The sequence below is a fragment of the Labrus mixtus genome, chromosome 20 (assembly GCF_963584025.1).
Source record: "Labrus mixtus chromosome 20, fLabMix1.1, whole genome shotgun sequence".
Classification (NCBI taxonomy): Eukaryota; Metazoa; Chordata; class Actinopteri; order Labriformes; family Labridae; genus Labrus; species Labrus mixtus.
The window spans coordinates 659,290-720,237 of NC_083631.1; the positions used below are offsets into that span (position 1 = coordinate 659,290).

The 60,948-nt window shown below is 39.0% G+C and overlaps 1 protein-coding gene across 1 annotated transcript; it reads right to left on the reverse strand.

The window, feature by feature from the left end:
* Positions 1-11,935: 11,935 nt before the first annotated feature.
* gspt1l (G1 to S phase transition 1, like) lies at positions 11,936-56,362 on the reverse strand. The gene is made up of 14 exons (XM_061026309.1): positions 55,942-56,362; positions 45,319-45,363; positions 41,685-41,927; positions 39,390-39,423; positions 39,194-39,271; positions 36,913-37,093; positions 29,287-29,441; positions 23,047-23,187; positions 22,838-22,931; positions 19,457-19,537; positions 17,537-17,710; positions 16,292-16,381; positions 15,976-16,144; positions 11,936-12,452 (listed from the first exon to the last, which is right to left on the reverse strand). The coding sequence occupies exons 1-14, from the start codon at positions 56,132-56,134 to the stop codon at positions 12,400-12,402; spliced, it is 1,731 nt and encodes a 576-aa protein (XP_060882292.1). The 5' UTR covers positions 56,135-56,362; the 3' UTR covers positions 11,936-12,399.
* Positions 56,363-60,948: the final 4,586 nt, after the last annotated feature.

Genomic DNA, 60,948 nt, shown 5'->3' on the forward strand with positions numbered 1-60,948 from the left:
AGTTGAACATTTTCGTGACGTATTTCGTCTTAAAAAAAGTTGAAATTTTTCATGAAAAGATGTCGGCTTCAAAAAAGTTGAAAATGTTCATGAAGTATTTCGGCTTCAAAAAAGTCGAAAATTTTCATGAAAGAATTTCGGCTTTAAAAAAGTTGAAAATTTTCATGACGTATTTCGGCTTCAAAAAAGTTGAACATTTTCATGAAAAGATTTCGGCTTCAAAAAAGTCGAAAATTTTCATGACATATTTTGGCTTCAAAAAAGTCGAAAATTTTCACGACAGGATTTCGGCTTCAAAAAAGTTGAAAATGTTCATGAAGTATGTCGGCTTCAAAAAAGTCGAAAATTTTCATGAAGTATTTGGGCTTCAAAAAAGTTGAAAATATTCATGAAGTATTTCGGCATCAAAAAAGTTGAAAATTTTCATGAAAGAATTTCGGCTTCAAAAAAGTTGAAAATGTTCATGAAGTATGTCGGCTTCAAAAAAGTCGAAAATTTTCATGAAAGAATTTCGACTTTAAAAAAGTTGAACATTTTCATGACATATTTCAGCTTCAAAAAAGTTGAAAATTTTCATGAAAGAATTTCAGCTTTAAAAAAGTTGAAAATTTTCATGAAAGAATTTCGGCTTCAAAAAAGTTGAAAATGTTCATGAAGTATGTCGGCTTCAAAAAAGTCGAAAATTTTCATGAAAGAATTTCGGCTTTAAAAAAGTTGAAAATTTTCATGACGTATTTCAGCTTCAAAAAAGTTGAACATTTTCGTGATGTATTTCGGCTTCAAAAAATTTGAAATTTTTCATGAAAGAATTTCGGCTTCAAAAAAGTTGAACATTTTCGTGACGTATTTCGGCTTAAAAAAAGTTGACATTTTTCATGAAAGAATTTCGACTTCAAAAAAGTTGAAAATTTTCATGAAAAGATTTCAGCTTCAAAAAAGTTGAACATTTTCGTGACGTATTTCGGCTTAAAAAAAGTTGACATTTTTCATGAAAGAATTTCGGCTTCAAAAAAGTTTAAAATTTTCAAGAAGTATTTCGGCATCAAAAAAGTTGAAAATTTTCATGAAAGAATTTCGGCTTCAAAAAAGTTGAAGATTTTCATGAAAAGATTTCGGCTTCAAAAAAGTTGAAAATTTTCATGAAAGAATTTCTGCATCAAAAAAGTTTAAAAATTTTCATGACGTATTTCAGCTTCAAAAAAGTTGAACATTTTCATGACGTATTTCGGCTTCAAAAAAGTTGAACATTTTCATGAAAAGATTTCGGCTTCAAAAAAGTCGAAAATTTTCACAAAAAGGATTTCGGCTTTAAAAAAGTTGAAAATTTTCATGAAAAGATTTCGGCTTCAAAAAAGTTGAAAATTTTCATGAAAGAATTTCTGCATCAAAAAAGTTTAAAAATTTTCATGACGTATTTCAGCTTCAAAAAAGTTGAACATTTTCGTGACGTATTTCGGCTTAAAAAAAGTTGAAATTTTTCATGAAAAGATTTCGGCTTCAAAAAAGTTGAAAATGTTCATGAAGTATTTCGGCTTCAAAAAAGTCGAAAATTTTCATGAAAGAATTTCGGCTTTAAAAAAGTTGAACATTTTCATGACATATTTTGGCTTCAAAAAAGTCGAAAATTTTCACGACAGGATTTCGGCTTCAAAAAAGTTGAAAATGTTCATGAAGTATGTCGGCTTCAAAAAAGTCGAAAATTTTCATGAAGTATTTGGGCTTCAAAAAAGTTGAAAATTTTCATGAAGTATTTGGGCTTCAAAAAAGTTGAAAATATTCATGAAGTATTTCAGCATCAAAAAAGTTGAAAATTTTCATGAAAGAATTTCGGCTTCAAAAAAGTTGAAAATTTTCATGATAAGATTTCGGCTTCAAAAAAGTTGAAAATGTTCATGAAGTATGTCGGCTTCAAAAAAGTCGAAAATTTTCATGAAAGAATTTCGGCTTCAAAAAAGTTGAAAATTTTCATGACGTATTTCAGCTTCAAAAAAGTTGAACATTTTCGTGATGTATTTCGGCTTCAAAAAAGTTGAAATTTTTCATGAAAGAATTTCGGCTTCAAAAAAGTTGAAAATTTTCATAAAGTATTTCGGCTTCAAAAAAGTCGAAAATTTTCATGAAGAATTTCGGCTTTAAAAAAGTTGAAAATTTTCATGACGTATTTCAGCTTCAAAAAGTTTAAAATTTTCAAGAAGTATTTCGGCATCAAAAAAGTCGAAAATTTTCATGAAAAGATTTCGGCTTCAAAAAAGTTTAAAATTTTCAAGAAGTATTTCGGCATCAAAAAAGTTGAAAATTTTCATGAAAGAATTTCGGCTTCAAAAAAGTTGAAAATTTTCATGAAAAGATTTCGGCTTCAAAAAAGTTGAAAATTTTCATGAAAAGATTTTGGCTTCAAAAAAGTTGAAAATGTTCATGAAGTATTTCGGCTTCAAAAAAGTCGAAAATTTTCATGACGTATTTCAGCTCCAAAAAAGTTTAACATTTTCGTGACGTATTTCGGCTTCAAAAAAGTTGAACATTTTCATGAAAAGATTTCGGCTTCAAAAAAGTTGAAAATTTTCATGAAAGAATTTCTGCATCAAAAAAGTTTAAAAATTTTCATGACGTATTTCAGCTTCAAAAAAGTTGAACATTTTCATGACGTATTTCGGCTTCAAAAAAGTTGAACATTTTCATGAAAAGATTTCCGCTTCAAAAAAGTCGAAAATTTTCACGAAAAGGATTTCGGCTTTAAAAAAGTTGAAAATTTTCATGAAAAGATTTCGGCTTCAAAAAAGTTGGTGAAGTGTATCAGTGACCACGCAGCAGTCTCTATGGAGATTCAATTAGGTAGGATTGAGCATTGTTCAGGAAGATTGAGGTTACAAGTTTTTTTCTTCAGGACCCAGCCATCGTTAAGTTTGTGGAGTTTTGTTTTGATAAGTACTTTGAATTAAATAAGAATGAAATCACAGCCAGTATTAGATGGGAGGCGTTTAAAGCCTATATAAGAGGGGAAATTATTAGCTACACCAGCTCTAAAAACAAACGACACAACCAAGAGTTACAAGCACTAGTAAGACAAATAAAAAAGGCTGAAACTGAATTTTATTCGAACAACGACCCTGAAAAACAAGCAAGCTAATTATGACAAACTAACAACTGAGAGAGTGGCTAGAAGTCTAATGTGGACTAAACAAACATATTATGACCAAGGGGAAAAAACAGGGAAATTATTGGCTTCGAGGATAAAGAAAATTCAGGTTGACAAAGCAATTAATTGTATAAAATCAGTATCTGGCAGTCTAACTATAGAACCATCAGAAATAAATGACAATTTTAAAGAATTTTACAAACCACTCTACAAGTCAGAATGTACAGGGAACAGAGAAGTCCAGGATACTTTTGTTAACCAGCTACAATTTCAGACTTTATCAGAGGAGGAAAAAATAACCCTAGATAATCCGCTAACAACAGATAACAGTTGTGAAGCTATAGAAGATATAAATAGTGGTAAAGCACCTGGGCCAGATGGGCTACCAATAGAATTCTATAAAACCTTTAAAAGACAACTTGTGGGGTGCTGGTGGCACAGTGGTTAGAGCACGCGCCCCATGTATGGAGGCCGTAGTCCTCGAAGCAGGCGGCCTGGGCTCGAATCCGACCCATGGCTTCCTTCCAGCATGTCATTCCCCACTCTCTTTCTCCCTGATTTCCAACTCTATCCACTGTCCTATCTCTTTTGAAAGACTGACATTCTTCCAATGAGTGATTTTGGGTACAGCACACACGCAGATCCGTGAGCTGGTAAGACTGCCCTTAATTCTGAGGAGCTCTCGACAGCTTGCACAGTGGCAACTGTGGTAGCAAACCTGTTCCCTTTCACTCGATTTACTGTCTGTGGTTTCAGCTTGTTTACAGCCCTTGCAGTTGTTCCAGGCGGTGAATCTCGAATGTCACCAAATAGAGGGTCCTATAAGATCCTGACATGTTTTTCAATGAATGCAACCAAATCTTTGAACAGAGCTCTGTGATGTGATGTTTCCGATATATCATGTGCTACGCTTCTCCAGCGCTCTCTCAGCTTAAACGACAATTTCGACATGACTGCTCTCATGTTGCTTGACATGTCTAATTCTCTCAAGTACTGCAGCTTCTCCATTACGTTACAGCATGAATGCAGAAAAAGAGAGTAAGCTTGCAAAGCATTCACATCTTCGGCTTTTATTGCAGGCCAATCCAAGATTTTCTCCATGTATGCTGTTGCAATTTTATACTCGTTGCCAAAATGTTCCTGCAACAGATGCTTTGCATGAGCATAGCCATGATCCGGTGCCATATATTGACAGCTACGCACCAGGTCCCTTGGCTGCCCTCTGGTGAACTGTTTGAGGTAATACAAGCAATCGGCTTTTCCAACTTTTTCCTCCACTCCATGTTCAAATGCTCTTTTAAAGGAGATGTAGTGAAGAGGATTCCCATCAAATACTGGAATGTCTCTTGCTGGCAATAACATTAAGCGTTGTTGATGAACAATGGCTGCTGTTATCTCATTTTGCTTTTGCATTATGTTGCAAATATCTTCAAGTCTCCTTTCCTCCATTGATTGAGTATTGAATGGGGTGTGTTCCAAATGATGTAATGGTGCTTCCTTTTGACTCATGATGGTAACTCTGCATCCCCATATCCATCCACTCCTTTGGTCTAGCTGTACATTTCTGACTGGCCTCCTGAGGCCGCCATATGTTTGCTGCTGGGTTACTTGCAGGCAGTGACCAATCCGTCCTTTGCTGTAGTTTGCTCTGATTTGCAGGTTTGTATTCTGTTGCCATTACATTGAGCTTGTTAGATGTTCCTTTTTTCCTCATGTCCTTTTCAAGGTAGGAATTCATTGCATTAGATGATGTTTTGGGAAGACTGAATGTCAGAGACCCATAGAACTGTTAATTTCGCAGTAGATGCAGCTAGCTTAGCTTGCAACTCAAGCTGTTCTCTCCTCCTTTTTAGCTGTTGCTCTTGTTCCTCCAGAGCATGCATTTCCTTTAAAGCTTCTACATGAGCCAACAGTGCAGCTCGATCAGCCTCGGCTTTAATTCTTGCAGAGGAAGCTGTGCTTGACTTTCCACTGGATGAGCTTTTTTTGCTTGAGTATTTGCTAGAAACATTTGAAACACTGTCCTCGGGGTTGACATCATCATCACCATTATCCAGTTCATGATCACCTTTGCATGCATTTTGTTCAGAAGATACCACCCACCTTTTGATGTCAGCAATACATTCATCATTAAACATCATTTTTGCTTTAAACCATGTTTCATGCCTTTCCTTTTCATCAGCAGGTAACATACACAACACAGACCCATGAATACCTTTTGCTTCATCACACAAATTGACAAGCTCATTATAAACACGTTGCACCTCTCATTTGTTATCATCTTTTTGCATAAGCCCCTGCACATTTGCTCTTAATTTGCTAGCCTTATTTAGCTTAGCTTTTCTTTCACTTTGCAACATTTCCAACTTTTCGGGAAAGGCTGTAGGAGTTAATTTTACAGCACGTTTTTGTTTGTCCGTTTGTTTATCAACACCTAAAGTGTTCGTTTCCGCTGATTGCGCAATAGCCTCGGTGGGGCTGTTAATGTCATTAACGCGCGTATCCATTGTTCACAGTCAGCTCGCAACACGCAAACAAAGTCAATCGTCCTGTGGCTTCGACCACCAATGCATTGGAATTACGCCCTTTACAGATTTGTAGCGATCGCTGTGCACACAAAATTTGAATGGCCATTCATTATACCTAGTAGCGCTACACATAGTCTACCTCACGTTGGGCGCCTGGACGATCCCGATGCAAACTCCTCTGCCACTGCATGAAGATCAGCTCCTGAAATCCTCCCACAGGCACAGTCACTCAAACCGAGAGAAGCGATCTGCTTATCAGCCCCGAACCTCAGCAGGCAATGGTGTTGTAGCTGGAGTCCTCTCGCCGAAAGATGGATGCTGCGGCCGGCTGGCTCCGGTGTTTACACCCGGCTTGTAGTTTCCGATTTCCAGCGTCCTGTCAGCTGGAAAATTACTAGCAATGATCCACTTGATTGCCGTTGTGGTGAAGCTCTTCAAGCGTCGTTAACAACTTTTTTGACTTGAATATAGCGGCTAAGCCTAAAACTTAAAGCCACTGCGGGGCTACATAGACGGACTAATCTAGCCTATTAATTGCGCTCCTGAGCGTAAGAATTTGAAATAAGACAGTCCAATATCTTCTTCGTTTAGGAATATTTATTTCTCATTCCATCAATGTCTTGATTACTGTCACGTGAACTGTTCAAACAATAATCCAGCCACGTCCATTTACAATCACTCCTGTTCCCTCATAACGTGACGTACAGCAGTCAAAAAAGTGTAATTGCTCCCCGTCTAACAACACCTGACACCCCAGTGATAGTTCCTACCTATATAGAGTTTCACCTTAACCCAAAGGCGACACCTGCTGGAACAATTTGTGTTTGCACTTCACAAACATGGCTCCTACAAACATCTCAAGGCCCTTTAACCAACCAGGCAGGGTTGCCCTCTGTCTCCATTACTATTCACGCTGGCAATAGAAGAGCATATAAGAATATCAGGCGTTACCATAGGGGGGAGAGATCATCATATTTAATTATATGCTGATGACATCATATTTTTCCTGGCAAATTTAAAAAATAGCATCCCTAATTTGATGAAAGTTTTTGAAAACTTTGGAGAGTTTTCTGGATATAAAATGAATAACTCTAAATCAGTATTAATGTTTCTCAATGAGGAGGAAAGAAAAAAATTCCAAAGTAAACACTCAATTTATAAAAACCACTGAAGGTTTTAAGTACTTGGGTACCCCTGTACTCAATAACATAATCTCAGCAAATGATGACCCCCTTGTGCACTGAAGCATTGAATCGCTGGTCTAATCTGCCTATATCTATGATCGGGCGAATAAATATTATAAAAATAAGTATTCTCTAAATGTTTATACTATTTCCAAACACTCCCATTGTCACTACCAGACATGTTTTACAACAAACTCAATAAATTTGGTGAATTCATTTGGAATGATGATATCTATAAAGAGAATTTCCACACCAGAATGAAAGTTTGAACCTGTATATTAAATACACAGTATATGGTTCATACATACATAAACAGGTATGACAGGTATTCAAGTATGAAAAATAACAAACTAAAATAATGAAGGGTTAGGGTTATAGTCACACTCAATGATTTGATCAGACAACTAGATAGGATTGTATTTGTCATGTTTCAATCATCTTTATGCATAGTATGTAAAAGGATTTATATCTTGAGTTACACCTCCACTACATTTATATGTTCTTTTCAAAATAAAAGGAATGTTTTTTAAAATTAAACAATATAAGAGTGTGTCATAGTTAAGCCTAGGCTACACAATGCTTTCAAAAGACCTATAATTCAGCTTTTGTCAAGGGCTAGAATTAAAAATAGCTGCTACTCCACCACCTCGGCCAGTGTCTCGAGGTTTATGAGTATTAAAATGATTGGGAGGGGTGGATTCATTGAAACTAACATATTTATCTTGACACAGAAAGGTTTCTGTTAAAGTAAATCAATATGATTATCTGATATCAGGTCATTTTCTAATAGAGATTTAGGATGTAATGTTTAATAGTCCGCATTTAATTGTCTGGGCCGGGGGACAGACACAGTACCTATAGTATAATTATATAAATCTTACAGTCATAAATACTGCTATAGTGGCTGGGAAACGGATCTAAGATGGCGCGGCCGTGTCCAGACCCCATCCGGGTCGCTCCGTTGAGGCTGTGTTTTCTTTTCTTTATTTATGTTGTATTTGTGAACTTTTTTACATCAGCTCTTTCGGCAAAGATAATTTATGATTGCAATACGCTTTTGGACACAAAGAGACTGGTCACAAACACAGTTTCCAGCTGTTTCAATGATGATCAGTGATTGCCGGTCGAACTCCTGCATAACACAACACGGGACGGGAACAATGGCCGGAGGAGGAAAAAGCACCGAGGAAGACGAGGAGGTGTCCGAGACAGGCTAAGGACTCAGGCCCACCGCCCACCCCTGCCAAGCAGGCTTCTTGCCAACGTCCAGTCCCTGGATAACAAGATGGATGATCTGAGGGGTCGGGTAAAATACCAACGGGACATGAGGGACTGTAACATAATCTGCCTGACGGAAACATGGCTCACTCCTGTGCCGAATCCAGCCATCATGCCATCTGACTCGTTCTCTGTTTCGCAAGGACAGGACGGAGGAATCTAGCAAGTCAAAGGGTGGAGGGGTTCGTTTATGACCAACAACAGCTGGTGTAACCCACAGAACAGCGTCTTTGAGTATTTAGAACAGAGCTATATAAATCTAATTTATTATTATTATTATTATAGGTACAACACTCCCGCACCCTCCAGGACATCACAAGACGGAGCACAGCCAGGGCAAACAGAATCATGAGTGATCCCCACCACCCAGGTATCGGACTGTTTATGTTGCTACCCTCTGGCAGCAACATAAACACATCAAGGCAAACACAGAAAGACCCAGGAAGAGCGTCTTTCCTCAGGCTGTCCGGACTGTTAATTCCACCCTCCTCAGTTAAAAACATAGCACCGCATGAATAAAAAAACAGAACTGTGACTACATGATGCACACACACACCACACATTCCACTTTGACACTCTGGACACTTTACACTGTTTAGATTTTTCTATATTTTGTATATTCAAATATTTCTTTTTTAATTTTACATTATAGTTCTATATTACTGTATATATGTGTATTAGTAAATTGAGTATTTATTTCATGGCCTTGTGGAACAGTCTTTACATTTCACTGCACATCTCTATGAGCATGTGACACATAAAAATCTTGAATCTTAAGGGAAGCGCAGATAAGCGTGTAAGACTGCAGCCCTGCCTCCTGCTCTGAACTGTGTTGTTTTCAAGGTTTTGGACTAATAAACTGTTACACTGCTGGGTGACTGCTACTTCTATGTCACCTCATTTATTTCTGACTGAAATTACTCGATTCACACTGCCTCCTTGAGCAGAGCTCTTCTGTCATGGAACCTAGCTTTTATTTAACCATGCATCTTAACATATGTAGGCTTTCACCCTGCCTGCATGAGCATGATTGCTCAGGTGATAAAAAATATACCTAAAATATAGAGGATTCACCAATGTGAGCACCTTACTACTACATGGTGTTTAGGTGGTGAATGGCACCAACGTCACTGCAAGGAGCAGAATTCTGGGACCCACTTTCGTTAATGTGCTCTGACCTTTCCTTGTTGCTACACGACTATCAATTATTGCAGTTGAACATCCCACTTACCCTCTGCTAGCAATTTAATGCAGGACACGTCCACCTTTTACAAAACAGCAACTGTTCTTACTAACTATATGTTGTGTTTGGATATTTACTATGAGCATAAGTGAAGTAGTAGAAAAATGTTATATGACGGACAAGAAAATAAATATTTAATAGATGAAATTGGTCAACTTGCTGAAATAAAGTACAAAAAAAATGTTCAGGCAAGCCGTCCATCAACGATCCCGTGGGGAGGGGGGGGTTGTTCTGGCAGGCCGTCAACCAACGATCTCGAGGAGCCTAAGAGAGCTCAAGAGCTCCCAGGAAAATAGGTGGTTAGTGACTGAGATTTACAGATAGATGCATGCCGTAATATGATGTACTGTATATGCACAGTGAGAGAGAGAGTGAGAGAGAGAGAGGAGCCCAAGGTGCCAGTTCCCCCGGTAGTCTAAGCCTATAGCAGCATAATTAAGAGCTGGTCTACACCAGCACCAGCCCTAACTATAAGATTTATCAAAAAGGAAAGTTTTAAGTCTATTCTTAAAAATACAGAGTGTGTCTGCCTCCTGGACCCCGGCTGGAAGATGATTCCAGAGGAGAGGAGCCTGATAACTGAAGGCTTTACCCCCCATAGTACATTTAGAGACTGGAGGTACCACTAGCAGGCCCGCATTCTGGGACCTTAATGTTCTCGAAGGGTAGCACTGCACTAGTAGCTCCTTCAGGTAAGATGGTGCCTGGCCATTTAGAGCTTTGTAAGTGAGAAGAAGGATCTTGAATTCTATTCTAGACTGTATAGGGAGCCAATGCAGAGAAGCCAACACAGGAGTAATGTGGTCCCTTTTACTAGTTCTAGTCAGTACATGAGCTGCAGCATTCTGGACTAGTTGAAGAGTCTTTAGAGACTTACCAGAGCACCCTGACAAGAGAGAATTACAATAATCCAACCTGAAGGTAACAAATACATGAACTAGTTTTTCTGCATCATTTTGCTACAGGATATTCCTGATCTTAGATATATTACGAAGATGAAAATAGGCTGTTCTTGAAATTTGCCTGATGTGAGAGTTAAAGGACATATCTTGATCAAATAGAACTCCTAGATTCCTAACAGTGGTGCTAGATGCCAGGCTGATGTCATTAGGGACAGTCACATCATTAGAAAAAGTCTCTCTGAGGTTTTTAGGGCCTAGCACAATAACTTCAGTCTTGTCTGAGTTAAGTAGCAAAAAAATTCTGGTCATCCAGGTCCTAACCTACTTAAGGCTAGCTTTCTAGCTTACACAACTGACTGGTGCCATCGAGCTTCATTGATACGTAAAGCTCATCTGCATAACAATGAAACTGTATGGAGTGTGTCCTCATAATATTTCTCAGAGGAAGCATATATAATGTAAAGAGAATCGGTCCAAGCACTGAACCTTGTGGCACTCCATGGCTAACTTTGGTGTGCATAGAGGACTTATCATTAACATGTACAAACTGAGATCGATCTGATAAGTAGGATTCAAACCAACTTAAAGCAGTCGCTGTAATTCCAAGTAAATGTTCTTGTCTGTGTAATAGGATTTGATGGTCAATAGTGTCAAAAGCAGCACTAAGATCCAACAAGACGAGCACAGAGAGAAGTCCCGTCTGAAGCTAGAAGTAGATCGTACATATATGTATTCATTTCGTGATAGCAGCACTCAGGCCTAACATTTAGTGTGGCACTGTATACACTTTTTTATACCCAAATTGCTTCCAAAGGCTTGGCAATCAATGTGTGCAAATACATTAGATGACAAGATTCTGAAGGGCAGGTGGGTACCTTGTGTGGCATCCTCCGTTATTTCTTTTTGTGAAGGGTTATGTAGCAGTCCTTTATTACATTGATTGGACTATATAAGTTCAGTCAATATACAATTAAATGTAAGAAGTCTAATGTACAGTTTACAGCATATTTAAGTATACCCATTCAAAACATTTGTTTAGAATAATAAAATGCCATTGTTACATTTGTTATTAAGATGTGAAGTGAGCAGGGAATTTCACAGTAAAAAAAAAAAAAAAAAAGGACTTCGCTTTTGGCACACAGACCCTAATGGTGGCACTTTTGGTACAATATCCAAAACATATCATTTGCATTTCTAAACATCAATGTCTACTCATATACTCAATGTTTAGCTAGTCAATTAACTATCAATCTGGCACTTGGTGAAGGCTGTAGAAGAATTGCACTTAATAACTTATAAAATAAAAGTAAAATAATTGTATTTTCTGAACAGTAATTAAGAGTAAAATTGTATCCCAAAAGTAAAAATTTAAAAACTACATTTAAAACAACTTTTCAGAAGTTTAATGTTAGCAACTTGCAATTTGTGAACTCTAAAATAAAAATGTTCAGCCAGTAATAAAACTTTGGCATGAACTGAAAAATATCAAATAAACACTTATATTATATGTGCTCCTCAATGAACACACCTTGATTTCCCAATTTTTATTTTATTATCATTGCTGTTTACTTTAGTAACATTTGAAAATGCTCAAGCACACTGCAAGAACGCCACATGAGAAACCAATAACTGTGTAAAAGCAAAGGGAGACGTGTACAACCAAGTAACATTTTGGTTCAAACTAGTTCTCTCAAACAATTTATTTTGCAGTTTACTCCAGAAAATGATTTTCAATCTTCCAGACAGACCCCACTCTAAATCCACTTACAAATACAACTCCTGCAATTTGTCACTGTAATTTATTAAAGACATTTTTTTAAAAATCTAGAAGAAAATAATCAAGTCATGAGGAGTAGACCAGAGTTGGGAATTGGGGAGATGGCTAAACCCGGAAGTGGCATAGCAGAGCTCTCAATATGAGAAGGCTGACTTGTGTGGACTTCAACTTGTTTTGTCATTTTCTTGAAAACAGGTTATTTTTCATGAGTTTTTTTCCTGAAACTGATCTTCGGCAAGCAGAAGAGTGGTGTTACAAGAATGGGCCATCCCTGCTGACAACAGTCATCAGGTTATTACAGAGCACCACCTGTTTCTTCCCAAATATGACTCGCAGACAGCTTAGTCCTCATCAGTCCCGGTCAGCAACCAGCTTCAGCACTTTACCAATGGCAATCGTCTTACCTAAGAACACAAACAAATAAGACACCCACAATTACATATCCGTCTCAGCTTCACTGAAATTGATTCTTTAGTATCGACTGGATATGACTGCCTTTCATTATTCAATACACACATATATATACACACACTACCGTTCAGAAGTTTTGGGTCACCCAGACAATTTCATGTTTTCCATGAAAACTCACTTTTATTCTTCAAATGAGTTGCGAAGTGATTAGAAAATATAGTCAAGACATTGACCAGGTTAGAAATAATGATTTTTATTTGAATTTTTTTTTTTTTTTCCTTCAAACTTTGCTTTCGTCAAAGAATTCTCAATTCTCAACCCTTGGCTCCAATCAAGCGCTATCCACAGGCTATATTGAATGGCGTTGCAAAATGGAGTGATAGCCTTCCTTATTCAAAAGCCCCTTTACCTTGTACAAATCTCCCACTTTACCAGCACCAAAGCAGCCCCAGACCATCACATTACCTCCACCATGCTTGACAAATGGCGTCAGGCACTCCTCCAGCATCTTTTCACTTGGTCTGTGTCTCACAAATGTTCTTCTTTTTGATCCAAACACCTCAAACTTAGATTTGTCTGTCCATACCCCTTTTTTCCCAATCTTCCTCTGTCCAATGTCTGTGTTCTTTTGCCCATCTTAATCTTTTCCTTTTGTTGGCCAGTCTCAGATATGGCTTTTTCTTTGCCACTCTGCCTAGAAGGCCAGCATCCCGGAGTCGCCTCTTCATTGTGGACATTGAGACTGGCGTTTTGCGGGTACCATTTAATGAAGCTGCCAGTTGAGGACCTGTGAGGCGTCTATTTCTCAAACTAGAGACTCTAATGTACTTGTCCTCTTGCTTAGTTGTCCACCGGGGCCTCCCACTTCTCTTTCTATTCTGGTTAGAGCCCGTTCTCTGAAGTGAGTAATACACACTGTTGTAGGAAATCTTCAGTTTCTTGGCAATTTCTCGCATGGACTAGCCTTCATTTCTTAGAACAAGAATAGACTGTAGACTAGTTTCAGAAGAAAGTTCTCTTTTTCTGGCCATTTTGAGAGTATAAGTGAACCCACAAATGCTGATGCTCCAGATACTCAACTAGCTCAAAGGAAGGCCAGTGTATAGCACAACAGTTTTCAGCTGTGCTAACATAATTGCACAAGGGTTTTCTAATCATCTATTAGCCTTTTAACACGATTAGCTAAAACAATGTACCATTAGAACACAGAAGTGATGGCTGCTGGAAATGGGCCTCTGTACACCTATGTAGATATTCCATTAAAAATCAGCCGTTTCCAGCTAGAATAGTCATTTACTACATTAACAATGTCTACACTATATTTCTGATTTATTTAATGTTATCTTCATTGAAAAAAACAGTGCTTTTCTTTCAAAAATATGGACATTTCTAAGTGACCCCCAACTTTTGAATGGTAGTTCATATATATAGATATATCAGAGGTTGCACTAGACTTTCTTGTTGTGTCATTTTGACTGACAGGGTCGTAAAATTTCCGTCATAATCTATAATGATCCGTCTTTTTCATTTCTTAGTTTTATGATAATGAGACATTGTCTATTTATTCATTAACTATTTATTTTAGCATTTGATTATAGAAGCAAGTCGATCACACAAAGATTTTTTTTTAAATATCAACTTTAAAATGTTAATTTACAGACAATTTCAGCATTCAGACCTACTAAAGAAGCAGCGCAAATAATAAGAAAAACACAATTGCTTGTCGATATCTATGTTCTGTTCTAACTTTTTGATAAAGCTTCAGTGAAACATGAAAAACCTGTGCTCCCAACCTTGAGTCCCTTTTTATAAATGGGATGAATTTGCAGAACAGGGCTTACCATGTTCTACTAAGGGGTGATGTGAAGGGCAGTCACTATGCAGTATGCAAGTAGGTTTCAGGGCAAGAGTCTGAGAGCATAATAATGCAGTCATCAAGTATGGCAATATTTTCTCTTCTATCATAAAATATGTAACATTATCAATATATTAACCTGATGTTTTGCTCCTGCTGGTTTTCATTAAGTTTATATTCCCTCTGGCCTACCTTAAAGGTCCCACATTATGCTTTTTCTGGTTTTATATGCTCTTTAGTGTGTTTTCCAAGTGTCCTGTGCACGTTTAGGCACATCTGTGAAAAAATTCAAAGTCCGCGGAAACGCAGCTTCTCCTATGTCCTCCTGTTAGCTGTAGCATTAGCCGCATGTAACGCTCGGTTCTAGCCCCCCTCGATAAAAATTTGTCAGTCCGACGTCATTGTCAGTGTGAGATCACTGATCTAAGCCCATTGGCTCGTTGTGGCAAGCCCGTTAACTTCTGTAGCACGCCCACGATATGCCGTAGCCTGCGGTAGCACAGTAGTGCTAAGGTGCTAATGTTTATGCTCCCCTCGGACGGAGCCAGTGGCTGCATTCCCAATATGGTAAAAGAGGCGGGACATTTCCGAGAACCGTGCTGAGCAACTGACCAATAACGACAGAGCGGATCGGCAGACCAATCAGAGCAGACTTGGTCCACGTGGGGCTCTGCAGTGTGGGCTCAGCAGAGTGTAGCTGACAGACTTAGAGTGTAGAGGGAGCAAGGAGGAGCAGTACATGAAAACAGACACTTTTTCAGACTTTAGCTATTGTGAACGTACAAAAGTAGGTACATAGATCAAATATACGAACCCCAAAAGGGCATAATATGGGCTCTTTAATACATTTGTTGACCAGCTGTCACTTTAATGTTGCCTGAGATAATAATGAACCAGAAAGCTGTATGAAGTTACCTTCAAGCTAGCACACTTTTCTCTCAACATCTGTAGCCTATGGCAACCAAACGGTAAATATGATCAGACAGCATGTTTAACAGAAAGGCTGGCTTTCTAGCCAGACTCCGAATCTTTCCAGTGTTTTCACGGAAAAATAATGTTGTGTAAATTAGCCATGTGCTGCATATTGCGACTCATTAAATCAGGTTTCATGCTTCTTGCGGTCGGCGCGGCGATATTGCGCAATCGCGGCCAGTGAGAGGAGGGTCTACGCCCGGGTCTGAGCGCCCAGCCAGCCTTGCACCTCCAAGATTTTGTAACAATGCGCACAGGTTTGCGCCGACCGCGTTGCAATGATTGGCTACAGGACCCGGAAGTAGCCTACTTTCTTGAGGCTGTGTTGAGCGCTCTGACCGCAGTCAGTATGAAACGACGCAACGTTCGCAGGGACCGTGCTCGCCGGCCGCAAGAAGCATGAATAAGGTTTTAGATTCATGACAGCTCGTGTCGCACATGTACACTCGCCACCAACTGGACTGGGAGGTCTACTGCAGGTGCTCTACATGTGGTTAATGACAGTGCTGTGTGAGTGTGGTGGACACCCGGTGATTCTAATCCGTCAAAATGACAGACAGCCTTCAGATTTTTCTGTCATTGTTAAAAAAATTATATCAAAGAAAGAATATTCGGTTAACGCAACCTCTGATATGTATTTATACATACAAACTTCTGCTGAAGCCACCCAGCTGTTATAGAGTTTCTACCTTCATCCCGTAAGGTAAACCGTCCCATTTGAGGAAAGTCTTTGAAGGTCTCAAGGCAAATGGTTCCTGCCGTGCGCAAGCGGGCAATGCAGACCTGGTCCTGTTTGACAAACCTTGGTCGTGTCTTACTTTTCTCCCCCGACTTCTTGTCTACCAGACAAATTAAGGCCTGCACATGAAGCATCGAAAACAATTTTGTTACTTACTAGTTAAAAAATAATAATTATGCAAAATATCCAACAACTACATCAATCAAAATAAAATCGAGAACCAAACTGCATTTGTTAATTAGTACAGTGGATCAGCTAAGTCTTACCGTAATTTGCACTTCTTCAATGCAGGTGTGAATATGAAGAACTGCATTGTAACCTGGACAGATGATGGATTTGTGTTCAATGATGACTATCTGTGAAAACAAGTGAAGAGAAGTGATGATGACAGGACAAATACTAATACTAATGTAAATTAAAGTTGCAATCCTAAAGCTGTTTTCTCAGAAAACTATTGGCTGCTGAATAGACTAACTAGGTCCATTTGCTCAAATACTTTCATTTAAACCAAAATTTAAAAAATATTTATGGGGGAATCAACACACTTGCAGGACTTGCTAATCCTACAACCAGGATATGGTTTGACATCAGCTTACAAGTTTCATTCGTGCAGCAGACACAGAATATTAATTTAATCATTCTCTTCCTATTGGCTCAAGCTCAATTCTCCGGGAGAATATGCTGTTGCGTTCTCACATCAGCCCACTCGGACTTGCTGCGGAAAAAATACTAGAGCTCTGGCTGGAGAAACTCCGGGTTTAGTCCAACCAAAAAAATTGGCTGTTTGTGTTGACATATACAGCCCCTCCAGATAATTTTTCAGGAGATTTCCATATGTGTGAAAAGGGTTTATCTCTACTTTTATCTCCTGTTACATCTGTCGGGCGTTTAGCAACTTCTCCTCCCACATTAACATTTGGTTCACATTATTAATGTAATTTAAATTCCGTGATGAATTTGATTTTGGAATGCATATCCGCACCACTGAATCTAAAGCATTAGCTGCTGTAGCCAGTGTCCATTAGCTGCAACATGATAGATTATTAACTGCCAAGAGAATGCAATAAAGATCATAGCCCCCAAATCTTCTTTGTTAACAGATAGAATATCCTACAAAATTAAATGGCTTCAGATAATTTCTTCTCAGACCCAGGGTTCATCGTGATAGTTAATTATCAAGCCGTTTTGCATCAAATCATCTTTTTTTCTGAGAAACTTCTTTTTAATTAGTTATTTGATGGTTTAAATCATTTCTGTACAGCAGAAATTTTGTCACATTTGGTAAGTGCTGGGTGCTAATTTTACACACTGAATGTAATATTTTTAACACCTTTTACAAGCTGTTGCACCTTCATTCTGAAGTTATGTGCAAGCATTGAATCTGAATCCTGATTACCAACTGTGCACCACGTCAGCTAGTTCTGACCATGGGAAATTTTGTTCAAATATAATACAAATACAGTAGGCCATTGCTCATGGATTGTAGCAAAGAGCAACACTGTTATCCTAACCTGGGCATCAAAGGTGCGCCCTGAGTGGCAGAGGTTTTCAGCATTACACAGGATAAAGCCAGGCAGTATCTCCTCCTCTTCGATGCCCTTAAGCCGCAGCTTGAGGTTTTCACCTGGACCTGCATCATCAGTCTCGACATCATCTGATAAGAAACTCAACACCTCCACCACATGCTAGAGACAAAGGAGCAAAAAAAATAATATAAGAAAGAGAGGCAGAGGGAACAATATAGATGTGCGTACAAGACAATGTGTGACAATTTTAAGTTAAAAAAAGATCTCTCATGATAAAAAATAATGAATAATGACGCAGATAAATGTATTAGTTACTTAACACTAAAATTACTATCAATGCTTACAAAAACACTTCACCAAAAATGTAATATAATTATACATAAAAAAAGAAGCTTGCTTTATAGTTGAAAATAAAATAAAATGAAACTTAGTGAACAACTCATCAGAATATTGACTACATTTATCAGTGAGTACACATGTATAGTTGCATGACTGATTCAGTATAGAAGCAGGGCTGTCAAACACATGGCATGTGGACCACATCTGGCCTGCCAGCAAGTTTGATCTCGACCACGAGATGTTTTTAATTCAAGGAAGTACCTGAGATTTTATAGATGTAAATATTTTTAATACATATTTTCACTAAGTTGTGAAAAACTATGCAAAATCAGCAAAGTAAGAGGTTAATATGATGATCCAATTATTAAAATGTGGCACTTCGAACTATCTTGGAAAATCTGACAGAAGTGATGTCTTACGGAGTTGACAAAATGTTATATATTTTTTTATTTCACAGCTCATCTGTGGTAAGTTGCCATTTCAGTTTTTAAAGTTGCTTAGAGGTCTCTCAATGCTAACCAAAACATAGATTTATAAGCCATAAACCCTTATTTATTTCTGATGTTAAAGGGATACGGAGTTCACATGTTATGGTTGAGACACACCTGATAGCAATATCATTTAATTAATTACTCAAAAAATAAAGGCTTAATGACGCTTGAACAGCATCCCCCCTTTTTGAAACCAGGAATTAAGACAACGGTCCTTTTTGTTGTAGCTCACCTCTGATTATTTTATGTTTTTGCAAAAGTCTGACGGAGTTGACAAAAATCTGGGACACATTTGACCGGGTCAAAATGTTCATTAAAAAATACATTTTAAAATGTAAATGACTATAATAGTATTTTATTTTTTTTACACCTATTGTATCAGTAGGTATTGTAGTTTTAAGATTTTGAATGCTTGACAAATTTGTAAGTAGTTTAAGGTTTTAAATTGTTGTCTGGGACAAGGTTGTTTTGTGGCATAGGGCAGGTTTAGACAAAAAAAAAAAATCAGCACCAAAATTTGGTATTTCAAATTAGTTTCATATATAAAAGTATTTTAAAAATAGATTTTCATTTGAAACAGGAATAAGTGTGTTTGTAAGTTATATTTTTAAGCTATGACATGATTTTCCCCAATTCTCAAGAATGGGTGATTAGACAATGCAATACATTAATGACACTAATTCGATTGGTGAGCTGTTGCATCCCTACTTTATATTGAATCATCCAAAATAATAAATCAGCTAGCAGCCTACAGTAGTAGTAGTAGTAATAGTCCAGCCTTGTAGTAACAGTCTTGCCCAAATGAGGTCTCATTTGAACAAATAACACACCCTATCAAATAAGGAGTATTATACAGGTAGTTCATTACTTTGGTCATAAACAAGTTTTTTTTCTTTGGAATGACTTAACGACACAATTTATGAAAAAGTCTTGATGTTCTAGAAATACTGTTTAAATATAACTTAAAAATGTTAACCAGGATGAGTCATTTTGATTTTTTACATTACCACTATCTCCAAAAAGTGTATAAATTATAAGCCAATTGGTAACCAGTTAACGGAAGAATTGTCCTTACTCTGTTTGGCATCATGACCAGCTGCTGTGCCTTACTGATGGAGCCTGATTCCAATTTTCCCAAAATGACAGTGCCCATGTCCTGATGAGGTAGAACACAAACAGAACAGAGATGAGAGAAAAAAGTGTTATTTGGCACCATGGAAACTCTGGTGGGATGGCATTGCGAAAGTGGTGAGTATACTCACCAAGGAGATCAGCTCTACAAATGAATAGACTAGACCAGTATACTAAAATATTTTAACGGAATGTTGCTCCTTTTAATAAAACAGTCTTCTTGTTACACTCACAATGTCTGTCATGTTTAACAAGAATCATTTCAGTGCTTTTGACAACACAATTGTCGTTTGAGCTGTAGCTGAAAATGAGTAACTTTATCCCTATGCAGGAGTTTTGTATGTAAACAAACTCCACTAGAGGGAGCTGTGCTGGGTAAAAAAATGACGATACAGTCCCACAAATAATTCAGTGTTTTCCTCTTTTCCAGTGATTAAGATAATAATAATAATAATGATAATGATAATAATAATAAATTAGTCTTATATAGCCCTTTTGTAGATACTCAATGACGCTTTAACAAGGAATAACAACAACAAAACAAGAATGACGAGGACAGTACAACGAAGAAGTAATGTAGGGGGGAGGATGGGAGTTAGTGGTTGTAGGCAGTGTTGAAGAGGTGAGTTTTTAGGAATTTCTTGAAGGAAGTGAGTGTGGGGGAGTCTCAAATGCTTTTTGGGAGTGAGTTCCAGAGGGTGGGAGCAGCAATGGAAAAGGCCCTGTCCCCCAGGACCGACAGTTTGTCCGGCATACGCAAAAATACCATCAGCTCAATAAACTCTGTGCATTAGTATTTGTACAAAATGGCGAAAACAATTGAAAAATATTTTTTTACTCTATAAATACAAGATTTAGATTTATAGTTTAGATTAGACTGACCACTTCAGGGTTGCCACTCTTTCCTAGAGATCTTTCCAGGACTTATTCAGTGACAATTTAGTTTGGATGACAGAAATGCCTTGTGCTCATAAACCAATATTTTCCTTTCTTGGAGGTCTGATTTAATAGATGTGCAGTCTATGGCTCTGAACATGGACTCTTACATGCTTATAAATGTAAAACACTGATTATTGAAACTGATACTGATTATTTAATCAATTGGATGAAAAATATGTCTGCTTTATGCGATAGACAGTAAATATACCTAAAAAAGCAATAAACATTTTTAGAATATTACACACTCCAGAGCCCCAAGTCTTGAACTTCAGATTAAAATAGTACACGTCATGTCCTTTTACTGCAACTCTGCATTGACAATTTATTAAAATCATCAACGGGAGCTAAACTGTATTTCATATTTAGATTGGTAAAACCCATAAGTTTAGTTTGCTTTAGGTTCCATTTTCTAGAATTTTGCTGAGTTTAAACGGTCACTGACTCTTATCAGGTCATGAATTTTAAGAGAACAGTGCAGCACTGCGTTAGTACCGTTCAACAGTATTTAGCCGATGTTTGTCTCGGGGTTTGGCTGCCATTGCTATTTTAACACACCGCCTCCCAATTGATTATCCAACTCTCCCAACAATGCGCAACACACATTTGAAAGCAGCACTCCATGCCAGAGTTGAAACACATACCTTACCGGTAATTGAAAATTAATCGAAACAAACATTCAGAACCTCTAACCGACGTAATCTTGCCCATGTTGATTATTTAGATTATTTTCAGAGTCACGTGACGACACGTCCAATCAACGACATGGAAGCAATGTCTGTTGTTTGGACACATGTCTTCAGATCAGATATGAACTCTTTCTTTAGAAAAAATATCCCAGCTTTAATGGTGGAGCATATTTACAGTAGAGACCATTTCAGTGAACTATGAAGGTAAAAAAAAAGAAAGAAATAATTGTTTATTAAACGTAATCGAGGTAAAATGTTCAATTAATCGTGATACTGATTGGAGGTCATTTCGCCCAGCTCTACCTTAAACCTTTGCATGTGAAACAAACTACCTAGCAATTCAACTTTAGCAAATAAACAAAACTTGCTAACCAATTTAACATTATTCAACAGTTTAAAACAAGACGGGAAACTAGCTACGTTAATCTTTACATCTAATTAAAAACGACATTAAGCAGCCAGCAGTGACTTGTATTTTTACAATTGATTATATATTGTAAATATAATATAATGTAATAATATAATATATATTGATGCATATAGTAAAATCCGGAATATAAGTCGCACCGGTGTATAAGACGCACCCTGTTTTTAAGGTCTCTGAGAGAAAAAAAACTTTAAACTGTTTTATATTGTGTTCAGTGATGTCTACAATGTGCAGTTTCTGTGCAGCTGTGTCGTTCTTTTAGTTCCGTCTGTTTTCACTTTCGGGAGTTTGCGCTCCTACTAGCTACAGTACGGTAGTTGAGCTCTCAGCCTGCAGGGAAAGTTGGCAGAGGCACAGACCTGCTAGGTTGCAAGTCGCGCTGCCCGACTCCGCTGGTCACTCTTTAACTTTAATATAGGACTCTTTCAATCAAAAGAACACTCCACAAGGTTTATTTACGGAACAATATACCACTGTTTCTGTAAATGCATGATTATGACCTCGTGAGCCTGGTCTGTGTCGCCGTCTTTCCCAGCACAGCGTGCACTCAGCTTTCAATACACAATGAATGGGGATGGGTTTTTAAATCGCATCAGGTTGCAGTTAGTGGCTGCTTCGCCCACTGTAATGACGGCGCGTGTTTCAGTATTTTATACTGGTATATTGGTCGCACCGGTGTATAAGACGCAGCCAACTTTTAAGACAAAAAATAGGTATTAAAAGTACGTCTTATACACCGGATTTTACGGCATTTAAAACATTCCAAGTTTTGACCAAAATGTAATTTAGCCTGCAGGTGCTACTGTGTGACTTTTCACATCATGACACTTCATATTTTTGGGTCAAATATTTAGTCTACCTACACTGTAGTTAATTAACTGCTCTGTGTGCCTTTGAATTGCCCCACAGAGACAAAAAAAACCCATTCTTTTAATTGAATGTAGCTTTTTCTTAATACTATTGTTCATAAACTACCATCTCTTTTTGATATGATCCTTGACATAATTTAGCCATTTTGGATGACAATGGCATGTGTTTTGGGGAACTCTGATATGAAATTAGGAGAATATTTGAATAATTTTCCATGACAGCAAAAACTTCCAGTACACTTCCAGCCTTTTCTCTCATTTTCCATGACCAACTGTTTTCTAGTATGTTTGGGAACCCTGCACTTATATAAATGATAACAAAAGTAGTCATGTGCAGGAAAGACATTGAGGATGCAATACAATTCTGAGATAGATCCGTGAACTAAAGCAACACAAATTCTTACCTTATATTTGTCTACAATGGGCAATCTGACAGGTCCATCAAATGGTCTGTTGAAATGTGGCAAACTGTCCAAATGTGGAATGAAAGGTAAACCTCTGAAACATCATAAATGGACAGCAGTTAGTAAAAATCAGTGAACAAGAAAAAACACTTTCATCTACACACCGACCTAATAACCAAAAAGAGTAGATGGCCACTATCAAAACTTACGTGTACCAGGAGCACATGTCAGTGGGTTCTTTCAGGTTTGCTCCAGTCAGACCAGAGCACGGCATAAAGTGAATGTCTTTCTTCGGGTTGAAGCCCACCTTCTTCAAAAATGGCACTAGTTTCTCCTTACATTCTTCATACCTAAGGGTTTCAAAAACCGAAGGCTTGTTAGCGTCTATACATTTCATATGTACTTTGGCAGACATATCTTTATGATGGATATTGATTAATTAATTTGCTATATTTACACGTTTGTGCGCACATGTAAATGCGAAATTTCATGCATGCATAACACAGACCCCTTTTTGAAAAAGGTGTTTCTGTGTGGTTTGTTCTTGCATATAATATTTGCTTTGATCCAGTTGCTTTTTTTGCACTTAGCACTTATATGATTGAGTTTCACATATACTGCCGAAACCATTTTAATCCTCAATCTATATATATTCATCAAGATTCAAAATATTTGTGTATTGTAGTCATTCTGTCTTGATATTAACAGTATTATTTTCCTGAAATATGTCATGTGTAGACCAACACCTAAGTGATATAAAATATTATAAAAATGTACAATTTTAAGAGGGTAAATTTGAGTAAATAGATAAACATGATTAGACACAAATTATGGTTGAGATCACAAACAACTCAAACACCAAGTCTAATTGCAACTGTTGGCCCCAGTTGTTTCTTCAATTCATAATCTAATGTATTACTGTAAAATCCAGTGTACAAGATTTACTTTTAATACCTTTTTTATCATCTAAAGGCTGTGTCCTATATATCAGCATAAAATGCTGACACACGTGCCGTCATAACCATGAGTGCAGACGCCACTATTACCAACTGCACACAACTGGACGAAATTTAAAATGTATTCACATTCATTATGCATTGCAAGCTCAAGGTGTTCTGCAGAAGTTGGTCCACCCCAAGGACAAATCTCCCAGGCATAAACAAAGTCATGTTGAGTATGCTATCCAGTGCGAAGAGGAATGCAGGGATTTATACATTGGAGAGACTAAACCATTACACAAACGCATGACACATCATAGGAAGGCCAGTGCATATCCTGGACATGAAAGAACGTTGGTTTGAAAGGAGTGCTAAAGAAGCCATCTATGTCAAGGTGGAAAAACCATCTCGTAACCGAGGTGGTGGTCTGAGACACCCATCTTTCACCAACCTAGAATGCTGTTTTGAATTCTCTCTCAAAACAACTGAAACCCCGGTCCAACCTTACTATGACCAGGGGCCTGTACTACGAATCAGGATTTGGGGTTAGCGAGCTAACTTCACGGTTAAACCCTTGCTTTTCAGTCTTCAATCTTCAAGCATTTTTCAGTTTATACAGTAAATTTATGAGATGGTAAAGAAAAATGCAGACTGCTATTTGAACAGCCTAATTTCACAACACTTTCTGTAAAGTATTAACAAATTTGATAACATTTTCTCTTTTGATTTGGAATAGAATGTGCAGTGTTCCCAATACATTTGAATTTATGGAAATAAAAGCTATAATAAGGATTTTGAGCTTTACTCACTTTTTTAATCACACTGCTATTATTTTGAACACAACTGTATGTCTGCCTCTCTCTTTAACTAGGAATGTCTGAAGGTCCTCCTGTGGACCGGCCCAGCACTGTGCCCCTGTTTATAATGAACTGCTGAGCTTGCAGTGCTTTTCAGAGAAGTAAAGTAAGATAAAGGTCATTTAAAATACATGTATCCAAAGTAGTGCTGCAACAACGAATCGATAAAAATCGATTAATAAAGGTGTTAGCAACGAATTTCATTATCGATTCGTTGCGTTGCGCGATTAATGCGTCACTCCCTATGTCGCAGACTGTGGTGACGTACACGCCGAACTGTTTACATGCTGACAGCAGCACAGCGTGGCGGTGCTGGAGCGTGAGAGAGCGGAGCCGGTATTTCGGATATTAAACATGGCAGAGCGGAGAGAACGGTTCAACCGAAATCTTCTAAAGTGTGGGAGTACTTCACAATGCATAAAAAGAGTTAGTTGCAAGCTTTGCAATAGTGATATGGCTTGGCACGGGAGCACCACAGTGATGATGCAGCACCTGAAAAGTAAACATGTCGGAGTCATCGCTGACTATGAAGGGTGCTCGACAGCAGGGTAAGTCACTACAAAATTGTTCCGTTTTCCCGTAAGAAAATGTAATGTAGCCGGTTGCTCGGCTGGTGTATGTATTTACTTTTTATCCAGCTTGACAAGCATGAAAAGTTCATTAAAGTAACGTTAGCGTTAGCTGGTTAATGACGGCGGTAGAGAAAACTTTTTACTTTGCCAACGCCAAACAAGCATAGACTAAAGAAAACATTTTATTATTTTGCCTTTTAGGCCCACTTTACTACGTTGTCAGATATATTCTTTGCTTTTTTCCCATATTATTGTCTGTTGACGTAGGAATATATTTGTGTAGGTGTGTGTTTTGCATTTTATTTAAAAACATTTTTTAAAGCACTTTGTCAGCTTGTTGTAAATAAATAAACAATTAAAAACGAATGTACTTACTTTAATGATTTAATAATTTAATGATTAAGCTTCCAGTGTTAATTTTCTGTAATAAGGTGAGAGTTAATACACTGCACTGTATGAAAGTGCATTTAGACACTTAATTAAATTTGTGTAAAAAAGTAGTTTTTAGGGTACCTGTATGAGTGTGAATAAATATATATTATAAAAACGTGTGTTGTCTCTGCAAGTGCTCTTTGGGTTACTTACTTGCCTTTACATAATAATTCATAACTAAAACAACAAGGAATATTGATTTGATGTAAATTGTGCTGTTTTACATACTAATACTATCTTTGTCATTACAGAAAACATCATGTACACCACAGCAAGCATCTGTCTTGACAGATAGCATCCTCAACATGCTCATCGCTGACATGAGGCCTCTGACGATGGTTGAAAATAAAGATGCAACTTCACTACAATGATCCCCACCTTGAACCCTGGCTACACTCTTCCCTCAAGGACCCATTTCACAAAGCTCATGGAGACGTCAAAGCAGTAACCTGTTGTTTTTGCACTTTTGTTTGCACTGTCAATGAACTAATGTTCTGTTTTTGAATAAACGTGTGGAAATTCAAAATGTTTTGTTTTTATCCAATTCATCGATTAATTGGAAAAATAATTAACCAATTAACCGATTATTAAAATAATCGTTAGTTGCAGCCCTAATACAAAGTCACAGACGTAAATGCTTGACGCATGGACACCCACATCATATTCAAATTGTTTTTTTTTTGTGTCCATGTAAAATGGTGAAATTAGTGACCACAATCGGAATGAGTTTAATCGGATTGAAATACATTTTGCACATGTAGACATAGCTACTTTTGCATTCATTTTTTCAGCTCAAAAGTAGAGACAATTTAATATTACTGAGAGATTACTCAAGGGTAAATTTGAATATTTTAATACATGCTCCCTTAATGTAATCAACTTAACTTCATCCTGTTTCACTGCTGTGAGACAGTCAAAAGACAACAGGGGAACCCTCCCATTGGCTTTCTCCAGAGGAAGTCTATTAAAGGAAATTTAGGTTATTTGGTTCCCTTCCTTATAGTGATACTTCACTAGTTGAAACATGAATCTGTATTGACATTGGGTCATATGTAGTAGAAATGTGAAATACATTTTGAAGTTGGTGCCTTCTTGGCCGAGAAAAGGCAGAAAGTGTCTTTTTGGCTCATGTGGATGAAAGACACCAAATCCCAGAATGCACAGCACCGCAGGTCACTCCCACTAAGGTCCTCTAGTTCAGAATCACAAATACTTTATGAATCCCAGAGGGAAATTCGATCGTTACAGTTTCTCCAAAATATACAATATAGCAGTAGAAATATAGTAATAAAAACATTTACAGACATATTTACACATAAGGCCATTTCCTCAGATTTCTTCCAGAATTGATCTTGGAAATTCCTGGCAGAAAACAGACTCTATGTCTGTGTCCATAGGCAATCAGTGAGAGCACCGACACTACCAGTCCGCCCCAGCAATATAGCTGCGAGACGGTAGCTGCCGACATGCTGGTCTTGTGTCGCAGTGGCCAGCGGCAGCAGCCAAAACACAAGAACAGCCTGTCGGCAGCAGCCATCTCGCCATATTTAGATTATATCTAAATATATATTTAGATATTATATCTATATTTATATTTTTTTACCATTATCAGCTTTCTCCATAGAGCCTGTTAGCATAGCTTCCAAGCAATATGGCAGACGTTAGGTTTCGATTCTGGGAGTGAGTTCCCACCCACTGATCTGTGATTGGTCTGTAGCTTCAGTGGTCGAAAATATGAGGAACTAGCTTTGTAGTTTCACCCCGCTGACCGCAACAGCTTCCAGTGACGCAAAAATCATAATTTTGCGTCACTGGAAGCTCCTTTTCAGACTTAAAAATACAAAGATTTCCCATCTCAGGGGAAAATGAGGGCGGGATGCACAACCATTCAAAAATACTACCAGGTTTCTAATGATACAGAGCTTAATGCAAATGGGTGAAGTATCCCTTTAAGCATATCAAGTAAATTCCTGGTGTATGTTAATACACCTGGTATTAACATCTAAGTAATCCGATCACAGATAAGACAGCCCTTAGTACTCAACCTAATCACTCAACCTCCAGCTTTATAGAAAGTGTTAATATTGATTTATCACTTCTTTTTTTTACTAGGGCTGCACGATATATCGTTTCAGCATCGTCATCGTGATGTGCGCATCACCCGATAGTCACACCGCAAGGACATGCGATGACAAGAGAAAAAAAATCTGTCTGGAGCCGAAAAATATATTTGAGCCTTTCAATTAAGTTTATGTAGCCTGTCTATGCCCATTCATATTACTGATAGATCTAAATGAGCATACATTTATATATTTTACCACATTATGCAACAACTCGCATAGTTAGAGCGTCATCTCATCTGCTGTTATCAGGGTCGGGCAGAGCGACTTGCAGCGTTAGTGGTCGAGCGACAGAGAGAGGGAGCAGTGAATGTGAGCGGAGCATAGCAGGGACTTTGACAATCTGACAGTTTGCTTATGGTTAACATTATATAAGGGGCTATATTTAACACTTTAGGGGTTAAAGGCAGCGGCTTCCAGATCTGTATGCGTTCAACTTTGTCTTCAGTCAGAACGGGCTCTCGGTTATGTTTTTGAAGTCTACTTCTGATAGCCCATTTTATTGTTTATTTCACGTCCTCCTTCCCACTCCTTAAAATTTCATGAGCTGCCATAAAACTTGAAAAAGTTGTAGTTTAATGTCAAAGTAATCCGTTGCTTAAAGTTTGCTTCCTGCGGAAATAGCCCTTTTTCTCTTTCCAAGGTGGACCATCTTCACAAAATGCATTGTGCTTGTTCTAGAAATGTCTCTAAACATTACCTTTCATTGATTCACATCTCTGGCAACTGATTACTCAAGCCTACAAAAAAGGCAAAACGCAGAAGGAGGACAAACTCTGTGAGCCATTGCGCGTCTGCTCAGCCTGTATGTATGTGCGCGCCCCCGCTGTGTGTCTCTCTCTCACCCACAGGCTGGAAGGGCGCAGCACGTTAGTATATTTAATAAATATCCCCGTAATATTATTTGGTCAATATCAATAATTAACAGATATCAACAAGATTAAGACTCCTTGCAAACGTGAATAGCGTTCACGGAGGCAGAGAGACAGAGGCAATCAGGTGAGAGTCTATAATCATCATTTCAGGGAGAGTCAGGGAGAATTCAGCTGAACAGAGTGAAGCAGTAAACTTTAAAAGATATCGCAATATATATATATATATATATATATATCGCAGGAAACAAAAATACTGCAATGTAATTTTTTCCCCAATATCGTGCAGCCCTAGTTTTTACTCACCTTTCTTGCTCGCAAAAAAGTGCATGCTGTCTCTAATGATTCTGCGTCAGATTTTTTGTTGGTCAGGTGATTTTTTTTATTGGCGGGCGCTCGGTTATAGTTATGGTGCCTAAAGGTTATTTAGGCATCATGTTTATTTTCAAAAAGAGAAAAGTAAGATAATAACCAGGGGTTTACAGACTCATGTTACAATCAGGTTTTATCAGACTGTCATACAGGAAAAAAGCTAATTGTTTTGTTATAATGCACATCCCTTTTTTAATGCATTACTATAATGCAAAAATGACCTATTAGGTGCTCCTTAGTATTTGTGGATGACAAGTGATTCATAATTATTAATATTGATGCCTACCTCTCCAGGCTCCAGCTGACAGTAGGATCATCCATTTTATTCACCAGAACTATCAGGTGCTTGACACCAGCAGTCTTGGCCAACATGGCATGCTCCCGTGTCTGTCCACCCTTCTCAAAGCCAGTTTCAAACTCGCCTTTCCTTGCCGAGATCACCTGCGGGTCAACACATTAATTTGGTGAGCAGTCTAGTCGATAAGAACTATCATAACAAAAAAGTATTTAAGGGCTTTACTTAAACAGACTACTAGGACAAAAATAATCATATGGGAAGAAGACAAAACAATGCATTTTTATGTAGAAAGATCAGTGTTTCCCATACATGTGGCTTTGGCAGGCCCTCCAGGTATTTCTAAGGCCACCCAAGTATATTTTTAAGCTGTGAGCATGTGAGAGAAAGAAAGAGTGTCTCTCCCATAAATGCAATGATTGGTGTGCAACACGCATTGAAAATAAAAACTTAAATATTTTTCTGCAGCTTCTGGTCATCACTTCTGTACTGCACTCTAGGTTTAGGATAAGTGTTGCCATCATCATTGAACCTCCACACACGCAAATAAACTGATTTGATAACAGAATATCGGGTGATATTTTTCAAAATGCGGATAGTGTTATTTGAGCGTCTTTAGCAAACTACTGATAAATATTATGAAAAGAGCAGAAACACAAAAGAACAAAGTTACAGTAAGAGGCAGGGCGGAACAAGCTGCTGCGAGAGAAGTGTTGGTGTGTTCATGTGTAGATGAGAGAATGGCAAGGTTGTAAGATTTGCAGATTTAAGTAATTTGTGGTAACTAATGTGGTACTTAATATAAAAATAATATAAACCAGCAATAGATTATAAACGTAATTGACCACCAAATGCCTTTAAAGGTACGAGGTAATTTTTGGAAAAGTGCATCCTTTACTTCGCAGCTGCATGAAGCAGGGTTTTTCAGTGCGTTCAAAAACTGGAGACACCACTGGCTCTTGTCAAAGTCTGACGGGTATTTTCCTACAGAGCAAGTTTTGAAAGTACAGCACCTTGTGAATTTCTCATTTGTAATTGCAGTTGTTACTGTACACTAGGGGTGCAGAAATGCAAAATTTTGTCTAATAGATTTCTATTCCCATTGTTAAAGCGAGTATTCAAGTAATCGTTTTGTAGTTCTTTTTTTCTTACTGTGATTCTTTTCCCCCATGGGAGGCCCCGCCCCCAACTATGACGCGATGCCGACTGTATCTATTGATTAATTTGAATTTTCAGGATTTTAATAATTGTTAGTAATAGGCCTACATTGTATTAACGTTCAAATCAGGACAAATTCAAATTCTTACTTCAACAGACAGCAAACCTCAAATAAAAATTCACAGACATATCTTATGACCGTTTTAACACTTTATTATAATTAGAGCAGTGAGTGTGGCGAGCAGACGCGCAGACATCAATGCGCACTCATCGCACGTTGAAGCTGTTTTGATTCTGTTAACAAATACTACAGTCTGCAGTGTAGAGCACACTTTACTCTGGTAAATGAAGTTACAATAGAACAGGTGAACGATTTAAGTGTCTGTCTGTTTCATCTTTCTCCTCTGTGAGTAATGACACACTCGCTCAATCTTGCTCGTCCGTCCGCTATGAGCTATGTCTCCCTATAGGGTTGTTCCGTTTTATAGTTATTAAAAGAATAATCATCTAAAATTCCAAAATATAGGAAAACATCTAGTTATGCTGCTCTGTCCTGGATGATCAAACGTCATTGGTTTGGTGGGGTAAAGTGATAATCACAAAGTCAAAGTCCTTCTTCAAATTGTCTCTAAGAAGACAATTTCAACTGAACTTTCGTAGATCATATTGCATATTTCGTTTTTGTTTGGGACTTTTTGTTCATTGTGAATTCATAAAGGGATAAATTAAAGGGATAATTTTATTAGGGTAGCAGCGTACGGATCAACAACGGACGCGTTTCAGCACAGAGCCTTTATCAGCGCTTTGTTTGTCATCTATTTTGTTTTTTTGCGCTTGTGCACTGTAAGTTTTATTTCTGCTCCTTTTTTCTGTTTTGAATTAGGCCTATCCTAGAACCCACAATGCAACAAGAAACATTTTAGGGCTGCAACTAACGATTATTTTAATAATCGATTAATCGGTTAATTATTTTTCCGATTAATCAATGACTCGAATAAAAAAAAAATAAACATTTTGAATTTCCACACGTTTATTCAAAAACAGAACATTAGTTCATTGACAGTGCAAACAAAAGTAAAAAAAAACAACAGGTTACTGCTTTGACGTCTCCATGAGCTTTGTGAAATGGGTCCTTGAGGGAAGAGTGTAGCCAGGGTTCAAGGTGGGGATCATTGTAGTGAAGTTGCATCTTTATTTTCAACCATCGTCAGAGGCCTCATGTCAGCGACGAGCATGTTGAGGATCTGTCAAGATGGATGCTTGCTGTGGTGTACATGATGTTTTCTGCCATGAAAACGATAGTATTAGTATGTAAAACAGCACAATTTACATCTAATCAATATGCCTTGATAAAGGCAAGTAAGTAGCCCAAAGAGCAATTGCAGAGACAACACACGTTTTTATAATATATATTTATTTACACTCATACAGGTACCCTAAAAACTACTTATTTACACAAATTTAATAAAGTGTCTAAATGCACTTTCATACAGTGCAGTGTATTAACTCTCACCTTATTACAGAAAATTAACACTGGAAGCTCAATCATTAAATTATTAAATCACTGAAGTACATTCATTTTTAATTGTTTATTTATTTACAGCAAGCTCACCAAGTGCTTTAAAAAACATTAAACTAAAATAAAATATAAAACACACCTACGTCAACAGACAATAATATGGGAAAAAAGCAAAGAATATATCTGACAACGTATTGAAAGTGGGCCTAAAAAGGCAAAATAATGAAATGTTTTCTTTAGTCTAAGCTTGTTTGGCGTTGGCAAAGTAGAAAGTTGCTCTACTGCCGTCATTAACCAGCTAACATTACTTTAATGAACTTTTCATGCTTGTCAAGCTGGATAAAAAGTAAACACAAGCACCAGCCGAGCAACCAGAGAGACTAAGGTTACATTTTCTTACTTGAAAACTGAACAAACATTTTTGTAGTGACTTACCCTGCTGTCAAGCTCCCTTCCTAGTCAGCGATGACTCCGACATTTTTACTTTTCAGGTGCTGCATCATCACTGTGGTGCTCCCGTGCCACGCCGCTATTGCAAAGCTTGCTAACTCATGTTTTTAGCATTGTGAAGTGCTCCCACACTTTAGAAGATTTCGGTTGAACCGTTCTCTCCGCTCTGCTATGTTTAATATCCGAAATACCAGCTCTGCTCTCTCGACAGTCTGTGACATAGGGAGTGACGCATTAATCACGCAACAAATCGATAATAAAATGTGTTGCCAACACTTTTATTAATCGATTTTTATCGATTCGTTGTTGCAGCACTAAAACATTTACAAAAATGTAGACTACAAAACGATTATTGATTACGGTACTCGTTTGCACCCCTACTGTACACTGATATGATGGCGGAGCTGTTTTGTAGTCAATCCAGTGCTCCAGGAAACACCAAACAATAAAAGAGGGAGAAAATTAAAAGATGTTAAAATTTTCCACCAGAGTGTTTGTGTTTTATTTGCTACACTGATGTAAAGGGATGCCCTAAACGAATATGTGACTACCAATGAATTGTCCCATTTTTTAATTTAAGGACAAAATCATTAAGACTTATGTGGATCTCCCAACGCCCATTCAGCCTGCGAATTTCAATTTTTATTTGTATAGCGAAGGGATCATTCATATGATAAAGCTGTGACTGTTAGATCTATCAGTGAAGTATATGGAATCTGCTGCAGTCTGTAGTTTCTGAGAGTCACACAGAGCAACACAACAGTGCATGAAACAATGTGACATTTTTGTTTGATGTCTGCACTTCTGTTCGTATGCAAATGCTCTCCGTCTCTCTCCCTCTCTCTCCATCCCAGTAAAAAATATTATTTATTCAATAAGCAGCTCCAGATCTCCACACTACAGATTTGTACTGTGTTTAAAAATGTTGAAAATGCCAACATGTGTAAGAAGTACCATAGAAGAAAAAACAAACACCCTAATAATAACCGATAAAAACATTAACTTGTTATTGTAACAAATAACATTCACACTCAAAGGCATAAAGAGAGAGAAAAAATACATATTTACACAGTCAGGATCAACAAGTCATGGAATCAGCTTGAGATTTTAAAAGCAGTTATGGTAAATGGACTTGAGCTTGTATCGCACTTTTCTAGTCTTCTGACTACTCAAAGTGCTTTTACACCGCATGTCACACCTACCCATTTAGACACTTGATTGCAGTGGATGGAATCAGTTCCCAGTCCTGTTGATTGTTAAAAAAAATGTCTATAGTGAAGAAACTTGCAAAAAAGATTTTAACTACCGTAAAAATTAGGGGTGTAAAGGTACACATACTCGGACCGGACCGTTTCCGATCCGAGTGCATGCAGAACAGAAGTTCTTTAATCGCAAAGCGGAAGCACACCTCAGTGTGAAGGAAGGCTGCGGCCGCGGATATGGGACACAACTTTTAGTTAGTAAATTGTTAAAAAGTTCAAACATAAATTGTGCAGATTACTAGTTCATCGAACCCTGTCGGTTTGGACAGTGGCATATAACCGGGATGGAGTTCTTTTTACAGACTAACTCTTAAGTTTCGTTTTAATTTTCAGCGATGATCCAACAGCGCTGCTGCGCAAAAGGGGAGACACGTCTGTGTGGGAGCAGAACCTGCAGCATGATAGAATGAACACCCTCCCTCCCCAACAGACAGCCTTTTGCTAGTAATTCTGAACGGGCCAAAGCCATAACAAATGCCATTGAAGTTCTTATATCAACAGAGGGAAATATTAATAGTTCTGCGATGAAACTATACTGTCCCAGATGTGATTAGGTTTATTATGTTCTCAAAGGGCATTCAAAAAACTGTTGCCTTCATAAACTAAAAGGTGTCAGTGAAATTAAAAAGAAATACTTTTACATATAGGCTATATTAATTCATTCATATCTTTTATTTATTGGAGACTCTTTTGGTTGAAGAATGCAGCATAAGTTTTATTTTTATTTTTATAATGTTTAATTTAAAATGTTATTAAAAAGTAACCTGAGCAGGTGTACAAGTCTGAACTGTCGATGCTGCACTAACCCCTAGCCCAATGTGTAAAAGGGAAATTATAAATGTTCCTAATAAAGAAAAAAAAAGTGTTGCATGAGGTCCCTTTGCTGTACCGAAAATGTACCGAACCGAAGCTTCAAAACTTGGAACCGTACCAAACCAAAATTTTTGTGTACCGTTACACCCCTAGTAAAAATATAAAAAGGGAATTATGTTCTCAGTCCAACATAATTTTGTATGGTGTTATACAGAGCTAAGGTGGCACATATTTGTACAATAAATTAGGTTTGAATGTGAGATTTTTAGTTTTTTCCTCTTCAATTTTACAATTAATTTCCTTCATAAAAAGGTGTTTAGCCAGCATGCTTGGTACATGTACACATGTACAAGGTAGGAAAGGTATCACCACTGCCACATTTTGAGCTAGGAAAAATCCTGTTAAGGAGTGTAATATCACTCCTTATCCCACTATATATGATGCAAGAGAAAACAGCAGGTACACATAATTCGAAAGTATCTAATGATCTAATGATTTCACAATTACTTATGAATGTCAGGGCAGCTGTGAATCAGTGGTGGATTTGGTAGTCTCAGTTCAAACCCAAGCTCCTAAACTCACATCAAGGTGTCCTTGGGCAAGACACTTAATCCCAAATTGGTCCCGTTGCTGTGTCAGAGGTGTGTGAATGTGTGTGCATGGAAAAAATGCTTTGAGAAGTAAAAAGACTAGAAAAGCTCTATTTCATCTCAGGTCTACTTCCAGCAGTTGTGACAGTAAGATGTCCTTAATTGTCAAAAGCCACATTAAGCTTATTTTTACAAGGGACAACTACCAGCTAAGGCTATGAAGTAAACGGCCAGTAACTTAATGTAACAAAGAGTAAGGTATTTTACCTGCTCTTTTGTAAAGTGTCTTGAGATAACAATTTGTTATGAGTTGGCGCTAAACAAATCAAGATTGATTGAATAAAGATTCAATAAAGAGCTGACACTCTCAGCTGTGCATCCCCGCTGGTCTCACGATTCAAATAGATTAGATTATCCAGTCAACTGTAAGATTTGATATCACGATGCATCATCCTCAATTTTTCTACATTACTGCACATGGCTACTTTTTCATAAACAGAGACAAACAGCATTATAAATATTAACTCCTTTTGTATAATTGAAAAAGTGCTTTAGACATCAATGTCTTTATCAATATCTTAACATTGTAAGCTAAAATATATAAATGACAGAGGTACAGTATAGGTATTAAGTGACTGTGTGTTCAGTTAATTAGACCAGAGAGAGATGTTTTTAAGTCAGTGTTTTCCCTTCTCAGGACATTGTAGCTCTTAGCTGTGAGTTTTTTATAGGGTTACTTTTGTTTCTGTCCTTTTTATTTCAGATGAGTTGTGTTAAGTTGCTACTGCTATAAACACCCCATTTCCTGATATGAACAACAGCAAGCACAGGACCGGGACTCAATTTACGTTGTTTTCTGTCACAAATTAGCCTACAGTGTTTCCCAGACATAGACAATACCTGAGCGGGACACCCAAGTATATGTCTGGCCGTCCATTACATTTCCAATATTTTTAATTTAGTTTTAATTTAATTTATTCATAAAATTGGTGCTTGCTAGAGAGAGCGAGAGCGGGGGAGTGCCGGCGCGCGAGGACCTTACGGCTCTGTGCAACATAAAATAACTTCCCTCTCAACTACTGCGAAGAGATAAGACAGGAAAACCAAAAGAGCAGAATCACATCAGCAGTGAGATAGAGAGAGAGAGAGAGAGAGAGAGAGAGGTCCACTTAAACAATTGAGGTGCCTTGCTCCCAGCGTCGAAAAATTAACACCCGCCAAGCGTGTAATTTGGGCAGATTTTCCATTTGGCGAGTAAGTTTCAGTAAAGTAAGTGCATCAATTTTGTTAATTAAGAAGCTAAATGTATGAAAAACGTTATTCTCTTTTAACAATTTTTCTTTTTTTCAATTAAAAGCAAATTGATGCTCACAGACAGTCATGACAGCAGAGAGAGGAGCAGGGAAAAGTAGCTGCAGCTAGGCTACATCAAACACGCTTAATACTCATAGCATTGTTTTTATGACTTTTTGATAAAACATTTACCCGCCCTGTGGCGGATAGCCCTCTGAAAAGTACTTGCCAAACGGAAAATCTACCCGCATTTGGCACTTGGCGGGTGTTAATTTCGGACCCTGCCGGTGCGACTTATATTCCGGTTTTTACGGTAATGGTTTCAATTACAGAAAATAAAAAATACATATTTTTAAATAATTTGATTTGCCTTTGTTTTACACAGTAGAACTGTAAATAGAGCGGTGTTGAGGTATGTTGTTAGAATTTAATTTTTGGCCATTTTCTTTTGACGGCTATTGATTAGATACTTCTGACATACAGTAATTCAACTGAACATTTTAAGATTGTTGGTCGTTTTCGTTTGACTTACCAGAACAGCCAGGTCTGCTTGTGATGCGCCTCCGATCATGTTGGGTACAAAGCTTTTGTGACCTGGAGCATCAAGGATGGTAAAGTGCTTTTTTTCAGTTTCGAAGTATGCTCGGCCCACCTCCACTGTCTTTCCTTTGTCCCTCTCCTCTTGGTTGGTGTCTAACGCCCAAGACAGATACCTTGGAGATAGACAAGTGATATTCCATTGTTGATTTGGTTACTAGTGACATAAACATTCCTGCACATGAACACACCCATCCACACTCCAAAGTCTTCTTCTATTCAACTCACTGCACCATCCGCCGCCTGTCCACCATGGGGTCAAGAGCAGTGTTTCCCCTACCATTATATTAGGGGGGTGGCCCCCCCCAACGGCATCCCCCGCAACCCTTGATGGTCAAGTTCATTTTATTTTCTATATAGTGCCAGATCACAACAGAAGTCATAAGGATACCTTTCCTATAGAACAGGTCTAAACCTCCTCCTTTTATTAAACAAGTGCTGGTGTGCTGGTGAGCACACTCTCACCAGCGGAGGCCTGGGTGTGTGTAGTTGTGTCTGACGGACGTACACACAATAATAAAAAGTCCGTTAGAAGCATCAGAAAATAAAATAGTCGGCTTAGTTGACTTCGGACTTTTCTGGGCATGTCCCTCTCTCTCTGCCGTTACTCAGGGGATGCGCTGTTAGCATGCTGCATTCAGGGGTGCTCAATGAGAGATGTATTCAGCTGCGCTCAGAAACGGGAGTTGCAGGAACAACTCACAGGTCTTTGGTGTTCAACTACTACGGGTGAGTGTATTGCATCATTTCCTGTTCTGTTCTCCGCTGTACTGTGTTGCTCAATGCTGACCGTTAGAGCTAAAAGCTTAATTGTTAATTTTGCCTAGTTTATTACAACTGTTGTTTCCAACACACTGTACGTTCAGACAAACATAAGTAATCAAAAAGCACTCTCTCTCGCTCTCTCTAGCGACAAACCTGCTTAACAGTTTTGTTTATTTTAGCTACCTACTCTTAGCAGATAACTTTATTTACAATGGCTTTTTTTTTTCCTGTCTCTCCCTCTCCTGCTCTTAAGTTACTCCTCATCCTCCTTTAGTGATAATGATACACGTAAGAAATGTAGTTTATTTTTAGCTTTGGAGGCAAGGGTGTCTGAGTTAGAGAGACGGCTCTGCACCATTGAGTCAGAGTCATCGTATACAGCAGTAGTTAGCCAGCCACCTGTAGCCGGTGCGGGCCGACATAGCTTGGCTTCCCCCCGGTAGCTCCCGAGCAGAAGAACCAACCACTTCATGTTTCAAACTAATTTTCCCCACTCAGCGACACACCCGCTGAGAATAAAACTCTGATTAATGGAGACTCCATAGTCCGAAACGTGAAGCTAGCGAAGTCAGCGGGCATAGTTAGGTGTATACCCGGGGCCAGAGCGGGCGACATCGCATCTCATTTAAAGTTGCTGACAAAGACTAAAGGTAGATTTGATACAATCGTAATTCATGTCGGCACTAAAGACTCCCAACTATGCCAGTCGGAAGTCACTAAGGTTAATGTGGAGTCGGTGTGTACTTTTGCTAAGACGATGTCCGACTCCGTAGTGTTCTCTGGACCCCTCCCAAATCAGACCAGTGATGACATGTATAGCCGCATGTCATCACTCAACCGCTGGCTGTCGAGGTGGTGTCCAGCACACGATGTGGGCTTCATAGATAACTGGCAGTCTTTTTGGGGAAAACCTGGTCTGCTAGCTAGAGACGGCATCCATCCCACTTTGGACGGTGCAGCTCTATTATCTAGAAACATAGCAGAGGTTATTAGTCCAAAACCCTGACAACAACACAGAGTTCAGACCAGGAGGCAGAGCTGCAGTCTTACACACTTCTCTGTGCCTCCCTTAGATCTGTCTCCCAGTCACTATAGCTGTAATTCTGAATCGACTGTAGTTATACTATAGGTACTGTGTCTGTCCCCCGGTCCAGACCGGTTTTTATAAGTCATCCAAACGTAGAAAAAAAAAGGCATAAATCGTCAAAATCTCATAAGAATCAAAACTACGAATACGGCTAAAGTTTGACATACATAGTAAAATTCCAAAATCTAATATGTAAGCCATCAACAAGATTTAACAAGATTGATCATGAAAAAACATACACATGCTTCCTTAACATTTTCACAAAAAATAAACTGATTTAAATTTGAATACTAAACACCATCTTGGGATGGATTCTGTCAGAGAATATAGAGCAAGTTTGCCAGATAAAGCATTTCCCCCTTACCAGGTTTCCCGGTTCTTTTCCTTGGCTTCTCTTTCATATTTCTCCAGTGTTCTCTTATCTACCATGCCGGTTAGATACCTTTTGGGGGGAAGGGTACAACAGAAAAAATTAACAACATATCAAAGGCCTTACGTGAAGTTTCTATTTCACTCATTAAAAGGAAAGGATGTTAACACAAGGAGTTTGTTTCACTCACATAATTTGTCCGCCAATAGTGGATTTTCCTGCATCTAGAGACCAGCACAATGTGCATTTAATTGAAAAAAAATATATAAACAACATACACATGTATTTATATAAACACATGTAATATATACACACACACAGACAAAGAGTTTTAATGAGTGACTAACACGTCAGCAGAATGCCCTTATCTTCAGTCATCTTAGTAGCCATTTTCAGATTGCGTTTCTACAACAGTGCTGTAACTATGTCTTTCTACATTCATATTGATTCTGCAGTGGTGTAATATTGGTGTCCCAGTCTGTGAATTTAAAGGCACAGTGGGAGCCCCACATACACACAGTCAAACATGCACACACACACAGTGCTGCACTCCCCTGCTGGCTCCTCTGGCAATCCTGTCTCGCCCCTGTAATGCTTCAGTTATTGTCTCAGAGGACGGTAAAAAGGAGGGTTCACTTCATCCCACCTATTACGCCTCTGTGACATTCATGTTAAAGAAAAAAACATCAAAGGGATATATATTACACCTTGAAAAGGCAGTCTGAATAGGGCTACATAAATGGTCAAATTTACTTGGTAGTACTCCTGATTGCTTTACAATTCAACAGGTCGGTATTTTGAGCCTTGTGCTGTAACCAAGACATAAGAGGACTGAATACATTTTTAATTTAAGTTGCACTGGTATTAGTGTCGTCACTTTCTCAAAAAATCCTCTTGGAACAAACTTGGACTTTTTTTAAACCGTCTACCTACGTGACGATTTCTATTGTGTTTAAGTCCACAATGTGCAGCTTCTGTACAGCTGTGTAGCTCTTTTAGTACCATCTGTTTTCACTTTGTGGAGTCTTCACTCTGTGACGGAGATGCCTGTTCGTTTAGCTTGTAGTCTAACATCAGAGCGATGGGTCTGAAAAAGAAGTCGACAAGTGGTGGGGCTCAAGGCAAATTAAATGCTGCAGGCTGCCAACCCAGAATCTGCTCAGTTATTGTACGAATTTCAATATAAAGTTTTATTTATCTTTGAGAGGGAGATCATCTGTGCATGGCTCAAATTTATGTCGCAGGTTGTGCGCTGAATGTTTGCCCTTATGCAATATGTGTGACGAAGGAGGAGCTATGAGAGCCATTTGATGGCACATTAGTTTTGAACAAAAGAGGCACTGTAATGCTAATGATTTGATTCCATCCGCATTTGTAGAAACTTTTATTCTGTTTGTGGTTTGTCTTCAAGTCGCGGGTCTGCCTTCTGCACACTTCGTCGCGTCACTCTTGGAGATATTCTGTCAGTCTGAAACTAAATGCAGCACACTGAATCTACTCGGTCACACTGGCCATCCGTACCGTGCCCAAGCACGCTTCAACGCAAAAGTCCAGTGTGACCGCTCCGTATCAGAGAGAGAGAGAGAGAGAGAGAGAGAGAGAGAGAGAGAGAGAGAGAGAGAGAGAGAGAGAGAGAGAGAGAGAAGCATGGAGGAGCGCTGGGATGATGAGGGGAAAAGAAGATTCTGTTGATTAAACACTCCAGGTCCAAATAGCAGAGGGAAAAATACAAATTTACATTTAGGATTAGTTTTAGGAGGGTGTTGATACAGTAGACTATTTCGCAGAGAGAGAGGCCGAGGCGCGCTAGACTGACACATACAGTATTCAGCCGGCTTTTTCCAGATAAAGTAATCACTTTAGCTTCCATAATCACTGCTCCTCCTGGTGGTTAGATTAACGGTTGCAACTTGTTTTCACAAGTGACGCATACGCCTACGCCATCGACTACGTCACCGTGGGGGATGTCATTAGAGTCACAGACCCTGCACGGTCCTGCGGTTTGTTTGGCTTCATCTGTAAGTAACCTCAGAGCCATTTAAATAGCCCTATTCAGAATGCCATTTCAAGGGATATTTACGCCCCTGTGACATTTCACCATCATTCTGAATGGGTTAGATGTATTGGGGTGGGGTGGGTGGGGTGGAGGCAAAGTGATCCCAAACCCTGTACCGTCTTCAGCAGGAATAACAGATGTGTTACAGAGGTGAGACCGTTTCAGCGGAGCCGGAAGGGAAGCGTATCGTTGCATGTCAGACTGTGTCTTTGTGGAGCTCTCACTGCACCTTGCTTCCACATAGCCGAAACGCAATGTAAATTCACAGATGGGAACAACAATATTATGCCGTTGCAGAATCAATATGAAAAAATTCAAGTAGACATGATGACGGCTGAGCTTAGTTATGGCACTTGGGAAAAAAGCAGTCTGAAAAGGGCTTGTATTATTCACATGATGACGTACAATAAAATGGTGATATGAACTGACCTACGTGCCCGATGAACACAACATTAATGTGTTCCTTCCTGGGGGCATCTGGCTGTGTTGGTTGAACCTTGGGAATTTGCACTTCCTCTTCCTCCTCAATCATATCCGGAGCTGTTTTCTCTGTAATTTCTGGCAACTCGGGCCCCCGGTCCCCGCCTCCTGGCTCCTCCTGATTTGGCTCAGACTCTCTTTGGTCCCACAGCTCTTCTGTGCTCGTCTGTGTGTCACCATTCTCCACTGGAGCTGCAAGGTCACAACAAACACCCCAAAACAACTCAACTTGGTGAAATATAGATGGAACTTAAAATGTTATCAATTACTTAAGAAATTTAATGAATTAACCTATAATTTTTGAATATCAAAATTCGGCAAGATAAATTTCTTACATTTTTCCGTCATGGATTTCTTAGTTGTAAAGGTAAAACTTGTTATCTGTAAAGTGTTGTGGTTGGTTGTTTTGATACCTTCAACATAATTGCTACGATACTGCCTTAAAGTGAGATCTGAAATGACAATTGCAAAAGTCAATGCAAAATTATATAACATAATTTATAAGTCCCAAATTAGTCAGCTTGTTTCACCTAAAATAATGTATTCAACTACCCTCCATACTAGAAGAAGCTAACACTGTAAACACTCCAGTATCTAACATTTTTAGAGCAATTGTCTATCCATAAGCCCTCTCTGCCTTATGGCCAAGCGAGGCCACATGTTATGTGGTTACGACTTGTTTTTATTTTTTCTCATCACCAAAGGGGCTCTATACCTTTGTCCTCTTTGTGTCTTTTACGTTTATTTGTGCATCTGGCACCAATTAACATCAAGGATAAGTGAACTCACTTGACTTTTACAGAACAATTCCTGCAATCATTTATTTCATTTATAGAGCATTTAAGTAGCAGTTCAGTAAATATTATCAAATGACTAGAATTACAACCAAAACATGAAAGAATGAGTACAAAATACAAGGAAAATATATAGGTTGAAACTGATCAATTTAATTGTATTTGGATAAGTATATGCAAATTTAGAAATTGATGCCAGCAACATGACCACAGACCAAGTTCAGGCTTTAAAGCAAAAAAGTTTTTCATTTGACTGAAAATTCTTGACATAACACAAGCAACAGGGGGCTCCCCACATAGGTCCTGAGAAATAAAACTGACATTTTTTTGTTTTGTTTGAAAGCTCAAGATCTAAGGCAACAGATATTACCTTACTTGTGGATTATCATAACAGGCATTTATATAACATGTGAATGTCTGAAAAGGTGACCTACAGTCAAGTGCATTGGATGCCTAACCACATTAACTGTCAGCTGGTAGTTGGTTTTGACAACTCTAGGTGTGTTAAAATATGACAAGATACAATAAGAAAGTATATGGGTCTGGGGGAATTCTCAGAAGATAAAACATTAAGCTTTTTGGAGCTTTTTTTGGAGTTCCCTGCAGCCTAAAAGTAGTTATAACACAGAAATACTCACTAACAAGTTTGGCACTGCACTGAAAACTACAGAAGTAAGAGTACAAAATAATTATGAACTGGGGAATGACATGCGGGAAAGGAGCCACAGCTTGGCTTCAAACCCGGGTCGCTTGCTTGGAGGTCTACAGTCTCCATACATGGGGCGTGCGCACTTATCAGTGCACGCTGATAGTCGCTACCAAAATAAAAGCGTACTATACGCCGAGCAGACGTCATGTAGCAGATCAAAGTTCTGAATGTACATTGAAATGCCACATAAACGCATATGCCTACTACACTTACAGTATGTTACAGGATTCAGGACGTGCAGGTTTGCACGTGAAGGTCTGTCACTAACCCACATTCTGCTCGACTTTGTTTTGTCTGATTGACACTGACTAAAAATATTTCAATTGGGAAATTGACGGAAATCCGTCGTAGCGACGGAGAACTTTAATCCCTGTGTTTGTCTCTGTCACTGGCGGGGGGATGCAATTCTACCGCACGAGCTATTGAGCCACCTTGGATCACTGTGGTGAAAATTCCTTCACTGCGACAGCCCTATTATGCACTTGTAAGGATTGGCAAACAAAATGAAATGTGATTCGTTTCTGTGACACGTGGTCATGCAGCGATATCATTTTTTTTGTTTGTTTAAAGAAGGGTCGGGACAGTTTGAATGACAGACGCTCGCACCTGCCTGCCTGCACACCAAGCACGGAATGTTGCTTGGAAATAAATGCCAACACCCAGACCTGCATTGAACACACAGATTGTCTTCGGGAGCTCCGAGCAACACAACAAAACTCCCATTTTAAAAAGGTTAACTTGCAACCCAATTGTTACAAGGGAGCCTCATGTGGGCAGCATATCCAAGAGAGCAAGTAGCTAAATAAAATATTGGCCTTTGACAGGCACGAGTGTTGATCCTCAATCAGTGCATTAATAGGAGAGAAATACGGATGGCGGACCGCTCTCTCTCTGTTACGGGCAGCAATTTAATGGATACATTTTAAAAAGAAATAAAAAGGTCAGTAAAGCAGTTTTCACATAATATCACTCTGGATAATATCTAGATATTTACAGGAGGACTTCTCCGGAGATTCTCCCGAACTAGCCGTTCACATATGCTCCTCACAGCGGGGGACTTTTCCTGTCAGAGGGGAGGGGGGTCGGGGGATTTCCTGACGCAAGACTTGACATAAATAAACAACGCGGAAGTAGCGGCCGAAGCAACAGAGTCCGCTACACGACGTTATAATGAGAATATTTGTCTTTATATCAATGCTATGTGTAGTCTAATGGAATGACAACATCCACTACAGAGAGGAGAACAACATACTGACGAACAGAAAACATAATGCAGCCGTTTAATTAGAGCACAGAGATCGTAGAGGTCGCGTGCAGACACTTTAGCCGGTCACTATATAAACATCATTCTCTTCCCATTTGCTCAAATTGAAATCTCCAGAGTGCTGCCGTTCAGACATCAGCTCACTCTGACTTTCTGCAGAAAAAATACTAGGGGTCTGGCCGGAGAAACTCCGGGTAAAGTCTGCGCGAAAAATGCGGCTGTTTGCATTCACACATAGCTTAAATCATCTCCAGGTAGCCTAATCTCCAGAGTTTTTCAGGAGATTTCCATGTGTGAAAAGGGTTTAATATAGGCTACCGTTGATACTCCAACGGGGCAGCCCGAAGAGTGCAGATTGTTCTGAATGCATAGGGAAATAGGAGTAAATCACCACCACACAGATTTTTTTTGAGTTTGAATTTTATATACCTTATTAATCCCTGAGGGAAAATCGGGAAATGAGATCGCATGTATGAATTGACAGTAAAAACCCTCCATGTGAGGGCCAAGGAAGTGTGCCATGCTTCAAAATGGAGCACTCACACTAGTCAAACGAACTGCACTTTGCGGGTCAAACGTGCTTGGGCACAGTATGGATTGCCTAGTGTGAGTGTGCCTTTAATCTTAAAGGATTTCCTGGTTAAATAATGTTTATTTTTCAAAAGATCTAAGCGTATTATTGTGCCTAAGTAACTCATGACTTTGTTAATCCCAATCTTCAGTTTTGACCGATTCACTTTCATTCGGACATTCACTAGAGCAGTAACAGCATATATGTGGCTAATGGCTCAGATGGACTCAAACATATATACTTACCCGCATTATCTGTCACCTCCATGCTGGAATTCTTGTCTACAGCAACTGAAAGAGAAAAAGTACTTAAAATGATATTCCCATTAATTAGACAGTTAGTTTAGCTTTAAATGGGTGTGTGGGTGTTGTCTTATCTTGACCCTTGATATCAACATGATATTAAAGAGCCCATATTATGCCCTTTTTGGGGTTCATATAGTTAATCTACGTACCTACTTAAGTATGTTCACAAGTCCAAAAAAAGTGTCCCCACGTGTACCAAGTCTGATCTGATTGGTGGGCCTGTCGGCTCGGCCGTAATTGGTCAGTCGCTCAGCACGGTTCTCGGAAATCTCCCGCCCCTTTTACCATATTGGGAATGCAGCCACTGGCTCTGTCCAAGGGTAGCATAAACATTAGCACCTTAGCACTACTGTGCTACCGCAGGCTACGGCATATCGTGGGCGTGCTACAGAAGTTAACGGGCGTGCAACATGAGCTGCTGGGCTTGCCACAACGAGTCAATGGGCTTAGATCAGTGATCTCACACTGACAAGACGTCACACTGGCAATTTGTTTTCGAGGGGGGCTAGAACCGAGCTTTACATGCAGCTAATGATGCATCTAACAGGAGGACGTAGGAGAAGCCGCGTTTCCGCGGACTTTGAAATTTTGCAAATAGATATGCCTAAACATGCACAGGACACTTTGAAAACACACTAAAGAGCATATAAAACCAGAAAATATGGGCCCTTTCACATGTATATGTTTGAGCATATATGCACATATGGGTGTGTGTGCAACAAATCTTTTCTCTATTTGCACTTTGACTTGATGTAACCATTTCTTTTTTTTAATTAATGTGAAGCGCATTGTGTTCTTTTATATGAAATGTGCTTTATAAATTGACTTTACTAAAAACAAGGCACACCTGCTCCACAAGCTGCAGGCCAAATTCATGTAAGGTAACTATAAAGGTCCTACATTGAGTGTTGTAAAATCTGAAAACAAATGTATTCCTTTTTTATTTCTCAAAACCATTTCAATTAACCTTGAGGAGACACCTAAATTTAAGGCCAGAGTAAAGCCTAGTTTATACTTCTGCAACCAATTTTAGGCCACACCATGGGTTCTGCAGTTTTATTAACATCCGTCCGGTCCCACCACACATCATGTTTGTTATACATACAGACAGACAGCAGCTAGGCTAGACTAGGCTAATGTACGCCTTAGTGGCCTATGCTGTTGTTGACAACATACAGTACAGACCAAAAGTTTGGACACACCTTCTCATTCAAAGAGTTTTCTTTATTTTCATGACTATGAAAATTGTAGATTCACACTGAAGGCATCAAAACTATGAATTAACACATGTGGAATTATATACTTAACAAAAAAGTGTGAAACAACTGAAAATATGTCTTATATTCTAGGTTCTTCAAAGTAGCCACCTTTTGCTTTGATTACTGCTTTGCACACTCTTGGCATTCTCTTGATGAGCTTCAAGAGGTAGTCACCTGAAATGGTCTTCCAACAGTCTTGAAGGAGTTCCCAGAGATGCTTAGCACTTGTTGGCCCTTTTGCCTTCATTCTGCGGTCCAGCTCACCCCAAACCATCTCGATTGGGTTCAGGTCCGGTGACTGTGGAGGCCAGGTCATCTGGCGCAGCACCCCATCACTCTCCTTGGTCAAATAGCCCTTACACAGCCTGGAGGTGTGTTTGGGGTCATTGTCCTGTTGAAAAATAAATGATGGTCCAACTAAACGCAAACCGGATGGAATAGCATGCCGCTGCAAGATGCTGTGGTAGCCATGCTGGTTCAGTATGCCTTCAATTTTGAATAAATCCCCAACAGTGTCACCAGCAAAGCACCCCCAAACCATCACACCTCCTCCTCCATGCTTCACGGTGGGACCCAGGCATGTAGAGTCCATCCGTTCACCTTTTCTGCGTCGCACAAAGACACGGTGGTTGGAACCAAAGATCTCAAATTTGGACTCATCAGACCAAAGCACAGATTTCCACTGGTCTAATGTCCATTCCTTGTGTTCTTTAGCCCAAACAAGTCTCTTCTGCTTGTTGCCTCTCCTTAGCAGTGGTTTCCTAGCAGCTATTCTACCATGAAGGCCTGATTCACACAGTCTCCTCTTAACAGTTGTTCTAGAGATGTGTCTGCTGCTAGAACTCTGTGTGGCATTGACCTGGTCTCTAATCTGAGCTGCTGTTAACCTGCGATTTCTGAGGCTGGTGACTCGGATGAACTTATCCTCCGCAGCAGAGGTGACTCTTGGTCTTCCTTTCCTGGGGCGGTCCTCATGTGAGCCAGTTTCTTTGTAGCGTTTGATGGTTTTTGCGACTGCACACTTTCAAAGTTTCCCCAATTTTTCGGACTGACTGACCTTCATTTCTTAAAGTAATGATGGCCACTCGTTTTTCTTTACTTAGCTGCTTTTTTCTTGCCATAATACAAATTCTAACAGTCTATTCAGTGGGACTATCAGCTGTGTATCCACCTGACTTCTGCACAACACAACTGATGGTCCCAACCCCATTTATAAGGCAAGAAATCCCACTTATTGAACCTGACAGGGCACACCTGTGAAGTGAAAACCATTTCAGGTGACTACCTCTTGAAGCTCATCAAGAGAATGCAGAGTGTGTGCAAAGCAGTAATCAGAGCAAAAGGTGGCTACTTTGAAGAAACTAGAATATAAGGCGTATTTTCAGTTGTTTTACACTTTTTTGTTAAGTATATATTTCCACATGTGTTAATTCATAGTTTTGATGCCTTCAGTGTGAATCTACAATGTCAATAGTCATGAAAAGAAAGGACACTCATTGAATGAGAAGGTGTGTCCAAACTTTTGGTCTGTACTGTACATGTCAAGGTTTTTCCTGCATAGAGAATTCTTTGGCGCCCCCCAAAGAGGTTTTACCCAGCGCCAAAGGAAAATCACGAGCACCAAAAGAAAAAAGAAGACTATTCAAATTGCAAATCAAATCCTCTCTGAATGCATGTTAAAAATATCAATACATCAAACGACTGTTGAACAAGCAGAACATAAACTTAAATACGACGTCTGTGACTTATAGCAGTCATCTCCCCTCTCAACCATTTACGCATGCGGCTCGCGCTGGATAGCCAGCTAATTGACTGTTCGTTTCTTTTGACTGGTTCCAGACGCTCCGCTGACAACCACAAGCGCTAAATGCGGAGTGATTTTCCGTTTGGCGAGTTAATTTCAAAGAGCAATGCTCTTCATGGCGATAAATATTTATCCCAACAGTCATGCTAAAACAATACTAAACCACGTATGATGCAGCTAGCTGCAGCTACTTGTCCCTGCTCCTCTGCTGTCTGCGGGCCGCCCCCCTAATTTAATGGTAGGGGAAACACTGATGATAGAATGAACACCCTCCCTCCCCATTCCCATAATAATGGACAAAGAGACGTAGACAAGACGAGAGTAGTGTACGTAGAGTAGTGTGCCGTCGTTGTTCAGCGGACATTGGGTACGTCGCAGGCAACACGTCCAACTTATTAAAGCACTTGAAAAGGCACCACACGAACGTAAACATCACTGCAACTAGGAAAAAAACGACAGCCTTTTGCTAGTAATTCTGAACGGGCCAAAGCCATAACAAATGCCATTGAAGTTCTTATATCAACAGAGGGAAATATTAACAGTTCTGCGATGAAACTATACTGTCCCAGATGTGATTAGGTTTATTATGTGCTCAAAGGGCATTCACAAAACTGTTGGCTTAATAAACTAAAAGGTGTCACTGTAATTAAAAATAAATATTTTTACATATAGGCTCTTTTAATTTCTTCATTTCATTCTAAAATACTTTATTTCATTCATATCTTTTATTTATTGGAGACTCTTTTGGTCGAAGGAACGGACTGAACGGGAGCCCCGAGTCTCTCTCTCCCTCTCAGTCAGTCAGTCGTTCACTGAACGAACTTACAAGAACTCTCTCCCTCTCACTCCTTTATAACCTCCTTTAGCATAGGATACACTGGACCATCCTTTACGAAAGGAGATGAGATAATGCCGTCCCACAAACATTTAAAGTGACTCACACATCAGACGGTTCATGAAAACTTTAACGATGACCTTGTATGGACTGAGATCTGTTGGAGGATCAATGCAGAGACAATATGTATTTGGTTTATTTATTGATTTGACTTATAATTTAATAATGCCTTTGTATTTATTTTCTTTTTCTTTTGTGTGTGAAGAAGGTGAACATTGTTTTTAAATTCTGGTATAATGTTTAATGTAGATGCCTTGCTGATATTTGATGTTGGTTTCTACGAGAAATTGTAACATATAACGTTGTTAATTAAATAAAAATAACAATGATCTAAAAGGGACGCAGATCATCTAAGTTGCAATAATATGACTTGAACAACTTTCAACTAGAGGTGGGCGATACGGAAAAAAATATATCACAAATTTTTTATGACAAAATCACAATCAAGATTTTTTCCATACTGATCTTAAGACTAATTTGCAAGTTACTGACCAGTTCAACCAAAGTTATTTTCCTGTATAATGTTTTTAAAAGCACAAAAACTGTGCTGACAAGTTTAGTCTATTTGAAAAACACATTTGTAGGAGGTCTCCCACCCAGAACATTTTACGACCAGAAATGTCTTTCCCTTGATTTAATCAATATTTATGCACAATTTGAAGGTTTTCTGCACCACTTTGAATTATGATTTAGTAATGTATCCTCTTTCTGTGTTCATCAGGAACATTTTTACGCAGTGATGCACTCATTTGAAAGCATGCTCTGCAGAATTCCTACAGCTGTAGCTTCATGTAGGCTCTGCAGCCTTTGTTTATAGGCTTTGTTGTTATTTATGACATAATTGGACTAACTTTAGGTTTTGTTTATATTTAATCAAACGTAATATATTAATTCTGTGACACATTATTAAAGTAAGTTTTACTGAAAAAAGAGTTAAATTCATAGAGGGGGCGGGACATCGTTGATTGGCAGACAGACAGTCACCATGGTTACTCACTCTCACCTGCCTGCTGCACACTGAACAAGGAGAAAGAGCTGCTGAATGACATCACCTCAAGCAGCATGCATAGAAATCAATGTATAGAAATAAGTGATTGTAGCCCTATTGTTAAAACATTTACAGCCAAGGTCCAGACCTTGTAGATACGATTCCGTTTCAAAACGTTGTTTAGCCTAATCCCTATAAGTTTGGTTATCACAACAGGTGAGCTTCGAGTGGAGAGGCTTGATAGTAACTTTTACAAACCAAGAGAGCAGAAAACACCGACACTAAACACTGGGGTTATATCTCCCATCAAGCCCAATTCACACATACTCCGTGCGCGCCGCGCACTACGTTGTACTTAGCTGCCACTCTAGTCAATCATTGTGTTCACACAGGGTGCGCTGCGGTCCGTCTCCGGCGCGTGCCACCGACGACACTGCTCTCTGCTCCGTTTCAAATACGCAGCGAGTCTATTTTCGCCAGAGTGCGCTGGAGGTTCGCGTCAAACTGGACAGAATATGACAGCCCGGACAGGAAGTCAGACAAGGAAACGCACAGAGCATCTGGTCAATTTCAAAATAAAACACAATATACGGACTCGCGATCGTATTTTTCATCACTTTATCAACATTACGTCAAAACAGGAACTGAATGAACAACAATGCATCCTCAGAAAGACAAAGCAACATGTTGTTTGCATGTTTTTCTCTTAATTCCCGCGGGATCTTGTAGTTCTCCTGTGATGTGTCATGGGTGCGCTCCGCTGACGTCCCAGAAACGGATCCAGTGTGAATGGGCGTGAGCCGTCTGACGGAGAAAAACCGCGGCACTGACGGACCGCGGCGCGCACGGAGTATGTGTGAATTGCGGGTCACTGACTGTCTGAGCTCCGTCTGTCTCTCTCTGCAGACTGTTAACGTCTCTCCAGCTCGTTAAACGGTTTCTTGTCTCGCTATCCGAGATGTAAACTTAGCTGTGCAAACAACATAAGTTAACTGTTTCTCACGCAGTGTCGCTTTGGAAAAATATCAGAACAGTTGCATATAACCCGGATGGAGTTGTTTTTGCGGACTTACTATTAAGTTCTGTTTTCTCCGCTGTGGAGCAAAAAAGGAGAGGGAGACGCGTCTGTGAGGGGGAATAAACTGCAGCATGATAGAATAAACACATAAGCCCGGTTCTAAGATCTCTCTGCTTTGGCAGGTCATCAGCACGTTAAAATCCTTCATGATCGTTATATCGCACACCACTACTTTCAACAATCTTAAACCCATAGGTGAACTATGAACGTTATGCTGATGTTGAAAAAAATTATCAAAGTGAAGTAGCCTGGTAGCCTATATTCCTTTTACTTCAATTCCAATCTTGTGGTAATTAGGATTATTTCACTGGTAAGAAGGCACAGGGGAAAGCTTTTTAAATGCGCTTGTAATAGTCCATTTTCGGAAAAAATTGTAGTTTCACCACAGCAGACCCACGTCATTAACCTCCGCTGTCGCATAATTACGTCGCCTAGTGGAAATGCGGTCGGATTGTCAGAGCACCGCGACAGGTGGTCTAATAAATTTGTTGAGCACTGTATATTGAGAAGCAATTAACTGGCTACTGGCTTGCAGCATTCTTTTTTTTGCAGAATATTAAAAATGCTGGCAATAACAGCAATGTTACACAGTGGTCCTATCACAGGGCTTGTGGTTACATTTTTGAAGTGCACGTCAGGTAACACACACAGGCGTAGGTACAGGGCTAAAAACACTAGACACCCAAGTAGTGGTGTGCAATATAACGATTTTAGATCGTGAAGGATTTGAATGTGTTGACGATCTGCCAAAGCAGAGAGATCGTAGAACCAGGCTAATGTGTGCAGTTTAGGCTCTTACACAGACACGTCTCCTCCTCCCTTCTGATCCCTAGCATCGGTGAAAATGAAAACGAAACTTAAGAGTTACCCCCAATTCACACATACTCCTTGCATGCCGCTTTCCGTCAGCGCCACAGTTTTGCGCCACCGGACAGTGCGCACCCATTCACACTGGATCCGTTTCTGGAACATCAGCGCAGCAGAGCGCACCCATGATCAACTGTACACACATCACAGGAGAACTACAAGATCCCGCTGGAATAAAGAGACTACTAACTACAATTTGGTGTTCATTCGGTGCCTGTTTTGACGTAAAGTTGATAAAGTGATGAAAAATACAATCGCTAGTCCGTATATTGAGTCTTATTTTGTTTTGTTTCCTTGTCTGACTTCCTGTCCAGGCAGTCATATTCTGTCCAGCTTTACGTGTGCCTGCAGCGTACTCCGGTGAAAATAGACTCGCAGCGTATATGAAATGGAGTGCAATTGGTGGCACGCGCCTGAGACGCGCGGTGTGAACACAATGATTGACTAGAGTGGCAGCTAAGTACAGCGTAGTGCGCGTCGCTGATGGACCACGGTGAGCACAGTATGTGTGAATTGGCAGTTAGTCCGTAAAGTCAACTCCATCCCGGTTATAAGCAAGTGTTTTGATATTTTTGCAAACCGACACGGCGAGGTTTACATCTTAGATAGCAAGACAACAAACTACACGAGCCGGAGAGACGTTTACAATCTTCTGAGAGTCAGACAGAGCGGAGCTCAGACAGACAGTCAGTGATGGGAGATATAACCTGTGTTTAAAATGTTGCTGTCTGTGTTTTCTGCTCTCTCGGTTTTTAAAAGTTACCAACAAGCCTCTCCACTCGAAGCTCACCTGTTGTGATAACAGAACATATAGGGATTACAGTGTTTCCCACAGGATTTCATGAGACTATGGTGGGGGTACACCGAATCCTCTAGGTGGGTCCGGGGGCATGCACCCCAGGGAGAAAACTTTGTACATTTTAAAGTTAGATGCATCAGTTTTGTGCAAAATTAAGAGGTTAAATGCATGAAAAACTTTTTATCTTCTAAAAACGTTGTGCTCTTGTAGTGCACAAATTGTCGAAACGTAAAATCCAATGCCCATTGAAGTTAAATTGCTTTAGGCTTGCCCATAGAGACCCTCAAGCAGGCATACTGTTCCTACTCCTCTTTCAGTTATGATTATCGCTCCTCTCCAGCCTCTTGTCCACATGTGGATCATTCCTCCTCCACAACATGCTTCTATTTGATGATGTCATACAATTTGCTGCGCAAAAGCATATTTTATTAATTAACTGTAATGTTCAGTATTATAAATATTTAGAGTATTAACAGCAGCTCAGACCAATTTAAGAACATTTCAAAATCAAAACGTTCAGACATGGTTTATGACCAGTTTATACACTTTTTTATAAGCAGGGAGGGTGACGTGCAGACGCACAGACAGAGGACCACTCAGCACACATTGAGCAGTTTGGACACCATCAGTCTGTTAACAGAGACTGCAGTCAGCCATGTAGTTCACAGGTTGACATGTAAACTGTAGAGTAATGATCAATTTAACTTTTTAATTCTTGTCCGTCCACTTACATGCGCAATGGCACGTTCCCGGACTCTCACTCGCCCGTATAGCTCTCTGTCTCTCCCTCTCAAGTGCGGTCCGTGGACCCACCTTTATCTAAAAATGCACGTTTTGACATAATGAGGAAGATACACTCTTGAAAAAAGGTCTGATCCAAAGGTTAGACTTATAATTAAATTTTAAGTGCAGTTTTTCAAGACAACAGGTGAGCAGCAGAGCTGCGCGGCGTCTTTAGGCTAAATGGATTTGTTCCGCTCTTTCAGAAGTTGTTTTGCAGGTCCTAAAAGAATATTCAGCTAGAATTTTGATATCTAGGTTTACAACTAGTTATGCTGCTTTTTCTGACAGGGGGATCAAACATCTTTGATTGTGTTTAAAACCTTTGAAACCTGCGCAGCGATTGAAAAGCTCTGAGCGGCTGTGAGTTGTAACACTCTGCAGGAGGTATTATAAACAAGGTAACAGACTGTTTTAGGGAACTGACAAACAATCACACATTCCGGTGTAGGCTACTGCAGCCACACATCACATTTAACAGGGTAAATTGTACTTAAAATGTTCTTAGGAAGAAAAAAAAAACCTTTAAATGTTCTTATAGTTGATAATAATTCCCTGACGCTAGCGGGGCAGGGTCCGGACCTTGGCTGTTACTTTTTTTTTTTTAACAGTAAGCCTACAATCACTTGTGCATTGATTTGCATATGTATGCTGCTTGAGGTGATGTCAGTCTGCAGCTCTTTCTCCTCCCGTTCACTGTGCAGCAGGCAGGTTAGAGGTAGTAACCATGTTGACTGCCTGTCTGTCAATCAACGATTCCCCACCCCCTCTATGAATAAAACTATTCTTTCACTAAAACTTACTTTGACCATCTGTGACACATCACATCATATACTTCTGTATTATGTTTGATTATATGTTTTTGCCAGTCTACAAGCAAAACTAAAGTTAATCCAATAATGTCATAAAAAACAAAATATCCTTTAAATAAAGGCTGCAGAGCCTATATGAAGCTACAGTTGTAGGAATTCTGCAGGGCTAAATAGCACAGAAACACAAGAAGTTGAAGTCTACATGTTTTCAAATGAAAACTGCGTGAAAATGTACCTGATGAACACAAAAAGAGGACACGTTATTGAATCATAATTTCAAAATAGTTAAGAAATCCTTCAAATTGTGCATAAGTATTGATCAAATTGAGGGACAGCCATTCCTGGTGTTAAAAATGCTCTTGGGGGAGACCTCCAGACCCCCGACAAAGACGTTTTTCAAATAGACTAAACGTATTAGCACAGTTTGTGTGCATGATAAGATATTTTTTCCATGTCGACCACCACTACATCCAAACATGTTAAATAGTAGGGGGTTTAAAATGTTTTAATGTCAAGGAATTCCTATATGCTAGAGAAAACTTGGAAAAACTCTCCATAATGTGTTTGGAGTCGATATTGGTAGGTTTTAAAACCACAATCACTGACTATAAACACCAAATATTGTCTAAAGTATTTGTAGACATGCTTAAGCTTTAATAAAACGATTACACTGTGAACTGCCTTGTCGGGTCTCTAGGCAGCTTTGACGCAGTTCCTAATTACACATTTACTTCACTTCTGACCAGCAGTGCGTCAGAACATCCACGTCACACCATATTCTCACGTTCCATCTAGTTTCTTACCAGTGATGGGCTACTACTCATAGTATCCTCATCATCACGGAAAGTTAGACGGCTACTCTCATTGATAACTGCAACTTTTCACGCTTAGATCGTCTAACTTTTACAATAACCAGTTAACGGCAGTTGTGCTGTAATGCATTAATAAACAGAGCTGGACTAGAGGTCAATGGTGAAACCACACCAGCTAGTTAGCAAGCTAATGCCGGTTGTGTTTTTAACTTTAAAGTTATGAAATAGTTTAACAACGAAATATACAAGTTTCATTGAATTTGTAGATATATATTGGTTGATCTTAGTGGCACCTGAAAAATCTTCTGAAAAACTATATCACCCAAGGAAAAATGTCTGGTTTTATCGCGCTTTAGGAAACGCGTGTCCGTAGAGTGCCTTGAGGGCTAGCAACTACAGAACCCAGGCTTCTATTAGCAACTAGCTTATTGCTAGCCAACATAGCTTCCCAACGTGACAGTGATCTTACCCGCCGAATCGTTATTCTCCTGATGTCCTTTCGTGACAAATACCGGGACAAATTCGGCAGCATTTATATTGGGCACGAACGGTTTAGCATTAACATTCAGTGCTGTAAATGTTGATTCAAGTTGTCCGTCGACTGTGGCCTCCACGTCGTCCTCTTGTTCCCAGGAATCAGGGGCAGTGTCTCTCGGGTCCATCGTGGGTCTTGTTTTTTTTTGACTACTGAGATTTGAGTTTCGCAGTCCTTGGTCTATGTTACGTATTCACCCAAAGGCAAATATATATGTATAACCTTTAAATCAACATAGGCTGTTCCAACAGAAGTGTAATGTTTCGTCTCTTATTCAGGTGAAAAAAGCTGAAAACCGGCGAAACACCAGAGAGGGAAATCGACTCAGCACTCCCAGATAAGGTCCGCGTGAGCTAATACTAACGTCAACCAACGTGCCATGCGCGGTGACCTCTGGGATATGAAGTCGTACGCAAAAGCGTCAAACCTTTGACGTGAAAGATTATTTAGGGCAAGGAAACTACATTACCCATAAACCAATAATAAACTGTCTATATGTCTACACGTTTGTGACCTTTTCTGGAACGTCAGTTTTGATAAAGTGGCAAATTATGGAGAACTACTTTTATGTGGTAAATTGTTGCAATGTAGTTATCTCTAAACTATCTCCCTATTCTTTCAAAAGTGTGTTGCACTGATTGTAAAGACAGCAATACATTACTGAATACATTACCATTATGTATGGTAATTATTTTCGCAACAACAGCACAAACTCTCATAAGCAATTTACTAGGTTCATAATTTAGTAAAAAAAAAAAAAAATGGTTCCTATACCACACTTTCAATCCCTTTGACCTTTTATCCATTAAGACATTTCAACCATCTTTGGCTGCAAATCAACTAGACTGATGAAATACAAAATATTTTACAGTATAACTTGGTATTGATGGAAAATCTTGTGTCTAACTGGAATACAAAAAAACCTTCTTTTTTTTTTTTTTACAAAACTCCTCTGGAATAAAAAATCCTGAAAATCTGCCATGAATTATTTCAGAATACTTTTTTTTAGAGATTTTTAAGACATCCGATTACATGTTAACATGCTTGTCCAATAAATTGGATTCAGACAGAACACTATGTTTGTCTTGTACCTCTGTGTCAGTGTTCCAGCATTTTTACCCTTGTGTACCATAAAGCTAAACCAAGATCTGCCTTGTTTGTGTTTTTTTTTACTTAGCCTCAGCCTGTTATTTTGGATACCTTGGTCTTGTGATTTGTTTCGGTCTCCAAGTAATGTCTCTGGGTTCCCTGTAATGTTTTAGTGTGACACCTCCATAGCTTGTTATATACAGTTGGACACCTTCTACAATATCAAGTCGTTCCAGTTCAAAAGTCTGTCTTGTCTTGTATTGTCTGTCTCCTGTCTTGGAAACTAAAGTGACCGATGTATTTTAAACTTTTCAAGTCCAAAGTCATAAGGTTGATCTGAAGTCAGTCTAGAGGGAAGTAATGTGTATAATAAATATAGCCTATATCTATATTTAGAACATGTTACTTGTAGAAAAAATTTAGAAATACTTGTTTTTTATTTTTTTATTCATTTTTTATTAAAATATGTATAGACACAATGTCAGACCTGCACGTAAGTTCTAATTAATTTATCCTGACTGACTGGAAATTGGTAAACCAGGTAACCAGCAGATATTTTTCATCAACAAAGTCACATGGGACATAGTATGACATAAGGGCGCACATGCAAGACCACAGCATCAAAAAATATGTGCTGTTACCAGTGTTGTGCGACAGCGGTGTGTAAATGGTCTTCTTGTAAATTGTATCATAACAACGGACTACCGCTGCCTGCTGGCATGGAGAGTTATTTCCTCTCACGCATGCGCAGAACGTATGTGGTGGTTGGCCATCGGCTGTAGTCTTTGCTCAGTGTTCTATTTTTTTTTTTTTTTTTTTTAAAGCTTTATTCAAGAATAAGGGTGTTCATATACAGGTAACTGAAGACAGTTACACATATAAATAAAGTAAAAGACAGATTAAACAATAAAATAACATACAGTACATACAGGAAAGTATAAATGAAACACAGAAATGATCTATACATTATTTATAAAGTAAAATAAACCAATGAAGACACATAAATAGGGAAATCATTATTTAACTAGGGGAAAAAAGGTGTTATAATAATTCATAAATGTGAGTGATTTCATAAGGGACTTGAGTTCTCAATGAAAAATTTAAAATTTTGGAAGTGACTTGGAGAATTTCTGTTTGTGAATGAAAAACTTTGCATATAGTATAGTGAAATGTATGACATATTCAAGAGCAATATTCTCTTTATTATCATAGTCTCATAGTCTAACAAACAACGTCTTTGAGGTTTAGAGAATAAACACAATTAGCAGTCGACTTGAGCTCTTTCCAGTATCTTTTGGATAATTCACATAAAAAAAAAAAGGTGGGACATTGTTTCTGTAGCGTTGTTACAAAAATGTTATGTTCTCAAGCTTAGATCTACGGAAAAACTTTCCTCTTGGAACCAATTCATTGTTTCTTTGAAATTTCTTTGCGAACATGCTTAATCCTAAACCCTTTTCACACATACGGAATTCTACTGAAAAACTCCGGAGATTTGGCTACCCGCAGGGGCTTTAGGCTATATGTTAACGCTATATGTTACGATCTCCGTGCACGTAATTAAACGGCTGCATTATGTTTTCTGTTCGTCAGTATGTTGTTCTCTGCTCTTTTGTGGATGTTGTCATTCCATTAGACTACACATAGCATTGCTATAAAGGCAAATATTCTCATTATAACGTTGTGTAGCGGACTCTGTTGCTTGGGCCGCTACTTCCGCGTTGTTTTTTTAGGTCATGTCTTACCTCAGGAAATTAATTTGCAGAACAGGGCTTACCATGTAACACTAAGGGGTGATGTGAAGGGCAGTCACTATGCAAGTAGCTCTCAGGGCAAGAGTCTGAGAGAGCATCATAATACAGTCATCACAGTCAAGTATGACAATATTTTCACATATCTTCTATCATAAAATATGTAACATTATCAATATATTAACCTGATGTTTTGATCCTGCTGATTCTCATTAAGTTTATATTCCCTCTGGCCTACCTTATTAAATTTTTTGTACAGTTGTCAATTTAATGTTGCCTGAGATAATAATGAACCAGAAAGCTGTATGAAGTTACCTTCAGTTAGCACGCATTACTCTCAACAGCTTTACCTATGGCTACCAAACGGTTAATATGATCAGACAGCATGTTTAACAGATACATATTGCGGCTCATTGAATCAGGTTTCATGCTTCTTGCGATCAGCGCAGCAATATTGAGCAATCACAGTCGGCGCGAGAATGGTCCGCGGAGGGAGGGTCTGAGCGCCCAGCCGCGTACCTCCAAGATTTTTGACGGGTTCATGGAGACGTGCAGACCGCGTTGCAATGATTGGCTGCAGGGCCCGGAAGTACTTTCTTCAGGCCATGTTGAGCAATCAGACTGCTCTGATTGTGTTGTCTTTGGTTGTGGTGTCTTGATTTAGTTATTGTGTCTTGAGTTAGTTGTGGTGTCTCGATTTAGTTATTGTGTCTTGATTTGGTTGTGTGTCTTGATTTGGTTGTGGTGTCTTGATTTGGTTGTCTTTGGTTGGTTGTGGTGTCTTGATTTGGTTGTGATGTCTTTGGTGGTGATGTCTTGATTTGGTTGTGTTGTCTTGATTTGGTTGTGTTGTCTTTGGTTATGTTGTCTTGATTTGGTTATGTTGTCTTGATTTGGTTATGTTGTCTTGATTTGGTTGTGGTGTCTTTGGTTGTGGTGTCTTGATTTGGTTGTGTTGTCTTGATTTAGTTGTCTTGATTTGGTTGTGTTGTCTTGATTTGGTTGTGGTGTCTTTGGTTGTGGTGTCTTGATTTGGTTGTGTTGTCTTGATTTGGTTGTCTTGATTTGGTTGTGTTGTCTTGATTTGGTTGTGGTGTCTTTGGTCGTGGTGTCTTGATTTGGTTGTGTTGTCTTGATTTGGTTGTGGTGTCTTGATTTGGTTGTGGTGTCTTGATTTGGTTGTGGTGTCTTTGGTTGTGGTGTCTTGATTTGGTTGTGTTGTCTTGATTTGGTTGTGGTGTCTTGATTTGGTTGTGGTGTCTTGATTTGGATGTGGTGTCTTGATTTGGTTGTCTTGATTTGGTTGTGTTGTCTTGATTTGGTTGTGTTGTCTTTGGTTGTGGTGTCTTGATTTGGTTGTGGTGTCTTGATTTGGTTGTCTTGATTTGGTTGTGTTGTCTTGATTTGGTTGTGGTGTCTTTGGTTGTGTTGTGGTGTCTTTGGTTGTGGTGTCTTGATTTGGTTGTGGTTGTGGTGTCTTGATTTGGTTGTGGTGTCTTGATTTGGTTATGTTGTCTTGATTTGGTTGTGGTGTCTTTATTTGGTTGTGTTGTCTTGATTTGGTTGTGGTGTCTTTGGTTGTGGTGTCTTGATTTGATTGTCTTGATTTGGTTATGTTGTCTTGATTTGGTTGTGTTGTCTTGATTTGGTTGTGGTGTCTTTGGTTGTGTTGTCTTGATTTGGTTGTGGTGTCTTTGGTTGTGGTGTCTTGATTTGGTTGTCTTGATTTGGTTGTGTTGTCTTGATTTGGTTGTGGTGTCTTTGGTTGTGTTGTCTTGATTTGGTTGTGTTGTCTTGATTTAGTTATGGTGTCTTGATTTGGTTGTGTTGTCTTGATTTGGTTGTGGTGTCTTTGGTTGTGGTGTCTTGATTTGGTTATGTTGTCTTGATTTGGTTGGTTGACTTTGTTGATGGTTATTTTCTGCAGCAATTGTTTCCTGGGAGGATTGTTTTGGTTGGTTATGGAGCTCAAGTAAACTTATACTGATATCGTTAAATGGTTTACAAAAGCAAACAAGACCTTAAGATAGAAGATAGATTTTTTTTCTGTGAAGTTATTCTTATTTGTTAATGCTTTCAGTGGGTTGGTGTCATTTTCTAC

What these genes read in the sequence shown, in the direction of transcription:
- gspt1l (XM_061026309.1), bottom strand. Translation starts at nt 56,134, where the DNA reads ATGGACCCGAGAGACACTGCCCCTGATTCCTGGGAACAAGAGGACGAC. An exon ending in AAGCAGACCTGGCTGTTCTG is followed by an intron (nt 29,442 to 36,912) that starts GTAAGTCAAACG and finishes GTTGACCCGCAG; the next exon opens with GTGATCTCGGCAAGGAAAGG. An exon ending in GTTTACCTTACGGGATGAAG is followed by an intron (nt 12,453 to 15,975) that starts GTAGAAACTCTA and finishes TTGTGTTCTTAG; the next exon opens with GTAAGACGATTGCCATTGGT.